The 72,089-nt window shown below is 37.0% G+C and overlaps 2 protein-coding genes and 1 long non-coding RNA gene across 5 annotated transcripts in view; all 3 read left to right on the top strand.

Moving 5' to 3' along the window:
* LOC108498421 overlaps positions 1–3,208 on the top strand; it is a 3,778-nt gene extending 570 nt beyond the window's left edge. The window contains exons 2-3 of one of the 2 annotated variants that reach the window (XR_001875172.1): positions 1–123; positions 2,688–3,208. The exon at positions 1–123 is cut by the window's left edge and continues 6 nt beyond it. This is a non-coding gene — a long non-coding RNA (uncharacterized LOC108498421). Of the gene's footprint in view, positions 124–2,684 lie in introns of both variants that reach the window. The other variant, XR_001875171.1, reaches the window with a different exon arrangement.
* An 11,112-nt stretch (positions 3,209–14,320) lies between these two features.
* Positions 14,321–66,601, top strand: FAM188A (family with sequence similarity 188 member A). Of its 2 annotated transcripts, XM_017817250.1 has the most exons (16): positions 14,451–14,481; positions 21,205–21,326; positions 22,961–23,040; positions 24,944–25,001; positions 25,442–25,615; positions 29,188–29,239; positions 31,143–31,257; positions 31,674–31,747; positions 32,199–32,278; positions 37,653–37,723; positions 38,903–38,983; positions 55,386–55,458; positions 56,277–56,349; positions 61,363–61,450; positions 64,599–64,670; positions 65,549–66,601. In XM_017817250.1, exons 2-16 carry the CDS (start codon positions 21,311–21,313, stop codon positions 65,696–65,698), a joined length of 1,257 nt encoding a protein of 418 aa, XP_017672739.1. In that variant the 5' UTR covers positions 14,451–14,481; positions 21,205–21,310; the 3' UTR covers positions 65,699–66,601. The 2 variants fall into 2 exon arrangements, with proteins under 2 accessions (XP_017672738.1, XP_017672739.1); XM_017817249.1 differs by lacking the exon at positions 21,205–21,326 and having other exon boundaries at positions 14,321–14,481.
* Positions 66,602–71,694: 5,093 nt separating this feature from the next.
* Positions 71,695–72,089, top strand: part of ITGA8 (integrin subunit alpha 8) — a 111,242-nt gene continuing 110,847 nt past the window's right edge. The window contains exons 1-2 of the mRNA XM_017817279.1: positions 71,695–71,879; positions 72,083–72,089. The exon at positions 72,083–72,089 is cut by the window's right edge and continues 118 nt beyond it. Of these exons, the coding sequence (XP_017672768.1) occupies positions 71,695–71,879; positions 72,083–72,089 (192 nt within the window). The remainder of the gene's footprint in view (positions 71,880–72,082) is intronic.

Here is a 72,089-nt window from a genome sequence, read left to right as displayed (position 1 = left end):
TTTTATCCAAAACCTCCATAGATGAAGACAGCATTCAGCACTGGGAATCCATACTGAGATACGGGGAACAGGATTTATATTTCAAAAGACCAAGAAGACTTTCTATTGCCTTCAGTGTTCCAGGTGAGTGGCTGGAAGACCATCTGGCAAAACTCTGCCAGACTCTTAAACTAACACAAAGTTGAAGGTCTGGCACCAGCATTTGTGCTAAATTTCAAACTAACAGAAATTTGGGCAGATATTGAACATGACTTTTATAACGTACTTGGCATCCAACATCAAAATATTTCCAACACCATCTCAAGCAAGATTTTTATATAATTTATTCAGAAAAAGGAAAGAGACTATCTTCTATCTTGGGAACTAATACCAGTATTTGTGTGATTATTAAAAAAAGTGAATATATAATTTTAAATAACTTCCCATGTGAAAGCTGTTTTGCTTTGGTTCTTGAATTATGCTCTATAACACATTTTTGTCGACAAGTCATAGGTAAGTACAGAAAAATTACAGCCCTTAAAAACCATTTGTTGAAAATCCATCCAAATTTGGGCCTTTTTGGCCTTAAGGTTCTGATCAGATAGTTGACATTACTGTATTTCTTTACAGTTATATGTAAGAGGATAATATATTTTCATGCTTATTAAAAACTTGCTGGCAAAAATGTTAGTAAGATGTTTATTGAAAATACTCCAAAATCATACTGCAGGAGACAATGCTTACAGACCTCACCTAGTTTCCAACAAGTCAATAACAAATTTTTCCACTGAATCCTAATTCTGTTTAGTAATCTAAAATAATAATTTTGACATATCAAAACATAGAGTCAAGAAGGGAAACCAAATACTGCAGACCATGACTATTAAGAAGCTCAGAGACAGCAAAAGACCCAGCTATAGCAGAATCTATATGCAAACAGCAAGGTTGCTATAACATTTGGTAATATGGGAAACATTCAGCACATTATTATTTCAGTCTTTACTTACACAAACACAGTTCAAAAGAGTGCACTGCAAAATTACATTCTGTGGTTTCCTATAAGGCCTGGTTGATCTTACATAAAACAACGATATGAGGAAACTAAACTAGGTCTTATGATTTACAATAATCTTTCCGTGTTATTTATTACACTGAATTACTTGGGATATATAGTGTATATATTTAATATTAATCTCTGGATTGTTTTGAGTTAGCATATTATTTCTTAAATTCTATTCCCTTTCTTTTCTTCTGTTTATGGGGTGCAATAAATTCTTATTGTTTCTCTTTCTTCATTTTACAAGGTAAAAACTGTTCCTAATGCCTCATCTTACAGGTATAAAAATGGAAGTTGATGGAGTACACGCTTATGATTTATACAACTTCACCCAGAACTGTCTGTGTATTTAACCCCATAGTGAGACTATAATGTCTCTGTAACTACTATTTACCATTTATTTCTGAATAAAATTATTGGATACTATAAATAAATACATAACTTTGGCAGAGGGGAAACCATTACAAGAGAAAAAACCAAGAAAGGCTAGAAACAGATCCATTACTAACATGCAATAGTCAACCTATCTGAAATCAGACTTTAGACTTGAGTATATGTTGCACACTGGTTTTGTCTTGGTGCTTTTCCTCTCTGAGCATTGGCCTGAGAGAACAAAGATGATCCCATAACTAATTACTACCTGCATACAAACCTTTCTCTTTTAAGCTTTCAAATACTGGACTGCCAGTGGGGGAAATCTCAAAGCCTGTAAATTTTCTAACTAGTAGTGGGGTGGGAAAGCACCAGGAGACTTCAGTTCAAGTAGGAAACTATTAAGCTGTTAATCAAAGCACTTGAGATATACAACTGTATATATCTCTGTGTGTAGTTGCTGACTCCAGAGAACTTAGCTTCGATGAAATTACTTCACCTCTCCACTGAAGAAGAGACTTCAAAAAATACTAGTAAACTTCTCTCAGCAGTAGGAATACACATCATCATCTTTGTCATCATAATTACAGTTAGTCTGGGAATCAGAAGCTACAGAAAAAACCCAACAGATCGGTAGGAGCAAAAAGTCTAGGTTTCAGATGGATCACTATCGGTGTGTGCAAAGTTACATGGCGTGATTATCTCCAACATGAAAGTGAATGCAATTACTAGAAAGTTCTTATGAGAAAAAAAGAAGTTATGAAATTAAATATCAAAAAGACACAAAGATGACATACATCTTTGTGTCTTTGTGTCAACTTTGAAAGTCCATGCACTTCCAAAACTCAAGTAACATACTATACAAATGAAAATTCACAATTCATTTCTTCTTCTTTCATTTTAATTGTTTCATTTTTATATTGTCTCCTGAAAAACAAACATCCATTGACCTGTACTTTCCACTTCAAGAATAGGAATGAAGAGAGATAGATGTCTCTTAGTGGCATCAGTCCATATGCATTCAATGACTACCATGTAATGAATCCCTTAGACAGAATCAGGTCATTTGGAAGGAACCACGGGAAAACACACCAACGTCCTACTCAGTGTAGGCTATTTAGATCCATACGCTGAAGACAGTGGCTAGTCAAGTGTCAAGTATGTCCTAGTTACAGGGGCCAGGACAAGTTTATCACTATGTGGGCATAACCAAAACTGTGTATTCTACACCCTCTGTGTAATTTCTGATGGACTGTTAATAATGGATCATTTTTAGCAGGTGACCACGGCACACCTGACACTTCAGGCTACAAGCTGGGTGTTAAACAAACCTGCAAGGCAGAGGAGTGTTTCTTTGTCTTCACACCAATGACTCAGCTGTGACAACCTCCCTCTGGGGAGGCATTTGCACCTTCATGCCCAGTCTGAGGGCTCATCTTTGCTAATGGGCTGTAATGGACTGTCATAATAGGCAGCTGCAAGGACCTGGACCATCAAAGGTTCCAAAAATATCCCATGACTCACAGAGTTAAACCAAACGTTGAAAAATTCTCTGCCCTGGGGGAGGTACTGGGCATTCCCACCTGAACCTGAGCATATATCATCTTCAGGTTTTGGGACTTCTGGTACCACTTGTCAGATCCAGAGGAGGACCAGAACTTCCATGAGACTGCGACTGCCCCTCTCAACAAGACTGTGATCATTACCTCAACAGAACTGCCACCATCATCTGAACCAACAAGTTTCCTTTCCTTTTACTTTGCATCCAGGGGGGTCACATGGTTCTCAGCACAGGGGCTAACAAACACCATTCTGTTTTTGACCCAGGGTGCTGGGTTATACATCTATATTTATAGATTAAAACCAGTTTTCTCTGTATCATTTTATTTATTGTAATATTTTTTAGTGAATTTTAACTCTGACTTGCAATCTCTCAAGTCGTGTTCATTTCATTTAAACATTTAAACCAGCACAAAGTATCTCCTTGAATAGATATTCCACAAGTATAATGGCAACCTGTTGCAGCATACTCTCAGGGCAAAGGTTTTCCACTTGCACTGAGATGGGTTTCTCATGCTCTAACTTCTGGTCACAGCCTCTTGTCCTTCCACTGCTCCTCTGAGAAGAATGCTCCTCTGTCTCCTCAACACTCTCTGGTAAGGTAGTCATAGGGTAGTAAGTTTCCCTCCCCCCCCCAGCATTAACTTTTTCTTCTTCGGACAGAATCACAGAATCACTGAATCAACTAGGTTGGAAAAGACCTCTGAGATCATCGAGTCCAACCTTGTCTACTAGACCGTGGCACTAAGTGCCGTGTCCAGTTTATTCTTAAATACCTCCAGGGACGGAGACTCCACCACCTCCCTGGGCAGCCCATTCCAATGACAAATCACTCTCGGTAAAGAACTTCTTCCTAATGTCCAACGTAAATACCCCCTGGCACAGCTTAAGACTGTGCCCTTTTGTCATATTGCTGGTTGCCTGGGAGAAGGACGGAACATGTCTCTCAGTCTCTCCTTGCACATCATGTGCTAGAGCCCCCATAACATCAAAATGTCCCTCTGATGCACTCTCTCCACTATGTCTATGTCTTTTCTGTGTTGGGGAGCCCACAACTGGAGACACCACTTTTGAGGTCATGGCAAAAGTGCCAGATAGAAGGAAAAAAACACCATTTCCCTCCAGCTGCTGTCTACCCTCCTCCCAGAGCAGCCCATGGTGCCTTCTTTGCCAGAAAGGCACACTGGTGACTGTGCAACTGACTGCCCACAAGGGCCTTGGGTCCTTTCCTACAAAGCTGCTTCCTAGTCAGCCAGTGCTGCCCTGTCCTGTTGCATGGGCATATTCCATCCCATATGCAGAACTTTGCCTTTGGTGATTTTCATGTGGTTCCTGACAGCCCATTTCTGGAGCCTGACTAAGTTCCCCAAAAGGCAACCCTGCACTTCAGTGTACTGAAGACCCTTCCCAATACATAGATCTCCAAACTGGCGAGGGATGCACTTGATCCAGTCATCCAAGCTGTTACTGAGAACAAGCATGGTTGGCATCAATTTCTGGCTCAAGTCACTCATAACCAGCTTTGTACCAGTGATCACTACCCTTAGAGCTCAATGGTTCAGAAAATTTTCCACCCATCTTACTGTCTATTTATCCAGTCCATGTTTCACCAGTTTGGCTGTAAAAACACTAGGTACAATGCTAAAGGCCTTGATACATTCAAGGTATACAACATCCACTGCCCTACTCTTATGGGCTTAGCCAGTCATCTCAACACAAAATAGAAGGCAGATGACCCTCCCAGACCACATAGCACAGAGGATATATAAGTAACCTAAAGAAAGTTATCACACATGAGAAGAAGCCAGAGTACACAGGAAGGAGTTGCTCAGCAACTGTTTCCAACTGGTGCAAATTAGAAAATAAAAGTCCAGAAATCTGGGAAGCCATAGCCAGTTCCTTGCTGGCCTTGCATTTTCTTCCGAAATTTTGTTGGGAAGCCTCTCTGTTCCCAAGGGTTCTGCTCATTGCAAACATGATGTCTCCTGAAATTCAAAAAAAGGAGTTAGGATTTTAATTTTCTCTGACAGTGTGGCAACTTCTCATACAAATGCAACAACAATGGAAGCTCAGAAGTGCAAGATTCCTAGGGTATACATCCTCATCACTTATTGACTGAAACAAATGTATTTCTTCACTAAAATACACAAAGCTTGTTGAAAATTTTGCCGTGCTAAGCTGCATTTCTTTTCAATGTCATATGAAAAAGGTTCCAAGGCAAAAATGTTTCTCTGCTGTCATGCAATTCATCATAGGACTAACTTACATTCACATCTCCTGATGAGCTCCTGAGTTTTTTTTTTCAGTTACACTGCTCCAGAATGAAGCTATCACAGAAAGAGGAGAGGAAAGCTTCACTGGGACTTCTCTGTATATATGTGATATTGCTGAAAGTATATTCATGCTAATTGCTTATGAAGATTTTTAAAACAAAAAAATTAGTGAAATATTAGGAGAGATAAATGGATTTTGAAACTCATCCATACACACTGCAAGCAATGCTAAGTTTTGTATAACACTACGCAAGGATGTACCATATGTCAAATTGCAGAACAGGCTCTGACGCCACCAGTTTCATACAATTTAATAACAAGCATTTAAACTTCAACCATTTCTAGTGACTCAAGTGACAAGATGTTTGAGTATCTGACTGTCTCCTCTGTTTTCTACAGCCAGCCACCTCAAGATGAAAATTGCCGTAATACTTAAGATTTATCTGCCGATTATTTTTTTGTACCAGCAGTGTTAGCAGCAGTCCCAATGTCGTGCCGAATGAGTTTTCTTTTTAGCCTTGATTTTCAGGAGTTCATATATTTTTTTCTAAGCATATGTAATACCTAAAGCTATTTAGTATATTTCAAAGAAGCAGGAGGGAAGCAAGAGAAGAAAAAACTCCACCTCTTAAAAGGCTCAGGCCGTTCTGGAATTGAGAGTTTCACAAAACCCAAAGAAAACTGAATTTGTACAAAACAGGGAAACTTGCTTATTTCCATCTAATGGCAACATTTCAAAAAAACCCCTAATACTTGCAATTATGGTCCATAAGGACCATAAATCATTCCAAGTATTTTATTTCAGGAATAGATGGTTTTAACTAACAAGGAATGTAGCGTTGAGGAAATGCTCCTATTCATCTACACAGTTTTTAACTGAGAGAGGAATGTGGTACTGAGGATATGTTCCTAATTAATCTAGACAGTTCTAGATCACAATTATCTCTTGAAGCTTTGATGTCTATCAATTGCTACTTAGAATGATAGGAGAGAGGTCACTAGATTTTACTAGTCTTTATTCTTTTGGTTTTTAAAAAAAATAAGAGAATGGGAAGAAAACAAAAATATCAGCATAATTTTTTTGGGAGAGAAATTAAAAAAAAAAAACCAAACAAACCTCAAACCAAACCCTAAAACGATTTACATGTTCAAGAATAAAAGTTGTCAGTAAAAATGCCAACAGTTTGTAAAACAGAGAAAAGTCATGGTTGTTGTAGGAAACTGTAAATTTGAATCCTTCCCTTTGTGTGTTCCAAAGCAGATGTTCAGCTGCTATAAATCAGCAAAACTCCCTGACCCTTAATTTCTTAACCACAGGAATGTGCCGAGGATTTTTTTTTTCACTGAATTTAGTTAGACTAAGTAGCAGTATTCTAGCTATTCTAAGAACTACAACACCCTCTGTTGGGCAAAGAATTTTCATGCAGATACAGTAAACCAATTAATTTCAATGAACTGAAGCAACAACTTCAGTTTGAAGCATTCTTCCAAAGGCTGAGCTTGAGTGCATGATGTGCTCATATACAGCCGATACAAATGAGCTATATATAACTACAATGAAGTATAAATTCCTATTATTTGTTTTGGTGTGATGATAACATTCCATAAAGAGGAAGTAGGAATCCATCTTCTGATGAAAGAAAAGACTCATCTCAACTTAATTCTGAGGTTACTCATGACATCCTTTTCCCTGAGGTTTCTCATCTGATGGGTGCTTTTCCCAATACTGCCCAGCATCTCCTCTGAAAAAATAATTGTTCCCAACACGGTTGCTTCCTTTGAATTTGATCCTTGCATTCTTACCTATGTATTCTTAAAATGTCACAAGTATGTAATACTTTTGCAGATTGCATTGCAGACATAAATGTGTCACAGGCCCAAGGAACTCACAGACTTGCAGAAAAGGTATCAGTATGAAAGCAGATAGGATTTTCAGCTACCTCTATGAAAAGAGATGAAATAATGAATTTTCATCACAGATCTGAGGGACGAAATGTCACACAGGAAGAAATAGAACGTTGCAAGAATAAAAAAAGCAGTAACATTTAGATTAATGCTTAGGAGATAAAAAAATGGTTAAGGACGGAAAATTATAAAAAGGTAAGTATCATTAAATGTAAGTATTGTAGATGAAAAGGAGATGAGAACCAGTGTGTCAGGCTTTTAGAAAAGAGGAGTTTGAAACAGAAAACCTGTAAGAGTAAGAAAAAGAATTTAGGGAGCAAGACACTTAAATGGTTTTGAACCTCCTTAGAGAAGGAGGTTCCTGCCCCTCTAGTACAGACCACTTTCTGAGTATCTTTGTGTTCTCCTATGAGCAATCTGAACCACCTCATCATTCTGCATTTTCCAACACATTACCTGCTTGGAAACAAAACTTCCCTACTAAAACCAACTTTTTTCAATCTCTCCAAGATAAGAATTAAAGCTAGTCTAAATAATTTGATGGCACTTTCTGCAGGAAATAAGTCCTTTTAGAAGACTGGAACTTTCCTGTTCAATATTGACTAAATTATGCATATTTAATTCTTTTAACATTTCAATGCAATTAATATATTTCAATTCAGCTTTATTGAAATCAAACAATTCAGTCTTTTGCATCAAATAACTTTTTAGCTTGAAATGTAGTTCACATAACTAAAGTTGATGACTCTACATACCTCTGATGTTTTCTTCTGTGCGTTATCATTGCTAGGTAAACTCCACAATTAACCAGAGGGTATTGACAGCATAGTAAGTTATTAGCCCATTCATGTTGTACTGAGCTTGTCTGAGCCACTTCTTACTAATAATGCTAGAGATATAGTATTAGCATCACTGTGTTGGAACTTGACAGTCTTAATTTAATCATACTCCTAATAGTTTTAATAATTACAGGCTTTTTCTTGCTAATTACAATGTCATTTTTTTAATTTTTCTTCAAAAAATTTGCAGTCCATAATCCAAAGATGTTTGCTGTGAGCCACACGCTGACTGACCATATAAAAATAATAGATATTTAAATTTACCTCTCTCTGTAAGATCATTTTATTTGAAAATAATAGAAAACCTCAGTATACTTTGGAAGAGAGAAGACAACTCTTGTCTTTAAACAATGTGAAAATGCCATGGTAACTTGCAAAAAGTGAATAAATGACTGTTTCTAAAATAGTCCATTTTCTGTCATACTTTTTTTACCACACACTTATGAATCTTAAATGAAATGCAACAGTGAGTAGAATTGTTATCTTCTGATGTAGCTTGTACTGTGAATACAGGGGTATTTGTTCATTGGTGTTTCTGCAAATGATGGAGTTTAAGCTCCAGCAGTTTTAAACAGCTTACCTGAACCAAATCTATTGTCTATAGTATTAAGACACTATATATAAGTTATATACACAAGAAATAACTCCTTTTTCACCTTTCTATATGGGCTATCACAGAAAGCTGTGATTCTCCAGAAATTCCTTCCCATTCCATATGGATGTCAATCCCAAACATTCACATGAACAGGACAATCACTGGCTTGTTTAGTCTCATCAACAGATTCTGAGGGCAAATACCTATCAAGAAATTGCCCATTTTCTCTTTTCTATAATTTCAGTAGGAGCCAGTCACCTAAGAACTTTTTCTAATTCAGCACTAATTCATCATTTCAAAACAGAAAATGAGACACATGAGAGCTTTCTGTTTCTTAGACTTGGACTTTAACTTCTCAGAGAATCTGGTGCTGATATACAGGTCAAAATATAATTTTTACCCTCTTATTAAATAAGGAGGCCTAAGGAGAGACAAAAGGGACCATGCAAGTGTCAGGGCCGTAGTATGTCCCTTGACAGCTGAAGACTTTAATTTTTGTGCCCCAGTTTTCCTCCCCATCTTCCTGCTGGCAGAAAGAAACTTATTCTGCCCATTCTCTGGATTGTAGGGTCTTTTCTTTTGCCAGACAAAAAACCCTGCAGAGCTATCCCAATTCAGGATGGGGACACTAAGCAGATGAGCATGACACCATGGTCTTATCTCTTCCACATAGTGCCTCACTGTCCAACCTAAGCAAAAAACAGGGATCAGCATCTCACTTTGCCATCACTGCTACTACAATTATCTTTATCTCTTAACCAAGAACTAGCTGGAAGAATCAATGTCAGCCACAGTCCAGAAGTTATCTCTGCTGCAGGGGAAGACTAATCAGCATTTGTAAGCTGGTGACATTCTTTATTCCCCAGACACAGATGTGCATACAATGGAAATTTGAGTATGACTTTTGATATTAAAATTTCTTCTCAGAGATCACACTGAGAGCAAATAGGTATATAACACTCATGTTGCATTATAAATGAAGTCCAGATACATTCACATCAGTAGTAAATAGACATCCAAACAACAGGTAGACAACTAAACACTTTTATGATTTGGTTCAACAGCCTTTTCTTGTCCACTACGATGTTTCAAATTCTTAATAATGTTTTTTCTCTACAGACTTGATAGTTTGATTTTTGTTTTGTTGGGGTAAGGGGACAGAGGGACAGGATGATTTAATTAAAAGATAGGAGCAAACAGAAAAGGGAACTGGAGAAAACCTTAATTTCAAAAATCATTTCTACCTCCTCAGAACAATTTAGTAACACACCACCACTGTGATTTCCTTTGGAGCTGTACAGACTAAGTAGCCTTGCATTTATTAATGTTTTTGCTACAACCCAGGCCAGTACTTTTAAAGACAAGTAAGGCAAAGCTACTTCAGTGTAGATGAACTTTACTGAGATTTGTCTGGCAAACATGTACAACGTCTATAACTTGTACTGCTGTCTGTCAACAGTTCATAGCAGTAAACCCATAATTCTCAACCCAAAAACTTATCTCATGAAGAGACTTAACACTTAAAATACAAATTAAGTAAACCTAAAGGGATTGCACACATACGGAGTATATGCTTATGTTCTTTACCTTCTCCTTCTGTCTAGTGGAGAAGTGTTCTAAGATGTTACATACTGCAACCAACAGAATCAAACTAATCTGAGTGAAGTTGAATTAGAGATTAGAAGGGAGACAACAGCAGCTGCTGTGTTTTCCTAAAACCTCAGCCCAACCACGTCAGCCTGCAGAGGGAATCAACAGCATTTCACACACGCACACGCACACACACACACAAAGTGAATAGTGCATAATGTTTAAAAGAAAAAACACCATGCATGTATTTTTAAAAGTGCACGTTAAGTCACCAAACCAACCACATGGTGGCAGTCTAACATTAAAAAAAAAAAAAAGGAAAAATGCATGTAATAGAAACTATTTGAAAAAGTAGTTAAAAATCTATGCACACTACTCAGAATATAATCAAACAATGCTGTAGATGAGTAATTTTGAATCTTTTTTGATTTGCATACCTCTAAATATTTTAAGCAGTTAAAGACTCAATATGCAGATAAGTCTCATGTTTATCTTCCATGAAGGCCTGTACCTTTATGGTACAGTTTGTACATCCCAGAGTCCACAGAAACAAGATTTAAAGACCAGTTTCATCATTCTAGAAAATACTATTTTCATGTATTTGTATGCAGATTTGCACTCTCTTTGTTCAGAGTTCTGACTCCAATCCACTCACATTTATTTCTGAAATACAACATAGATGTCAACCTGGTATTAGATACAAGTGAGCTTATAGTTTCTCCTAATCCTTGTTTTTAGTTTCCTCCTCACTAACTGCAACTCAACTGCCTACATAAATTCACACACCAATCTTCCTGTCCAAATCTTTGGTATGCATATGCAACATATCACTAATTGATGAATGCCCAACACTTAAAACATGGACAGTGAGAGATCGAAAAGCATAACTGATGTTATCCACAGCCTTATTTGCTCGGATTTGGTTGTTATTGCTACAGCTGACTGTACAGTTTGCCTTTTCCCATTTGTATTAGTGAGGCCAATGATTCCAGTGCTATTTTGTGGTATTTCCAAAATAACTTCCTATTGCTTTTCCTAACCAGTACATGGGAGATTGTTCCAGCTGGCATGCATGCCCAAAATTGCTCCCTTGTTCCTAGATTCATTACTTTTTATTTTTCTATATTGAACTCTGTGTGCTGTATGCCAGCCAAATCAAGATGGGTCAAATCACTTTACATCTTCTGTCTCTCATTACTGTCTTTGCTTTTGTCAGTATTGTGACTAACTCTGAAGAAGCGTTTTCTCATATGAAGTTATATGGAGCAAATTAGCAATATTAGTTATACATCAGTTGCTGGTGAAAGCATTTTTACACAACACAAGGCATTAGATTCAAGCTTGTCACTGCTACACAAAAATACTGCTACTGCACCAAAATGTGGCTATTCATCATTATAATTCAGGTTAGAAATATAGATCTAATTTTATATTGTGACTTTACAGAGTGTTAGCTGCTAGCTCACCTGCAGGTCTGTATTTACAGATTTGCAGCTGATAAGCATTCTTCCACTCTATGATGAGAAAGTAAAACTGTTGCATTTTAATTCAGAGTGCGTTAAACTGCAGGATCTCTTCTTGCTCACAGCTCTCCAGGTTGTGACTGAGCTTTTACTTCCATATGTTTCATTGTGGATACCTGTTTGCACCCATGAAATCAAAGGGCACTCTCATTCTAATTAACTTGCTTTCCACAATCATCATAGAGTCATAGAATCATTTAGGTTGGAAAAGACCTCCAAGATCATCAAGTCCAAACTTGGACTGATCACCGTGTCAACTAAACTGTAGCACTAAGTGCCACATTCAGTCATTTCTTGAACACCTCTAGGGATGGTGACTTCACCATTTCCCTGGGCAGCCCATTCCAATGCTTGACAACCCTTTCTGTGAAGAAATTCTTCTTGATGTCCAACCTGAACCTCCCCTGGTGCAGCTTTAGAGTATGTCTTCTCGTTCTGTCACTAGTTGCCTGGGAGAAGAGGCTGGTCCCCACCTGGCTACAACCTCCTTTCAGGTCACTGTAGAGAGTGACAAGATCTCCCCTCAATCTCCTTTTCTCCAGGCTAAACAACCCCAGCTCCCCTAGCTGCTCTCCATATGACTTACTCTCCAAACCCTTCACCAGCTTTGTTGCCTTTCTCTGGACACACACAGTGTTTTTCTGGAACTGATGATTCAATGCATCAGAGATGGAAGTGGAGGAGGAGTTTTTCCAGACTTTTGGTTCCTCTGGGTGGTGCCACACAACTCCTCTGCCATACAGCAGTGGGTGTCATCCAATTGTAGGTTCAGCATCCTTGTTTTACAGTGCCTTCTCCTCTCCATTCTCCACTTGTTTACTGAATTGTTTTTCAGATTGCACCCTGAGTATCCATGACAACATAAATTTGCTTCCTTAGAACAAGCCCAGGAACTTAAAGAGATGGGCTAAAACTTGCACTTCTTTCCTCCACCTCATAAAGCCTTCCTATCAATGTATAGTTTGAACTTTGTTGAGCTAGCTGACTTAGACTTGCACCACCAGACCATTTTGATACCTACTTCTCTGGAATATTTCAAGTGTATATACAACACCACACTTTAAAATAAATGTACTTTGTTATTTTCCTCTTGCTCGTGGAATGTTTACAATTTCAAGTCTGGTATACCCAGTATTAAACTCAAAGTACTAAAAAAAAATTTGTATTTTACTGCACTTGATTCAAAATGCACAAAAAACTAGCAACATGATGGTCTTTATTACAGTATGTAAAGAACACGATTTTGCTGTTATGATGCCTTTAATTCTAAATAAATTCCTTCCTGTTGTTTCAGAGTTCTTTCTTTATGCTAAAAATGAAAACGTGTCCTTATAATTGCATTAGTTATGCAAGTCCAGATCCATTCTGTTAATCAATATTGAAGGAAAGTGATGACTTCTCAGTAATTATTAAAAAAATGCTTAATTGTACACATAATTGAAAATGTTTAAAAATCAGAAGTACAACCACCCCACCTTCTGATGAATTTGTGGTATGACATGTCAGAAAACGTACAAACACCCTTGATGTTGGCTGCTCTCATACTTAATTCAGAATGATTGCCTCAGTATGTGCTCAATCTCCATAAAAGCACTAATTATATGATGAAAGACAAGGAACTATTGGAGAGGGTCCAGAGGAGGGCTACAAAAATGATTAAGGGGTTGGAGCACCTCTTATGAGGCAAGACTAAGGGAGCTGGACCTGTTCAGTCTAGAGAAGACTGTGAGAGGGGATCTCATTAATGCATATAAATATCTCAAGAGCATGTGAAGAGGACAGTGACAGCCTCTTTTTGGTGGTGTCCAGCAATACGACGAGGAGCAGTGGCCATAAACTGAACAAGAGGTTCTGCTTCAACTCGAGGAACAACTTCTGTACATTGAGGGTGGTAGAGGACTGGAACAGGCTGCCCAGGGAGCTTGTGGAGCCTCCCTCTCTGGAGGCACTCAAAACCCACCTGGATGCATTCCTGTCACCTGCTCTAGGTGACCCTGCCTTGGAATAGATGACATGAAGATCATCACAGGGGAGATTCAGATTAGGTATTAGAAAACAATTTTCACTGTTAGGGTCATCAGGCATTGGAATATGTTGCCCAGGGAGATGGTGGAGTCACCGTCCCTGGAAGTGTTTAAGAGGCGTCTGGATGTGGCGCTGAGTGATGTGGTTTAGTGGTTTAAGGGTTACAGTGGTAGTGCTGGGTTTATGGTTGGACTTGATGATAATAAAGGTCTTTTCGAACCTTGATGACTCCAGGATTCTATGTCCAGAGGTCCCTTCCAACCCTAACGATTCCGCGATTCTGTGAAGTGGGTGGGCGCAACACCGCAGCTCCATTTCGGCTGCACGCCGCACGAAGAATTCCAAGTGTGGACACGGAATCGTTTCACCTGGGGAACCTTCCCCTCGAAAGGCTCTTTCCTAAGAGTACACCTTTGCCCCGGTTTTGTCAGGGGCAATGCTTAATCACAAACTGCAGTGAGGCTGCCCCTCACGCAGCAGCCGCTCCCCCCCACGCCGGGCCCGCGGAAGCAGCGGGGGCTGCTGGGGAAGCGGAAGAGCCGCCCCGGCCCCGGCCCCGCCCCCGCCCCGCGCGCGCGGCCCCGCCCCTCCCTGCCCTGCGCAGGGGCCGCCGGAGCCGCTGGAGCCGCCGCGCCCGCCCGGCCCCGCGGCCGCCGCCGCCCCGCCATGTCCGAGGCGGGCCAGGAGCTCGTCCACCTGGTGTGGGGCAAGAAGGCCGGGCCCCGCGGGCTGGCCGACACCATCTTCTGCCGCTGGGCGCAAGGTACCTGCGTGCGCCGTGCCCCGCCCGGCCCTCCCGCTGCCTCGGGGCCCGCCCGCCGGGTCACACCCGAGGCTCCCCCGCCGCCCTCGCGGGGTCCGCCCGTGGCTCCGTGTCCGTGTCCTGAGGGGCGCCGTGCCCCGGGCACTGCTCGTGTTCCTGTGTCACCTCGGCGTGTGGCCCACGCCAAAAAACCGATGCGGCAGCTTCACTTGCTAAATAATTATTTTATTTTTTCGCAGCTCGCTCGTCTTTAGCCACAAATCTCCAAGGGAACTTAAAACTGAGTAAAAAAAGGAAATGCCTTTCTTGGGTATTTCGTCTCATGCCGTGATTTTACATAGCTTTTGGAAACATGAGCTTAAGTTCTGCTTTGGTTTTCATTGGTTTTTGTTTGTTTTGCTAAAAATATGTGAGTCACAAATAGACTTAGCAAAAGTGGGGGCAGGCTTGGGACAGAGACCCACAGATTTTTTTTAAAACGGCTTCTTTGGCCAAGGAAGCAGGTGCATACCATCTTTAGGATGCGGCAAGAGATAAAGCAGCAATTATGATGGGACCTGGGGTATTTGTAAGGGGATTTTTCTATATTTAAATTACGCAGCCTATGCATTGTTTCTTCATGGTGGAGACTTACTGTGTTCTCTTAAAACTACAAGTGCAAGGTGTAATATGGAGGCTTACCTATAAAAATGATACGCAAGAAATCAGTTTGTGAACCTGTCCTGGCTGAAAGAAGGGAATAATAGCCTTCTCTATAACTGACTGTGGGCTTTGAAGAGTTCTAGTAATGGTTACAATATTCCTGAAAAAACCACTAATTCCTGGAGAAGATTCACAAGTGATAGTGGAATTTACAGATTAAAAAAAAAATTGCATTCAGGTCTCAGGGTAAAGTTGGTTGAAAGAGAAGTTTCTTGGTGTTTTCTGTTCCTTGCTCATTTTTTTTGCCTTTTTTTTTTTTTTTTGGTAACAAGGGTGTTGTCATCTATAGATGCATGTGTGGTGTTGATTTGGGAGCTGCACAGCTACTCCTCATCACAGGACACAGTGTATTACCAAACTCATATCTTTTTCCCTAGGTTTATCTGTGTTCAGATAATTCAGTGATAATATCTGGGGGAAAATGCCAAATTTCTTCCAAGATCTAGAATTTAAGCAGGCATAGTAAAGCCATTACTTTTCCTAATGAACTGATTACTGAAATATAATTACTTCCTGAAATATCTCTTTTAAGTTTTAGTAATGTTACTGTTTCAGTACAAGTTTTGTGCAAAGTCAGAAAAGAAGAATCGATATTAAAAAGCTTAATTATTTATTTAACTGGTAATGTTGGATTGCCACAATTGACGTTTTGAAGATAATTTGTATGAAAAGTTTTAGCAGTTTCAAAGTGTTTTGAAAGGTGTATTATAGTGCCCCACACTTGTGAAGTGGGCATAGTGAAGGATTAATTGAAATGGTCTCTGGTGTTCTTGGTGGCTTCTGCAAAGGAGCTGTTACTTCCTATCTGTCTTCAGAGAAAGTCCTGTGACTATACTGTGTAGTGTATCTGTTACCTTCTCTATATCCTCCTTAGTAAAATCAATTTTGTGTAGCAAAACCCAATAACTATGAGTGCAGCGTTAGGAGGTCTTGTGCTGAGAATCAGAATGATAAGTTTGAGTCACTTGTGTAGCAGCATAATACTTTTATCCAGCTTTCTGTTTCTATGCAGTTGAAAAAGTTCTGTACCATTTGCTTACTGCAAAGCAGTCATGTCAACACTGACTCATGAAGATTTAACAGAAGAAAACCACAAATAAAAATATCAAGCTGTATTATTTACAAAGACTTCAGAGTTTAAAAGACAGGCCCTCGTTTCACATATGTGCAGAAAGCATCAAACAACTAGTTTGATGTTGGGAGTGCTGTTGGAAGTTAGCAACAGTGATTCCCTCAGTTTGCTGCATTGGCAACTTTAAGTATATTGTTTTTATTCCTAACTTAACAAAGGCATGGCTACAGATTTGCTGTTGCAATTGTCGTGAGGTTTTTTGTGGGGGGTTTCTTTATAGAATTTTTTTTCTTTACGATTGCAGCAGAATTTGCAGTTTGAACCTTCTGGAGTCTGTTTACCAGAATCCTCAAAGCAGACACAAGAATGTAGTGCAAAGCTTCAGTCTGTGCTTGGGTGTTTCCTGGCATAGATACAATGACTTGGGAAGGAGTTAGTAGGAGCACTGAACCCTGAAGAAATATACCCATGTTAGGAGTAATTTTCTTCATTGATCCAAGAGACAAATTCCATTTATAAAGCTGTTCTTCAGATAGCCCCAAGGCATCACGTATCTATAATATGAATGTCTGGCAGGTTTGAGCACAGTAGCCTTTCAGAATTGCATAAGCTGTAAAAGTATGGGACAGTCTTTTTAAAACAACCATTTATCTGCAAAAACATGGTGTGAAGGTATTAATAGTACAGTTTGTGTATATATGGGTGATGTACAATGTAAAAATGTCCATTTTATCTGGATCCTCTTCTGGTTTCCAGGTTGAAAGCTGGATGAGTGGGCTGAAACTTTCCTTTTCTTCTCCAGTCTTCTTTCCAGGCTTCCTTTTTTCTCTCCCATTCTTTCCAGGTTTCCTTTTTTTACGTACCTGGAACTCTTCTTTCTGACCAAACATCACCAGATGGGCTTTTATTACATGGTTAGTTTAGAAGCTGCATCCTGTAGTGTTTTTAAGTCGTTTGACTTGTAATATTGTTAGACTATGATCACAGCAGTGCTAGTAGGAAATAATATTTTTACCAGACAAGCAGATACATTTTGAGTAAAAAGAATACACTTGCCGTTCTTCAAAGTCTTAAGTAGAAGTAGCAATTTGAAAGTGCTCCTCTGAGTTTAATTTAGTAATGTTTAATTCATTTGCTTGTTGATATCTGTATAATTTTCTTAATGTTTTGATGACTGTCATTTGTAGAATATTTGTATTTGTGTGCTTTCCATCTCTTCAAGTTCCATATTACTCAGTGCAATCAGTTAATCACAAAGAGGAGAAAAGCATTTTTCATTTAATATTCACAGTTAGGGTATAGAGAAGTATGGATTGTGCAGACAGCTGAAGGAAGTGATTACACCTGTTGGCCCAGCTTTGCCTACTTGCTGCTGCTTGTTTGCCATAAGTATTTCCTCTTCAGATCTCTTGCTGGAACTGCTTTTGGAGCCTGTGCTTTACTGATGCTGGTCACACTTAGCAAAGGAAGCCTTTGTGAGCGGTCTTCAAGTCATGGTTTGTGAACAGCTTTTAAGGCATCTGTTGAAATTAGGCAAGAAGTTAGATGCCAAATCTGCTTCCAGGAATTTGCACATCATGGGGAAAAAATACTGAGGTCTTCAAGCACAGAAGTACTGATGATTGCTGACTTTGAGCTTCTCTTTAAATAGAAGTAGGTAGTACTTGACAGTAGGAGGCGGACTGTCCTGCTAACACAGGCTGCACTGTTAGTAAATGTGAGACAACAGTAGTTTCTGGAAAAACAGCAGGGACAAGCTACCTAACAGCCTTCTCCAGGGAAGTTTTTGTTTTCAGTTTTATACTTGTAGGCTTTTTTCTTCTTTCCTTCCTTGGAGTGAGGTATTGGTTTTGGGATAGTGATACTGTCTTTACAGAAAAAATAACCACATCTTGCTGTTTTAGACAGATTGTCCAATCCCTTTCTGTTATATATGACATTTAAATGTTTATTTCATACTTCCATAATGCAGAGTTATCTTGATAAATTCATTCTGAAGAATGCAAAACCTCATGTGAAGCTTGCTGAATGAAAAGTTAGGCTTTAGGGTGGAAATATGAGTTTTGAGGGATTGTGTCGTGTAAGAGCCCTTTCAGCACTGTTAAACTGGAAGGAGAAAAGGAGATAGCATTCAATGTGGAAAAAAATGAGGTGTGAACATATAAGTTAAGCTGCTAAGAAGGTTGTATTTTCTGGCTAGTGGGCGTGATGGCCAATGTAGTTGGAATATGCATAGAGCAGTAAGAATTTGAAATGCCCTGTAACACAATTATCTGAATAATTAGTGAACCTGAAACTCTCTTCTGCTGCCTGGGCCCAAAAAGGAATAGCTGGAAGCTATTGTTCTTACTTTAAGAAAGAATATGGTGCTGGTGAGTCCATTCCTTACTCTGAATAAGGCTGACAGGCTTGAAGAAAATGAAAGACCTAGAGGAGCACTTACATAGAAGGCTCTTACTAGGATAGAGATTCAGAAGTTTTCAGAAGTATCTGAATTCTGTAGTAACAATATTCTGTAGCTGTTTTGGTTCATGGTTGGTTTTTTTTCAAAGGTATTAACAAAGGAAGACACATTGAAATCTTACCTTGTTTTCTGGAACCTTGTTACCCAGTTTAGTAGTTGCCTACTAGGTAGTTTGGATATTTTCCTCAAACCCTTCCAGGACTTCCTGGCTTTTTATCCACAACCCATTAAGTGGAGTTTTGTTGTAGTATTATTCTAGTAAGTGCTCCTTTCTTTTTGTGTGTGGTGTTGCCGGTGTATTTTGGTGCTGAAAAAAATCTCCGGAGCAGTTAATTAGGGGTGAGATAAGAAAGGGTTTATTTGCCAAGGCAGTAGATGGTATACGACGCGCGCCGGCCGTGCCCGAGAGGTTACATTTTATAACACCATCCATCCAATCCCAGATGTGTCCACCCCGCGGCCTTTACTCTGGTCCGCCCCGGGTCCACCCCCTGAGAATTGGGTCTGGGGTCTTTTTGGGACCACTTACTTCATCATCTTCAACTTCATCAGAGCACAAAGGGCACATATTTACCTAATTCTTGACCTTTTCTGTGGTTTAGGCCCAGATATGCTGTTCTGTCAACTGTCTAGGCCTTGCCTTGACAAAAGACTAAACAATTCTGCTGTATTCAGAAGCAGGATTGATATGGGGAGCACAGAATGGGGTAAGAGGGTTAGGGAATGCACAAACAAGGGTACTGGAGAAAGGGAAAGGGACAAGGGACAAAGAAGGAAAGGGGTTTCTGCTTTTAAACCTGCTTATAAAACTCATAAGTCTTACAAATATTAGAAAAATAAAAACCATTAGGGGCTTAAGGCATCAGTGGGAAGAAGTCGTTTGGTTTGTTGAGGATTTTTTTTCCTACAGAAAATTTCAGAAGTTTTATTTTACTGTAAAGACACACTTGGAACACCCAAAGCCATAAGCAAAATGTCTCTATGATTCTACACCTAGCTCTAAAGAAAGGGTGAAACATTAAGATGTGTTGTAAACTTCATGCTTGGGTAATAATGGGTTATTCTAGTGTTTCTGTCAGGCAGTTCTTGTATCCCAAAAGAGAGAAAAAAATTAGAGTTCCATGGTGAGAGGCCGGCTCAGCAGAGAATAAGACAAAAAATTAATAGCACACCATCTTCATAGCTAGATTGGATCAGAGAGAGAGCAAGGGTTTTTCTAATGTGATTGGTGTGGCATGCTCTTTGCTATTCCCTTGTCTCTTTTATTCAGTTAGAGTTGGTTCTTGCACACAGTGAAAATACTGAAAAGACACAGCATGGTCTGTGAAATGACGGTGTTATTAATGTCTAAGGTGTCTCGGGTGGAAAAAATAATTTTAGAAATAGGCTAATAATACAAAGATGCAGAAAAGTGGTGGAGTAGTCATAATAGAAGAATGAATGGTTTTTGTAGTGCTTTGGACCATGATGTGGTGTATTAGATGAAGGACAAGAGTAGGTAACTAAGTCATAGGTTAATTTTGGCAAACTGTACATAAAAGAGCTGAGAATTAGGTGTGAGAAAGAAACATGGGCCTTGGTAAATGCTATATTTGGGGGAAATAAGGAGAATAAATCTTTTTGTGATGTAAAGATATAAAGACAGATTTGGGAATGTCATAGCTCAAAATGTTGGGCAATACACTGATTACTAACATGAATCTAGATCTACTCCCTCCCCCTTCTGCCCCAAATGCAGTAGAGCTGTAGTGATGTTGAAAAAATTGTGTCAATGGAGCATTTAATAATGTTATAAATTACACAGAAGATGAATGGTAATGGTACTATTTTATGTTTCTTACAGATAAATGGTGATAATTGTACTTATGGATAAAAGGCAGACAAATCAGTTAAAGGATATTATTTTGGCTGCATTACATCTCTTTTCTTCATGAAATTTTATCTTGAGTGAAAAGAGCTGTATGATAGATATGACTGGTTAAGAGTGAGAGTAAGTAGAAATTAGTCTGGATCAGAGATGTTCATCTTAGTTGGTAGCTTAGAGAGTGGCCAGGCTATTCTTACAAATCATAAGGAAGAATGATGAATATTTACAGAGGTTGCCCAAGATGTGACTGTTGTGGAGGGTTAAAAAGGTAAGTAGGTCTGATTGCAGGCTGAGGTAGACTTGAATCCAGCTGGACTTCAGACTGCTGGTTTCTGAAATTTTATCTGAGCTGACTTCAGATTTTGTAGAGCTTTTTTAAAAGAGAGCATGACCATACTATCTGAAGCCTACTTTTCTTTAAGATTCTTAAAGCTTCTAGAACATTTATGTTTATTAAGCATTAAAAAGCATATAAGTAAATAGAAATAAAGTGTTTCTTCAAGTATTATTTTTTCTGTGGTTGTATTCCGTCAAATTCTGTGTGGTATCAACTTTGCCTTGTCTGTCTCAAATTTGTATTCGTTCTGGTGGATCATGCTCAATGTTCTTTATTTTTAGGAAGCAATTGTGAAAAAGAGGGCAGGGTTAAACTGGGAAAGTTCATGTTTTCTGTAAGAAGCCTGAAGAATGTGAAGCAAATTCAAGATTTCTAAAGTGTTGTTTAATGGTACCACATCCAAGTATGTTGTTTTTCTGCAGTGACTGAATCATTAAAACAACTAAAAAAGTCTTATTGTTGCAGTGTGTTTAGATGGCATGCAGTAATGCTTCAAAGTAGGGGAGGACTTACCTTTTAGTATGCTAAGCCTGCACAAACTAATTCAGAAAGTTTAAAGGACTGGTGGTATTTCCTATTAGGGCATGTTAACGGAGGAGTGAAATGACACTACTGCAAACTTTTCTGGAAGTATGAATTAGTGAAGCTTTGTTGCTACATTAGATGAAGCTAGATCTGTGTATGTAGGCTTGACATGCATCTGGGTTTTGGATATAAAATACATCTTTGTAATGCACATTTGCACATGTGCTTAAAAACAGACCTGGAACCTTCTGTCAGATACAGGGAAAACCGCATGGCTACAATGATCCTTTTTAGAATAAAAAAGTTCACATTGTTGTGAAACAACTACCATTTCTGTGACGAAATGTGGCCTACAAAACGTGCAGTAGTTCTCTCTTGCCGCTTTGGTGATGTACCTGTCATGCTGCAGTGTGGGGGGAATGCGTTTCCCCAGCTCAAATTCATATCCAGGGATTAGAGATGCTTTTCATATGGCAGCATGTAATGATACAGAATTGGGAAAAGGAGAAACTGTGGGAAACAGTTGAATATTCTTTCTGCTGAGACTGACACTGTCTGTGAAAAGATGCATGTGTATTTTTGCCTGCCCCCACTTGCCCGTTGGTTGCTGACTACAGTTGCATGGTTTCCAGATTACATTGGACTAGAGTCACTTTGGCACAATCTTCCCAGCACTTACAAGAATAATGCAAAATATCACTCACTGTAAGTGTTCATGTATCAGCTTCATCAAATTAATTGTCCATGTATGTGCATTTATCTATGATAAATGAAAGCTATGAATCACCATATCTTAAAGACAAGTTTAAGGGCAAGATGGTTACAGAACAATTTTGCTATAATTTCTATGGCATTTGCTTTATTATGTGACTGTAAGATAATTCTGAAATGCAAATACGTTAAAGATGGAGAGGGAAAATAGGTGATGTTACCTCTCAATAAACCTAGTGTATCTTCTGTGAAAGAATACCATTAAGGGGCTTGATTCAGTGGTTACAAGAAAATATTTGTTACTCAGCATATTTCAGTCTTAATAGGACACACTGATAGGCCAAAAATTAGATCAGTGGGAGGCATAGTGTGCCCTTCATAGGGAATAGAAATGTATTATGCATGTTCAGTGAAGGTTCAATGATGTATTTTTTTTTTACAGATGTGAAACAAAATATTACCACAAACAGATTTTAATGTATTGATAAAAATAACACTATCATAAAATAAAACCCATAGTTTAAGTAGAAATTCTTTTGTTTAAAAGCTTAGCTGCTGGTGCTTGTTGGTTATGATTTAATTGCTGAGATAAATAATTAATTTCTGTCCTTTTCACCTGACTCATGACTTTTTTTTTCTTCAGATAGCTTAACCATATTCTGTTGCATTATCAGGGAAACAAAAACTTACGTCATCTTTAAAGGTGAATAAATCAGGTGTCATTTCTGTTAGGAAAGGAATATACATAAACATGTTCTTATTTACATGTTTCACTAAATATAATCTTTTTTCATTTGGCAGGATTTGTCTTTAGTGACTCTGAATCAACTGCATTAGAACAATTTGAAGGTGGCCCTTGTGCAGTGATAGCACCTGTACAGGTAAGATACCTTTATTATAGGAATGGTTTAAAATTAGACCAAAATTTATTCTTTATATATTTGAAATTGAAATAAATATGAAAAAAGGAGGGTTAGCTGTATTTTGATTTCATAACTGAAGTGTGGAGGAAACAAAGAACTCTGTAAAAAAGCAGAGATGGGCATGGGCTGATTTTGAGCCCTAATTTTGCAGAAGGACATTTGTTTGAGGAAATGCAGCAGGTTGATCCAAGCAAAAGTAACTTCAAAGTGGGGAATGCAGAATACAGAAGAGAAGGAAAAGATCAGATATAAAAGTAATCCTCATCCCTTCTCATCTCTTGAACTCCCTGCCTAAAAGGGTAGTATCAGTGTCACAATGACTGCTTTAGCAAACTGTATTAGAAATACTTGAAGTAGTTGATTTTCAAACCTAACAAGGTTTGCTGTGTAATAAAAGGGGAAATGTTATACTTTCAAAGCTCTAGCAGAATAATTGACCTGTAGAGCAGTTTGTCTAACTGTGACTGCTCTTCATTCTCCCAGGAGCACCCTGCAGAGACAGGCAGGTATTGAGTCACGGGCCAGATTACTTTTTCTGGTAACTTACTCTTGACTTCTCTTAAAGACAATTCAAATTCTGCAGGTATGTCTCAGTCTGATTGGAGGCCTTGTCCACTGACAGGGGACATGTTGAAGTAATGTAGCAGAGTGAATATGATCCTGAACTGGAAGTATCTGGGTCAGACAACTGACGCTGTGGAATTGTTTGCACCTCTGTTGTGTACAATGCAATTGTCATATAACCTCTGTTATGGCTACTTCAAGACACTCTAAACACTGGTCCCACCAAAAAACTTGTACTACAGGAAGGAGCACTGCTTGTTTAAGTGGCAAACAATCAATTAAAAACATAATTTTATGAATTACACTCCACAGTATGGCTCTGTCTAGTTCTGCGGTCTTAAAACCAGATGCAGAGTGTCTGGTCTCTGATGTTAGACTTAAAAGTCTTTTATTTGTGGGGAGTGGAGAGAGTAAAGAATAGGACCAGTCAGCTCCTCTAAGGCAATGCCAAGTCTTTACCATATCAAATGTTCTTATAGACAGTATTTTTTTCAGATTTATATATAGTTCAATTTCCTTGAAATCAAGTGATTAAAGCATGATTAAAAGTGAACTGAGTTCCAGCTAGGGAAGGAGGAAAGGATCAAACAGATCTTGCAGCGCCTGCTGCTGCTGTGAATTACTAAAAAGGTGGGCAAAAGATCTTTGATGGGAAAACAGGGTGAGTGTGTCAGGAAAGAAGTGAAAGTTGAACCAGCTGTTTTTGAGGTACTGTGATTAGCTGAAATGGCATCCAATAGAGTAATTAGAAAGACCAAGACTCTGCTTCTCAAAGTTTGTTCTTTCATTATTCTTTCTCTATAACTTAGAGCATATCTTTTTTTTAATTGCAGCATTAGTGTTGATGGAAAAACAAAGCAGGGATGTGGAGATGCATAGGTTTTCTTTAACCTGATCAGCAAGTTATGACTTGCAATGGCTTAAAAGAGTTGTTAACTGCTAAAGGGTTTTGTCTGAGTAACTAGGGATGCCTTGTACTACTGGTCAGTTATCCTGAAATATATTTGTGTCTCCATTACTGCAGTCCTGCGAGTGTGGAGGTGTTTGTGTCAATGCATCCTGTGCATTGGAGGTGTACTGAAGGATCAAACTCAACAGTGTTGAATGTTATGAGGCCATCTTTGTAGCTGGTTTGATTGGGAAAAGTCGGTAAACAATGCAGGCTCATGGTCTCGTGAACGATGAGCAGCTTGAAACCCTTCTAATAACATGCAAAATGCTTTGGTATAAAGTTTGTGACATAATGTAAAAATTGGTGTTTTGTATTTTAATATTATTTTATTCTTTGATAACAAAGGCATTCCTTTTGAAGAGGCTTTTTACCAGTGAAAAGTCTACTTGGAGAGACTGTTCAGGTACTGAGACCTCTTTTCCCCTCCTCTTTATTTTTGCATTTTATATTTGTAAAGCATGTCTTAGTACAAAGAATTTAAAATATTCCACACTTTCTTTTTGTTTAAGTGTGCTCCCATGTCATATGTATAGTAAATGCTTCTAAATTCCCATTTGTGAGGTCTGTGCTTGTTCATAATACTTCTACATTTTATAAATATTTAATTGAAATCTATTATTAAAAAAGAGAATGGATTAGAAATCATATAAAACTACATTTTTCTAAAGACAACTTTTTAACTCTTTGGTCCAGTATGGTCAAAGAGCAGTTAACATTATTGCTTTTATCTCATTATTAAACTCCATTATTTAGGTAGCAGTAATGTATAAAAAAAGATACTAGTATCTTATATACAACACTGGTTATCAGCAATTGAACTCAAGTAGGTTTTTGATCTTTCAGAAGAGGAGCAGAAGAACCTTCTCTGTCATACATTATGTGATATTTTGGAAATGGCTTGCTCTGATAATTCTGAGTCATACTGTCTGGCAACATGGATAAGAGGAAAAACAACTGAAGAAACTGCTAGTATTTCTGAAAGTCCTGCAGAATCTAGTCGTCAAGAGGAACAACCTTGTAAGATGTATTTCTCTACTCAATTACCTGTCACTTAGTGAATTATTACATAGTTTTTGAGGGACCGCTGCTTTTTATTAATTCACAGATGGGGTTTTTGCCTTTGTAATTCTGTTAGCAACAGACAGATTTTTTTCTCTTGTAATTAGAGACATTGATCCTTTTTTATTGAGAGCAATGTGCTACCTATCACTGGAGTTCTAACATACATGTTTCTTTTGAATTTCAGCAATTTCTGTAATCTTTTCAATTTTGTTTTGTAATTTATTGGCACCTGATGTATTTTTCATTTTGAAACATCCGTGCTTCCTAACACAGGAATAACACTTTAACTTGTCACTTGTTGCTTTATTTCAGAGGAGCTTTTGTAGGAAATTCTGCAGTGCTTTATCTGTTCTAAAATATTTTGGATCCCCTGCTACAGAGAAGTAGCCTTTTCCTGTTTGTTTGGTCCTGTGCAGGACCAAACCGCTTAAATCACCTTCTAGTAGATTATCAGAATTTTTCTCTGGGTTGGAATTTTTCAGTTGCCTGCTTTTTGCAAACGTCTTGATTCCTTCATTAGTTACTGGCCTCAAGGATCTAGGGAACATCATCTGTTGCACTAAGATACAGCATCCAGTCATATCTAACTGCTGCAGAGCCAGTGACATGGAAAGTTTATCTGTGCACATATGATCGGAGAGACATTTATTTATTAATCTTTTAATGGGAGAGATCTAATGTGTTAAAAGATAAGCTTCTTTTTCTTTTAGTTTTTGTCCCCAATGTGTCCCTTAAGAAGTATGAAAAACTCTTCACATGAGAACATGCCTATAAAGGTGCCATCTTTTGATGGAAGGAATATGTTATTCAGCAGTTTGTGGCATAACTACAAAGTAAGAATTGTACAAATAGATTTATACGTGTGCAGCTAGCTATAGCAATTAGTAGTGCTGGAGCTCTTTATGTTACAAGTCATCTTCATCTGCTTCTAGCAAACGCTCCATGTGCTTTAGAAGGCTCAAACAATAAGAATAAAAATCTTAATTGAAAAAACAGAATATCAGCACTTAAGTGTTCCAAACTGAGCATTTTTTTAAGTAAGAAAAAGTATTATACAGAAAATTGTATCTGCAACTCTTCTGTAAAAAAGAAGAATCTTCCTTTGCAAGATAAGGCAATTGTAACTCAAATTCCTAATTTCTGTGGATTTTCCAATTGTCTCTGAAACTCTGGCTGATATTATGAAGTTTCCTTTGAAGAGAAAGTGAAGCAGAGCCTAGTTGTCTATAGGTTTTTACTGTCGTGCTTTTTAATGCATTGCCTTATTCCTAAAGATGTTTAACTGTAGAAAATGTTCAACAGAAAGTCTTTTTAAATACACAGTCAGAACTCTCAACACTGACACTTGTGACCTAATCCATTCTATTGCATAACTACTTTTTTCATGCTTCTGTACAAGTCTTCCAAGTTCTGCCTGACTTGTCTTTAATATCATGGAATGTGCTTAGGAAGAGCAGGATGCATTTACCACTAACAGTGTGCTTGTGTCATGGACAACGTTAATCTCTTTCGTTGTTCCTATTCTACATTCCCTGCTAGACACTGAATGTACCTCTTGTATGTACTCTACAGATCAAACTGTATTTTTTCTATAAGTATAATGCAATACACTTACTGATTTAAGACACATTTGTTAGGTTTGGGATTTTTTTCCTCTCTTCTGTCCTGCTATTTAACTGTAAACCAGCTTCTTAACCTGGTTAGGTGTGGGACGAAGATGTGGAGGAGAAGATATTGTTACTAATGCAGAGTTGTGTAACTACTAGTGCAAAAGAATAAATTTATTTCTTGCTTGGCTACTGTTCTCAATAAAAATAGAAACTGGCATTGTCATAGTTGGTAGGACTTAAGAGATGAGTTGGGAGGATAGGGAGTATTACAGATACAGTTCCATATGGCAGGCTACTGCTATTTGGAAATTAATTATGGGGATATATTTATAATAAACCCATGAAATATGGTTAGACACAGCATGATAGAGTATCATTTTAAAGAGTTTCTATACAGATGAATTTCTCATACATCTCATGTTCTCTTGCTGTTAGTTCTTTTTCTTTCCACGAAGTATTGTCTCTATTTAGCGTTGTTTGGGTTATGTATAGCTACACTTCTCTTTAGAATTTCTACTTCTTTCCCTTTATTTCAAAAAGTAATTCTCTTACCATTTCACTCTGTTCTTTAGTAACAGAATGAAACTGCCTGTCATCCTGCTGTGTGAACAAAAGGCGGATTCGAGCACACTTACTGAATGCAATAGCATTTTTCATCTGCTTTTGTGGTGTATAGCAGTGACTTGTTGGCCATGTGTTGGCTTTAGTAGTGCAAGTTCCCAGGTTCAAAATTGCTTTATATGATGTAGTCCCTCTAACTTTCTGCTTACAAAAACGTATGTTCTTGAAGCAGGTTTAGTTTCTGCAGCATTTTCTGCAATTTGGATTCATTGTTTCATATTTTTTAAAAATGTCTTAAAAATACATTTTTTTAAGTCTAGTTTTGCTGTGGTAACCAAATTTTATCAATTCCTTGTAGTTTTTCAGCAGATAAAAACTAACACTCTTAAGACTGCTGCTGCCATATTTCTGAAGTAGAAAATTAAAGTATTCTATTGCTGGAGAATCAGTTTTATTTGCACGTAGGCAAATCAAGTACATCTGTCAAAGTACAATTGGAATGGGCATAAAAAACCCTTTCTGGAATCTTGTGGTAAGATTTGATCATTAATATTAGCCCTAATGGCTTCAGGTCTTAACTAAATTGTATGCAGTCAAATTCAGTAGCTAGATGATCAGACATTGTTTAAATATTCAGCATAAAGTGGCCTCCATCAGAAAGCAGATCTGTTTTGTGTATTGTCCTACTAGCAGAAAGGTAAAGAAAAGATAAAAGAAAGGTATAAAGCCTGTGTTGAACTTGGGAAGACACTAATGCTGTATTTTTTTTCTTTCTTGGGCACAACACTTACTTGAAAGGCTGTTTATTATTAAAAGAAAATAGAATTTGTTTACAAACAAAATGTGTAACACTGTATAAAATAATTCTACTCATTTGTAATAATGAACACTAAAGGGAAAGGAGCCTACTAAATTTTAGTAACAGAAATGTATATTTGAAGAAAAAATACAGCTTACCTACATTAATAAAATTATCCAAATAATTATGCTTGCTTTTTTAGGAAGAAATACTTCTTGTTGACCTGCAAAATTATATCTTAGTATGCATATGCTTGGTGACTTGGTAACAGCCACATTTTGTACAAAATCAACAGCTTAGTATTTGACAAATATTTCCAAGGCTATACACTCCAGTGGCTTAGTGCTTTTAATAAATTGATTAGTCCAAATAGAAATGTTCTCACTAATTTGTATGCTGGAATCTTAATGTTGCAGTAAATTAGTTTATACTAATCAGTTAAATGTCAAGGGAGGATTAAAAATATAATTAGAGCTTGAAAGTATACTAGCTTGCTGTGTGTATCTTGTGTCATTTTTTTGCCATGTGTAGTGCTGAAAAGTGTCTCTTGTGTATAGCTGCCTTGGCTGTCGAAGAGCTTGGCTTTGAGCGATTTCATGCATTAATTCAGTAAGTAATATGTTGGAACATTTAAAATACAATATTTTGAAGTTACATTAATATTCACAGGCCTGAAAGGGGTATGTTGAGGAACTTGGTGTGTTAAACTTCAGGTTAAACTTCGATTTCAAGTTCTGGTTTGGGGGTTTTGGTGGTTTTTCTTTGCGTTTTGCCATTTGAAATGGAATATTATTTTAAGCGTAAGTATTGGGCTTTAAAATAAAACTGGAGCAATATAATGTGCAGTATTGCCCAGATAGCTTGTGCTTTCAACTGTGTGAACACAGCCAATCAAGGTTCACATTTAAGTTAAAGATGTTAATTCTCTATATTTATGCACCATGTTCTCAGATGTTTCTATCTCAAATATTTGTGATATATGTACTAAAAAAAAAAGTCATCTAGTATTTTTCTTGATTTGAGATACCATAAGAAACTTTTGTAAAACTATTTCATATGCAAGACTCACACTTTAAAAATTATTTTCTTTTTGGGGTGTAAACAGAGAGCTCACAGTTCTAGTGAGTTTATATTTAAAGGTAACAACCTTTTATTTTCAGAGTGGGCAAAGAAATTCCCAAAGAGGAAATAAAGAGCAATAGAATTCCAGAAAACACCTGAGATGGAAAATGTTGCTAACTAGAACTGAAATTACCATTGCTTATCGTATCATTAGTAATTACAATTTATTTTTTAAACTCATTGCTCTATAAGGAAAGGAGAAAGAGGAGAATATAATTTTTTTTTAACCTTATCAAAACAGTAATTTCCTGCCCTCCCTCTCTCTCCTACTCACTCCCTCAATCTTTGGACTTGTGATACCCACTTAATTTTTCTGTATTTCTCACTGGAAATGAATGCTCTGGCATTTGCTTTTAGAGCAAGCAGAGCAGTGGATTTCAGAACTGGCTTTGCCTTGTGTACCTTGTATGCCATGTATACTCCACTGATGCAGAAAGGTAGTTTAAAAATCTCAAGTATTAGCCAGAGTAAACCTATCTGTGGATATATTTTTGCAGACGTTTGTTTCTTTTGTAAACAAAACTTACTAAAAGTGCAAGAAATCAAAAAGAAAATAATATATCTAAGTTTGTGTAAGATAAGCAGAGAGTATGATCTAGTTCAAATTAATAAAAACTAATGTCCATGTTCTGAAAAGCAGTATTTAGCTCAAAATATCTCAAGAAATAGAAAGTGTATTGCTTCACTGGAATCTTGATGGTATCTTCCTTTCCTCTGTTTTTATTTTACTTTATTCCTTTCAAACATATGATCCCATGGAGTTACCTTGTCATCCAGGCAGCCACCATATTTCGCAACCAGATAGTGTCCCAAATGTTAATGTACCACTTGTGGTTGTGAACATTTTGCTTTTTCCAAAGCTAGAGTCTAACAAAGTTAAATTCTGATGGGAAATGTAATAATTTCTTCAAAAACCTGGAAGATAGTTTTACCTGGTTAAGTAGAAGGGTTTTTTTTTTCTACTGTTTATGGGCTGAATGTCTTTCAGAACACATAAGACAGATGTTGTTTTGGTGACATACAGTCTAATTGCAATTTCAGTAACAGTGTTTTGTAGAATTACTGGTTCAAACCACCCAACTCTTTCACAAGTAAATGTATCTTCATGGTTAGTGTTTGCATAAAAAAAACACATTCATTTTTGCATATTGCTCCAGAATTATTTATCATCTTCTGATGGGTAAATACTAATGACTCTATGACAGTTACAGTAACTTCAGAACAGCTGCTCTGTCATTCTGTATATAACAGCAGATCTACTATGACTTGGATATTTTCATATTAGGTATTAGTAGTTCTTTTTTGTGCTTTGTGACACTATTCTAATGCTTCATCTAAATACATTCTTCTTTTCTGCTGTTTGTTTGTTTGTTGGTTTTTTTATCTTTAGCAAACGAGCATTCAAAAGCTTCCCTGAACTGAAGGATGCTGTTTGGGATCAATATTCAGCATGGACAAACAGATTTGGAGTATTACTCTTTCTGTATTCTGTAATACTGACAAAGGTTTGTGGATTGTTTGATATTTTTTGTGTGAGTTTTTTTTTTATTTCTTTAAGAGGAAATTTGATTGTAACCCTTTTTCTGTAAAAGGTGAACAATAAACTGATAAACTAAGTCAAATCTAGATAAATGTATGGAATGGTATCTTCACCCATATTGCTGTACATTTCCAACCTAAACGCTTGAAAAACTCAGTCCTTTGCTTTTTGGGTTTTGGTTTGGTTTTTTCCTTTTCTGACCTGAGAATTACATGTTTTGGAAACATCCTTCCTTATATATATCAGGAGAAAACTGCCCATTTAGTTATCAATTCGTATAAGAACATCAACCTCCTAATGTTTTACTATTGAATTCTGTTGTTGTATAAATATTTTAATTCGTTCCTTCAGATAGAAAAAATATTTGTAATTTTTCTGCAGGGTATTGAAAACATAAAAAATGAAATTGAAGATGCAACTGAGCCATTGATAGATCCTGTTTATGGTCATGGAAGGTAAGCTGCAAAATATGGTAGCTACCACTTAAAATAGCTTCGTGGGCTAATTTTTTATGTTTTTCTAACTGATCATTCTTTTGGAAAATCACTGACATGACACAGATTCAATTATAACTTTAACTAAAAACCACACTGAAAACTGTGTGCTTTTTTCACTGCTAACTCCGTTTAGTGCATCAGGTCTGAGGAAATACTTCTGTTATTGCTGAACTTCAGAGGAATAATTCTCAAATTCAGGACCACATTTTTATATGAAGTTTTTAGTTGAAAAATGGAGATGATAATTAGTGTTGCTGAATTACAAACACATGCTAACTAATGGCAAATAGTTCCAAAATGATTAGCTGGGTAATGCAATAATTTTTTCATTTGTTAGACATAAACACATTTTCAGAAATAAATTATACATCCCTTTTAATTTCTTATATAATTTCTTTCTGTTATATAGCCAAAGTTTGATTAACCTGCTCTTGACGGGACATGCTGTTTCTAACGTGTGGGATGGAGACAGAGAATGTTCAGGAATGAGTAAGTTGATTCTAGTTTATGCTTATTTGTAATTTTTACATACTATGAGACGCTGACCTACTGATTTGGAGTATGCTCCATTTCTGTTTGGACAGTCTCTTTGTTTACTGTCCTTTGATTTAAGCAGACTTCAAATGGAAATAAAACATCCTTGCATGAAATTTCTCATGTTAGTATCTGGAAATAAAGGATTGTCAGCTACAAGTTGAAATTATAAGGTATCTGATGACCTGGATGATGGAAGGGAGTGCAGTCTCTGCAAGTTGGGAAGGTTGGCCAGAGTACTGGGGACAGGACCACTATTCAGAGCAGCCACATCAGAGTAGAGAAATGGACTGACAGGAACATCATGAAATTCCCCCTGAGTCCTGCATCTGGGATGGAATATGCCCATGTAACAGGACAGGGCAGCACTGGCTGGCTAAGAAGCAGCTTTGTGGGAAAGGACCCGAAGTCCTTTGTGGGCAGTGAGTAGCACAGTCACCAGTGTGCCCTTCTGGCAAAGAGGGGCAGCTGCATCACGGGCTGCACTGGGAGGAGGGTAGACAGCAGCTGGAGGGAAGTGGTGGTTATTTCCCTCTGGCACTTGTGGGACAACCTCTGAGTGGTGGCCTCTGGGCTCCCCAGTGCAGGAAAGACATGGACATCATGGAGTGAGTTCTATGGAGGCTCACCAAGATGATTAGGGGGCATTTAGTTTTTCACATTTCATCTTACAAAGAGGTCATCTGAAAGCAGAAAGAGTTCGAATTGTGTAAGTGTTCATATCTTCTCTCTCTTCAAAGAGACATCTCAGTCTCTTCAAAGTACATCTCAGCATGTTTTTACAATGATTTTCCATCATCTCAGTCATCACTGAAAATACTGACTTGAACTGAGGTTCAAAACAGATCCATTAAAGACTTGAAGTTAAATGCTCTGGTTTGACAATGAATGAGTAGTATAATCTCCTTTGAGACGTTTTAGACTTCCACTTGATTATGATTCCCTACAGCCTGTATTTTTCGATGTATAGAATGTCATTTGGGTATTTTATCTAACATTTTTCTATTTGGTAGACTTCTTATCAGGGCATTCAGAATGGATTATTGCAGTGTATTATTGATGAGCCAATAGTGGCTGCTTTTTTTTGTTTGGTTGGTTTTGTTTTTTTTGTTTGTTGTTTGTTTTTTTTTTTGCTTCCTAGTAATGCAAATTGATTACTAACCCTTTAGAGCTTAAAATCATCCTTTCTCGTGGGTTTCTCCTCTAGCTTTTTATGTTGTTTTTGCTAGGGTAAGGACCCAGTTTTCCCTTTTCTAGTTTTCTGACAATTCCTGTATCTTTGATATGTAAGGTAATTGTTAGTGCTTCAGAGACTGACTTTGTCTAGCTACTTGAGTATTATATAATGAATTTCATTAAGATCTCCAAGCTTGAACAGACCTGTCTTATTTGCAGTTTTTTAGCCAATTTTATTCTTTTTTTTATGGCCGACGGCATTGTCTCATCATTACTCGTCTTGAGTATATAAAGGTATATCATATACCTTTTTGTTAATTAAAGCAGAGATGGCTTTCAATACTTGTATTTTCTTTATCTCATTTCATTTTTTGTTTTATCACTCAATTCCTACCCTGATTCCTGCTGCATGTATAAAATATTATTGTCACTTATCCCCCCTATTTCTAACTGAAATTTGTTGTCATTAGCCTTCTGGGTTTTATCTGTGTGTTCTCTTAAGTATTTTTAATTTCCCCTTTTTGATAGTTAGATTATTTTTTATCATTCTGAATTTTTAGATTATGATCAATCAATCTGAATTGTTCTTGCAGCTTTCCTTTACATTGGGATAATTTTCTCTTCTGCAATTCAGTAAACTGTTTATGAAACCTGTGAGTTCATTCCCTTTTTTGTCTTTCAGATTATCTTTCTGGCAGGCCTTATTCCGTAGTTCTTCAAGTTGGAATTCTTTCCTTTTCTGAGAACGCTGAACTCATTTTGCACCGAGTAATATTCCACATTTAGATTCTCAGTCAATTCTGCCCTAAAAATCCAGAAGCAGAATTCCCAAAGAAACATATCTCTCTTTTTGGGGGGAGCAGAAGATGATCTGTAGTACTTCTTGAGGATTTGGTGTTATGTGACCTGTTAGTTTTTGACCAGTCAAGTAATTGGACTTTACTATTGGGAGCTCTCCATTTTCTTCAAGCCCTTGGGATAATTATAGTCAAAGCCAGCTTATTTACTGTCTTAAGTCTATAATCATATCTGTTATCAACTGATCAAGAGATCTATCAAGTCTATCAAAAAGAAGGAGCAGCCAGTACTGTTCACAACTTCTTAGACAAGACTAAATTTTGGATGCATCTAACAATCCTTTCTGTCATCTTTTTTTCTTCCATCGTTTCTTTTGTATTTTGTGTCTCTTTGTACCCGTCAGCTTTTTTCGGGCCAGTGCTGTGAGTTTCTCATCTGGAAGAATTGCAGATGTCAAAATAACAAGGACTGAATGCGTTTGGTGACTTTTTTATTCACAAGTTATCTGAAGTCACTTGACCTCTTGTTCAGCTGTTTAGATAAGCAGTTTTTAATTAATAGTAAATCATTAAAATAGTTTATAAACCACTTTAAAGGTACTGTCAGTAATTTTAGCAGTGACAAAGAACATACTGAATTGCAAACTTGAGGAATTACCAGGTAGTTTGCAGATTGTACTTAGAGCTCTGACTTTTACACTATTGCTTATTTTCCAAATACAGTAGGAGTTATTAGCTGGAGATGTTCTTGGCCACTAGTGGTAAAAATACCTCTTCTTTGGCTATCTACATATTCTCCTTTAAACCTTTCTTCTTATTGTAGTCGATTCTCCTGCCACAAATATCCACAGTGGGAAGATATGGGGAAGTAGATTTTTTTCTGCTTTTTTCAGGACTGTCATTCTTATGTGCAGTGTATCAATTTTCAGATGAGGCTGTAACTGCTTTTCCCAAGCAGTGCCTGGAGTTTGTGGTGTTTGGTGTCGCCGCTGGGTGGCAATGTGCCGGTGCGGTTGGTACCAGAATCCTCACGTCCTTAGTTTGACTGATAAACCATCCTTAGTTTGGGCCTGACTTTTTTTAAAGGCTCCGTTTTTCCATCTGTTTAAAAATTTGAGTACTTTGTCAAATACTTTTCCTAAAAAGAGAAACTAACTTTCTTGCAAGAGGCATAGTTATTGATTTTCGTAGGTGATCTGTGGTGTTATCAGATCTCTTCCAGGGGTCTTTTCTCTTTGTGGAGTGAGGATATTCACAGGATGAACTTTGATTTAGGACAGCTAGTCTTCCTTTTTTTTTTTTGCTCATAAGTCATCCAGAAGTGATTTTTGCTTTTGTGTCTGTCTTCTCCATTGGCTAATTCTGAAGGAGGCATGAGTAGACACCAATGACTACAAGCTGAAGTTAACGTAGTAGCTTCCAGACACACAATCAGTTGAACTGCTAACTATTCAGGATATTCACACTCTGTGGCTACTGTTGTATACCCAGAATCCCATCTTTCTCCTTATCAGTCAGAGTTCTCATGTAGTTATCTGTCGGGGAACAAAGTACGTGATAATACAATCATAGAATTTTTTAAAGTAATTTTCTGAATATTAAATACTGTTTATATGTGGCTTTATTGTTCTGTTCCAAGCATTGGATCCTAAACCTGAAGCCTTTGTTTAACAGATTGAACCTTACATTGATTTTTGTTTTAGAGAAATACATGTGATATTTTTGAGAAATATATGTGATGTGTAAAATTATTTCTTAAACATACTATTGCTTACTTTTGCCACTTGTTTCCTGTCACTGCACATATAAATGTACTATTTCTGTATGATAGCTATTCACTAGTTTGAAGGATCCTTCACTATTTTTTTTCAGTTGGGCTATAGCTCCTCTTGCTCTCGGCTCAAAGAAAGGATGAATTGCCTCAGTGTAAGGCAATTTATAGCAACACACCTACAAGTCAGTGAGATAATGGGGTTCTGCAAAGTATTTTTGTGCACCCCTGAATGTTTTAAGTCCAAGCAAATTTGAAGATAATCCATGAAAGCACAGTTTCGGATCAAAGAATTTTGCACTGCTAGAGCCTTTTAATATGTAGAGCCAACACTCTAAGGAAGGAGTTGTGCTTCCAGGCCACAAAGGTATTGAACAAGTTTGTAAGTTTTTTGGGTTTTGATTTTCAGAGTTGGATGAATTTTTTTTCACTTAACAGTAGAGGGAAAAGTTAAACCACTACTATAATAATTGTTCTGTACTGTTGCAAAATTCAATAAGCTTGGAGTTGGTGAAGGGAGCATGGCATACCATGCCTAGTGCTGTGAGTTACAATGAAATGCAGAGTTGATTTCTTCCAGTCCAGAATTTTTTAAGATTTAGAATGGTTTCTTACACTTGCTGTTGTCCTGAGGCTTTAGCTCATAAAGGCTTCATAGTTTTATGCTGTTGTACATGAATCATCAACGTTAAAAAATATAGTTGCAACTTGGTGTTTTAGAGGGAACTTTCAAATGCGAAAGTCAATGTTCACTGGAAAAAAAGGGAATCCAGATCTTATTAAATTGATCATGATGTTTCCATGTATGTCTTGCTCTTGTTTAGGCAGTGTTTGGGGACCTAGCAGAGCTGTTCCAAGCAGACAGTACTTGGAACTGTTGAGATGATGTATATGTAAGCCCAGACATTCTTCCAAATCCTTATAATTCGTTTCAAAGCTTGAATTTTGAAGTACTTTCTCGTTCTTTATTAGAGAACCTCAAATAAGGCTCTGTAAGTGCTCTTTCAATCAGTAGTACATAAATATTTGAGCTATTCCTGACAGCTGTGTGTGTGTTTGAGAGTTCTATGATACATTAAGTGGAAGTCAGTACAGAAAATCAAATTAATTTTCCTACTAATGAAACTATTTTCTTGCAAAATTGTGTTTTATTACTCAGAATGTGAAATGTTTAGATAAATATGGCCAAGGAACACTTTAAGAAAAAAAAAAGAGGGAGGGAGGAAGAAAAATACATATGTGCATATATATGGGATTTTTTCCTCTCCAAGATAGCTGTTTTTCGTAGGTTTTTCTGAGAATAATTGTGGTGTAAGTTGAAAGTACTTCATCTCCTACTAATTCCAAAAATTTTTGAAAAGAGGCTATCAACAATAGGCTTTTAAAACCATGAGTTTGGCTCTTACTTTATAGAGAGGGAAGTTATTAAACCTTTATAATTTTGGTTGTACCTTAATGATTTGCCATTGTTACTAAAAGTGCATGCCTTAAAGTTATTACTTGACTAATTTTAAAAGTAAGAAAAAATGGGTTAAAATAGGATTTGCAGATTTTTCTCGAATAAATGTTGTTTTGTTTTGAACAGAACTTCTTGGCATACACAAACAGGCAACAGTAGGCTTTTTGACATTGATGGAATCTCTGAGATATTGTAAGGTAAGCTGTTTTCTATATAATTTAAAAATTTTATTTCATTAAGGTGTTGTGGGCTTTTTTTAACAGTTTTACTGAAAGCTTTACTATGTACAATTTGAGATCTTAACTTTCAAATTATGTTCAAATTAAAACTGAGACTAATATATTAAAATAGTAGAAATATAATAAAATTGTTAAATGCATCTTATTGAGTAAATGTTGTTTGATGCTACTTAAATTAGAACTTTATTGTACTCATTTATTATAGCTAGTTAGAAGCTTATGTTTTTACTGAAATAACTCTTAATGCAAGTTATGTAGATGGTTACAAAACTGTGAGGTCCCAAAGTGGCTTGCTGTTGTGAATGTGTTTATCTCTGAACATCTGAAAGTAACTGATGGAAACCCTAGTCCATGTTGTTTCTTCCTGTTGTGACACAGAATCTCTTGATTTCAACAGTAAGAACTGTTGTGCTTTACTGTTGTGGTTTAACCCCAGCCAGCAGCCAAGCACCATGCACCCACTCACACACCAGTGGGATCAGGGAAAGAATCAGAAGGGTAAAAGGTAGAAAACTTATGGGTTGAGATAAAGACAGTTTAACAGGGAAAGCAAAGGCTGCTTTTGAAACAGTATTAATACTCTTTGTTTCAAAAGCCTTTTTGGTTGTTCTTTGCTGTCTTTTCAATCTCTATTGAATTCCTTTAGCTTATCTCAGGGTTAAAGAGGTTAATGTAGGTGGCAGAATGTTGGTGTGCTGACTGTAACTAGCTGTCCCTTCATTTATTAAATAAATGTCAATTCTGAATTGATTCATCCAAAACCAGCTAATAAGTCAAGCGGACTTCTACCTCATTTAGCATCTGATTTTAGTATTGCTAAACATAGGAGTAGTGTGCAGTGTTTGGAGCATGTCACCACGGTTGAAGTGAAGGATATCATTGATACCACAGTCTTATATATGTCTGATGTCTTATATATCCTAAGCTATGTTAATTATCCTAAGCTATGTTGTTTTCCAAGTCAAACAGCAATCAGTGATCAAAATTGGAACCTAAGTATTTTACACAGTTAAGTCATTTTATTGAACATATTATATTAGTTGTCAGAGCACTGACTGAATTTTCATTAACTTGGTCACTAATTAGATGACTTTTGTGGGTTTGCTTTGTGTTTCTGATTTTGTTGTGTCTTTTTAGGTTGGTTCCTATTTGAAGTCTCCAAAATTTCCTATTTGGATACTTGGCAGTGAAACGCACCTCACAGTCTTCTTTGCCAAGGTATGTTAGATGTGATTTTTGGTAACCTCGGGCAGATAAACACCACATAAATTCAAAGTACAAATCTTGCTACCGTGTGAGTTTCATATGGCTTTAATGTAAAAATATAGTCACCAAACCTTTCAATTAAGCCTTCCCTTGAAGGTAGAGTTGTTCACATAATTTAGTGATACCTCATAAATTTCAGTGAAGTCTTTTGGTTTTAGCTTAATTTATTGGGCTGGGGGTGGGGTATGCTTTAGAACACCATGCTTGGGGTAAGTACTATCTTAAATTTCTACAGTGCAAGAGAAATATAAAAGGAAAGTAGTTAGTGTAGGTGACTTTAGTAGTTTAATCTTCCTAACGCAATTTTTAATCTATAATGATAGTTGGTTGTTCTAGATTAAAAATAGATATCAGGACTGTTGTGATATTTCCTGATATTAACACTGTCAGGTATGTAATCTGTGAGACATCCTTTTGAGAGTACCTCTCAGTTTAAAATCTTAGACCAGGTTTTCCAAGGAGACAAATTCTGTTTCTTTATTGGACAACTGCAAGTTGTTTTCCCTACATTTTATTTTTATAGAACATTTGTTTCTGATTTAAAATTTTATTGAAACTTCAAATGGTACTTACTAGTGTATTTATTAGAACTTATTAGGAATTAACTTCCCTGTACTTAATACCTTAAGAATTAATATTTTAGGTATAAATTTTAAAAGTAGATAGTAAAACATATGACAAAGATAAAGCTATAAATTCTTGAACTGTTGAATTTCCTTAAGTAAAATTTTTGCCTAATCTTTAAAAAGACAACACAAATGCTAAGATTTTTAGCATTTACTTACTAAAAAACTCTACTTAGGCTGTGGAAAACTTCAGCTTGTGGTTAATATCTTAGGAACTAAAAAGCAGAATAAGGAATTGACATGGTCTTGGCAAAGAATTCCCTAGGGTTTTTTTTTTTTTTGTTATTATTAAACAAAGCAGGAGCTGAAGATGTATAAAAGCTCTTGACTCCTTGAATTTGCATGTCTGACCTCACCCTTTGTAGTGGTTGTTGAGCATTTCAGGTGGAGCAGAGATGTTGACTATAGTGGAAATATGAATCATGTTGACAATCCATTATTGTATCAATTGAAGCTACATGCCAAAAACTACAGGAAGAAACTTGAATTAATTGCCAATGGCTAGTCAGCAAGATGTTAAAATAGCATGTGTAGTTGTGTAGATGGTGTTTGATACTGAGGATGTAGCTTCTAGTTTGATGGCGAGTTTGATTACATGAGAAAGAAATTTTCTGAATGGAAAGAGAAAAATGAACTGTGGAGTCAAAACCAGTGCTGATAAAGCTTATTTTTTTTAACTTAAATTCTTTCAAGCTGTGTATGTTTTACAGGAGCCTAACCCCTTATGCTTAAATAGAAGAATGTTAGGCAATTATTAAGCATAATAGTAGTCACTTTTGTCATTAGCTGAGTAATTGGGTCTAGAAGTCTAGAAACAGCAATCTTCCTAGGCTGCTGTCACTATGGACAAGTAGCATGGGAAAATGAGGAAACAGGACGGTCTTCACTGCTGTCCCAGGGACTTTTCATGAGCATGGAGGTTTAACAAGCAAAAGATTTTACTCAAATTCTGCATACTACCCTACTTAAAAAAACTGGTTGCTGTTCTTTAATACTCAGATTTTTTACATTTGATGAATGATAAACATTGTGGAATGAATGATAAACCACCTTTTCTATCTTGGAACATTTTGATTTAAATACTGTAGACATCTATTGCTGAATGCCAGAATATATTTGCACTTCTCTAAATGTGGACCATTCCTCTGTAGCTGTGACTGTGAGAAATGTTTTTCAGTCATACTTTCTAAAATAATTAAATCTATTCGTAGCTGCCATTCTAAAACTTTCTGTATTTTCAATGGATTGTAATAAATGAGCAAAATGAAGCACAGTATCTTTGAGCTGAAGGTCACACAGCTTGAAGTGAAAAAAAAATTAAGTATGTAATTTGGCTTAAGTTCTCTTGCAACTGCTGCTGCATGAAATAGCCTTAAATGGAGACAGCTGAGTCATCTCCTAGTTTTAACAGAAGTCTGCAGTGGGTCCGCAGTTTCTCTCGTTACTAAAAGAACGAGTTTTATTCTATCTGCATGGTCTTCATCTCCATATCTTGATTGTCATAGCATTTTGTACATACCAGAATTATTAGCCTCATTTTACTACAAAGAATTGGATGTAGAGAGAAATAACAAGAAATAATTTCTTCCTTAAAAGTGCAATTTTGACTGAAGCACATTTTATTGAAGAGAATATCAATAGTTTTGCTACCTGGCACTTAGTTGACCTGTCATCAGCCAAATAATTTTTTGTAGTTAGATCTTTTGGAAAGAAAATAGAATCTGGAAACATCTGAAATGAAACCTCACGTCTTCCATGTATTAATTTCTAAGGTTGACTGTCTCAGCCAAAAGTACTACAGCATGCTCTGCTGATGAGTATGTTATGAAGTCAAAGGCCATGTGAACATCTGTATTACCTAAGTAGTTCTTCAGAACTCTAATATTTATACGTGTCATAATAGAGGAGGAAAAACATCAATAGTTGGGAGGGCAGACAAATCCTAGCAATGAAATAGTTAGTAATTAATTATTAAGTAACTAGTACAATCATTTTCTTTCAATTACAACTGTGTGTGTAATGTCAGAAAGTTGCTTAATGCTCAGCAGTCCAATTTAACATTTTCTGAAAAAATTAGCATGGCTATTACTTTTAGCGGTCATGGACTCTGCATTTGCAACAAGGTAGAGTTTCCCTGTAAAGGTGAGTATGTAGATTCTTCGTAGGCAACTAAATCAAAGCAGCCATCATTTCTGCCTCTCCCTGCCCTCCCTTCCTTTCAGTGAATAGGGAAACTTTCAAATGGCCTCAGTGCAACAAAAGCAAAGAAGATAGCTTTCAGTCTGACGCGCTGAGACAGATGGTGCGAAGGCAGATATATGGTATTGTAAATGTCCTCTAAAAATCAGCTTTAAAACTACAGGTTTTTTTTATTTTTTTGTCTTCTTTATTGTAGGGAAGAGAAGTGAGAAGTGGGGCAGCTCTATTTAAGGCTGTGATGGTTTTGATGAAATGCTGTATGGGCAGTTCTTAATTATTTTTATGATACTCATAACATAGGAAGTTATGACAAGCTGAGACTATTCAGAACTTTAAGGAATGTCCAAGTGTGGTCAGACACTTTATAAAAGAATACCAACAGGTTGAAATGTTATGCAAAATATAGTAAGAAAATGTTCCAGTGCAAACAATAGGAAGACCAACAGCAGGTTAACAGCTGCTTTCTAAATACTGTCTGCTGACATGCAAATCCACACAGTCTGGAAGTTTGAATTCAGATTCTTTGAAAGTGAAAAGAGCATGGAATGAATGTCTGGTGATTGAAACTGTCCGTGGGGACACTTCAGCTGTCTAAGTTTTAAAAAAATTCCCTTAGTTTGTGTCTAGGTTTTGGAGCATGCAGGACACAACAGAATTGGCTATCCATTTTCAGTTATGGTATTGTAGCATTTCTAGACATGAAGAATCACAGTTGGCAAGGGGCACCTCAAAATAAAATACTTCTGAAAGGTATCTACCCTATTCTAGCTTTGTGAGCTCACAGAGCTTAACTTTTTCTGCTCTTTGTGGGTCTACTCCAATTTTACTTGCCATGAATTTGTTCCTGCTACAGGTGGTTCTTTTTATGAACAGGCACTTCTGGACAGTTTCTTTATTGATTGTTTGAGATGTTTTCTGTGGGAGAATTTGTGCTTTTTTAATTCATGTAAGTGATTTTCAAACCAGCATTATCAAGTAACTTTCAGATTTTGTCTACACTTTTCATTGTAGTAAAAGAGACTATATGTGATGCAGCAGTGTGTGGTGGCATATTTGTTTCTAATGAAACCAGTTCATGATATCAATTTATCCAAAGTCATTGTGGTTTTATCTTCTCTGAAGGTAACAAATCTGGATAGCTGCTAGGAAATACCAGATCTCCCTGTATGCTCGTAGTTTTTGATGGTCTGTACTTCAGCTTTGCTAAAAGAATTTTTAAATAGTGGAGAAAGCAAAGCGCCTTTGAGTGGCTATACCAGCTTTGTACAGAATATATTCTTTTTCACGTCTTGCACAAAGTTAGGGAGAGAGGAGAAAGGTTGTGAAGACCCAGGTATGCCCTCTCCAGTCCAAGAGATAAAGAACTAATTCTGGTTTTGCCACCTCCCTGGCATCCACTCAGGCCTACAAAGTGTCTTGGAGAACTTGACTTCCAAGAAGAGCAGAGGTATGCGGAGGATAACGGAAAGGTTGAGTGGGAAGATTGAGGTTTATGTCTCTGGTAGACAGGTGGGGCTGATCTGCAGAGCTAAGGGGTAGGGCTCATGGATCACTGTGCTATAAGAAATTCAGTAATGCATATTACAGAGGCCAAATAATGTTCTAATGCTGGAAACACTGTGATGATGACATACATTGTTACATCTTAAATCAGAGAGTCAAGAGGCCATACTAAATTTCCAGGATTTTTAGTGGACCTGGCTTAGATTTTCAAGTTTTAGAGTCGGTGGTCACTTTTTATTCCAGAGTCAGGCAGGACTCTAGTTGCTCAGCATTTTTGGATGTTTTAGATATTATTAGAGGGATGGAGTGGGATATAAGTTCCTGTCACACAGTTATAAAGAGACTTTGAAGTGGAGATCTAGATGTAGAGATTTTATTTAGGTTTTAGCCTAGTATAGTAGCTAAAAATATTGAGCTAGGAAGAGCAAGCCATAACCATGGAATCTAAGATCTCATGGCTGACTTTTATCAAGACTGGAGTACAATTGTGTACCTGTAGATGTTGAGGAAATTGCATGTAAAAAGTATTAGAGAGCACTTTGGTGGTCCTCCAGTTCCTGAGGTTGGGTAAAAAACTCAGTGTCTTTGAACAACAGAGAAATGAATCTTTGAGCAGTGGTGGGCATTTTGACAATTTGTGGCAAAGCTCTGAAGCGAGAACATTTAGAGATTAGGTCCAGATTGTATTGCTCTTGTCAGAAGTGCTGTACATCCCATAGTAATGAGTAGCAATTATGAGGACTTGCTGCTCAGATCATAAAGAGGTAACTCAGTCATGAGGTTTTGCATTGTTTGTTCTTAGACACAAATTGTAGTGTAGAAATCATTAAACTGAGAGACACAAGACTCTGCATGTTAATCCAACCAGTTATTTGGGATTTACCTTCCTAAAAGAGTTTTATTTGCTGTGTTTACCCCAATCGTCTGACTAATTTCAGCTATTTAGTCATATCTATATGTTCTCTAAAGTTTTAGAACATTTTTAACTTTCATCCCATTATATACAGCTTTCACAATGATCATTTAAGGGCATTTTTTTCATGGTTGAGTGGTACAGACCATGAAATGTAATTGTATGTGCCCCTAAGCAAATAACCAGATTACTTCCTTTTAGGAAAAAACTTCTCATCCATCTGTTTTCTTTCAGAGAGGGAGGTTCATTTTTTATATATGAAGTAGCTGAGAGTAGGTCTGTTTGGATACCACTTGTCGTGTTTGTTTGAGTTGTTCCAATTTTTGTGTCACTGAAAAGAATTCATCCTGAAATGTTACACATTTTGATACTGTTCTGTGCTCAGGTAGATGAGAACACCTTTGTACTGACTCAGGGCACACAGTTTCAAAGCCTAGATGAAAACTTGTAAAATGGGGTGTGGGGAGTAGTTCTAGCAGTTCCAGTAGGAACTTTTTATCCACCAAAATTTAGCTTATAAAAATTCAAAATAAAACACTAGCACTTGTTGAATGAAATACCCTTTGAAACGAAGGAAGGAAGGAGGCCTGAAAGATGGAAGGCTAGAAAGCCAGTGCAATGCAAGAACCTTTTCTAGATCCACAAGTGAAAAAATTAATTACCTACAAACTGCTAAGCTCTCAGTTTAATATGATGTAGGAGCACTTCCGAATTGGAAAACTTAGAAAGCAAATATGCCTAAGTAATGACCATGAATATCACATTAAACATTTTTAGGATATTTTTAGAGTCTCCTTAATCATTTTAAGCCTGTTTTAAATACAGTTAGGATGAAAAGTGATTCTAGAGGTCATTTATCAATTCACTTTTCCAGCTTCCTAGTTCCCTTCCAAGTGTGTGCTCTGTTGACCTTCCCCTTGCTGAATATGCATCAATTGGTTAAAAACCAAACTTTTGTCTGATTTTTAAAGATAGTATGGGAACATATTTGAGACTAATGTACAGTCATCTCCATGAGACAGTATTTTGACAATAACTTGTCAACTAGCTGGCTCTTTTTTCAGTTGAACAGCTTGTAGTGGTGAGCATGTAAAGCACATGTTGTAAAAAAGGCAGAGAGCGATATAAAAATGGTGGATCACTTACTCCCTGTTCATAGCGCTGTCCTTTTTCTTCATATTAGAATGTATGATTTTCATATGTAAACTGAAATTGGGGATTGGAAGGTAACAGATTGGGTCCTACCCCATAGGAGTACTTATTAGCATCTAGAAGGAGCTGCAGCCTCCTATTTCTGGAAGGAGGAGGGTATGAACAACATCTAGTTTGCATGTATGTTAGCCTATCAAGTGAAAGAGTGATATTTAAAGAAATACATTTTAGTTGTTTCATTCTTTTTGGTAGACTATGCAGAGTGGCTTGCAAATAGTAAATATATCAAAGAAATTGCTAAATGCAATTTTATAATTTATAAGGCACTGTATCAAGTAAACTCTGAAAGTAAAAGTATTGCATAGAAACAAAGGCTGAGAACTTGTATCATTCTGTATCCCTTTTAGGTGTGAAAACAATGTTGGTTCCAGCTATATTTGATACAGTAGCGAAGACATTGGGCCTGAGTCATCACATGACGGGTAGATATTCTGTTTTTGAAATCTGGAGGAAAGACATACTGGCTCATTGTTAAAACACAATTAATAAATTGATAAGAGTTTTTAATAGTGTTGTAGTATTTAAATATCAATCAAATTGATATTTAAAGAAATGTTGTATAAAAAAATGTTATTCGTAATTCCAAATCAAGTGAAAAACAGAATACTGATGGCTTTTTCCTCCATCATTTGGTTCTTCCACTAGTCAGGTGCCCTCACCTTTCCAGGTACATGTCTCACTTAATTCTGACGCAATTATTTTATTTTCAGCTACATAAAATAGCAAAATATTGTTTCTGCTGTTGCTGGGGTAGCAAGGCAGTAGGATGCAGCCATCCATAGACAACTCACCTGAGGTTTCCTCAAAAACACCTTTTGTAATATATTGTCCTCCTGAATGTTGTGTTTCTTTTTTTATTCCTGCTGGGGCACCAAGCATATCCACCTCACTTAATGCATTAATATTTACCACTTGATTCTGCATTTGGCGTGTGTTATGTTTGTAGCTATTGCAGTCTGCTGGTAATGTTCTGAAATAAGGTATTGTTTATAGATATGTCTTTGCATAATTGTTTTACAATGACCTTCCTTCGGTGGGTCATTGTTATGGAATATTATGAGGCACAACTTGGAATCCTTCCGGTGTCTGATAGTGAATGAGTTAATGGTTAGTTCATAGTAGATCTTGGCCTGAAAAATAAAGCTCTTCTTCATAAGCCCTTTGCTTGTTTGGATGTTTATGTCTTGGTTTTTAGTGTTCAAAATTATTTTGCACTACACTTCAGCTTTCTGCATGTTTTAGGATACTTCTCAAATTTCCCCAAAATAATAATACTGTCCTTCTTATTTGAGCCCTCTGATAGTGGAGGAGGTATTATTACATCCTAACCAATTTGTAGTTTGTTCAATATTTATGAGTTAGTGGAGGGGAGAGGCATAAACTTCTCATTGATTCCCTCAAAGGCCTTCTAAAGTCTTAGACCAAAAGCTTTGACTTCAATAAATTTAGTGCATTTTCATTTCCCACTAGTTTACAAGTCATTGAATGGTACACAAACACTTAGGAAGAAGACATTAGCTTAATAGTTAATCTTGCAACAAGTGAAGAATGGAAAGAAGGGTGTTAGTTTTATGCAGTAAAACAGTCCTTTCCAGAAATTCTGTAAATGCAATGGTATGCTCCAGTGTTCATATCAGGCTTTGACGTGATGGTGTATTTATGAAGGAGATAAGGCAGAGGTCAAAGATGCTGTTCTAGTCATAAGATGCAATCTCAGCAAATGGAGAGGGGAAAAAAGATGAGTTTTGTTTGCTTTTTTTTTTTATTTTATTTTAACAGATGTTTGTATGCATAGATGTCAGAGTTTCTAAACCAATGCAGGTCAGTAAATAAATGAATTTAGGACAGCAAATAGTGTATTTGTAGTCAGGATTATCCTCATGCAACCATTTCAGAAATGAAATTTTAAAAGAGAAATGTTACTGAGTCATTTCCACACAGAATTTTTTATAAGAGCCCTAAAATCTAAACCACTTTCTTCCAAGTTACCTAATTTAATATGCTTATAGTATCACAATGAAGAGACTTTATAGGCAAGTAGAATGAATATTCCATGTACCTTTAGACGAGGTAGTAGGTAGATGTCATAAACCTTGATAGTGCCAGGCTCACACCAGTCAGCCTGCAGAGTTCTTAGCTCTACAAGCTATCTTCCTTTTTATTTTACCTTACCTTTTAATTGCAGCCTGCTAACTGCAGATTTTTATTACTGAATAATGATACTGGGAATACTATTTTTCCCATTTTTATTAAGACTTATAACTGGGACTTTAGTATTCACTATGTTACCAAACAGCAGTTCCAGTGTGTGAACTGATTATCTGCCTGTCGTATCTCCTGTTTGAAAAAATTAATCTCCATGAGTGTCTTTTAATCTGTGCACACATTATAAATACATGTTCTAGATCGATTCCTCAGATTCTTTCTTTCCCTTACAGTTTTTCTTCCTGAAAAAAAATAAAAAGATGTCCTGAAGGCATTAATGTATTGCAGAACTTTGGAAATAGAGTTTTAAATATAGTTATTGAATGCCTATTAAAGATATTTTTAAGTGAAGTGTTCTTGGGCTAAACAACAGGGAAATTATTTTGTGGCCATTTTCTCATTTTCTGTCTCTATGCATAGTTTTTCTCCAAAATGTCTGAAGACCAGATGTTCTTTTTGAGCAGGGCACCATGTATCCTTGAAAGTGGAGGCTGACATATTTTTTTATTCTTTGTTCAGCTTGCTTTATTCCCATGTTCCCAAACCCTACTGGGATAGATGGCAGGGAACTAGAAACAGTGAATGAGACTGCCAGCATACCATATGCTTCAATAATAAAAATATACTTTAAAATAGTAACTCTCGTGGTCCTGTTCTGAAGCCATATGCCAAGTTCTGCGTTTTGCAGAACTCACAAACTGCCTAAGAAATGCGTGACATGACAGACTGAACTTGTATAGCAAATCAGTGTCATGATACTTAAGATAATTTTATGAACAGCAGGAACCTAAATCAGTTTGGTTTGTAGCTGATGTTTGAACCACACAACCTTAATGCATATGAGAGCTGTTGAATCCCCAGGAACATTGGGGTGAATCCATATACAGCATCTGATTTAATCCTTTACAAGTACAAACACAAAGACCTTTAGTAATCCATTTCTAACCACTTTTTAAGAAGTATTAAAAAATAAGTTTTTCATCCCTTTATTGACTCTTTTCATACCAATAGCAACATTTTTGTGTACAGAATAACATCTTTACCTCTTTTGATAAGGCAGCTCTACTTTCAGGTTAGGATATATGTGAATGAAAGAATTGAAAGTCTAAACATGGAAGGAGGAAAAATATACTAAAAAAAAGGGGGGGAACAAGGATTGTCTGTGGTGGAGGAAGTTTTGAACTCTTCCTAGCAAAGGTGAAGCATATCTAGTGATATTTAAGACTTTGCCTTCATTTTCTGTCTTTACTTCTCCACTTACATAACATCAGAAGTCACATCTGAATAATAGATTTGTTTGTTTCTAAGACTGTAGTAACCTCATTTCAATATTTAAGTGCATTTTTCCCAATATTGCTTTGTTTTATATAAGAGTATGAAATCTGTTTTCTCTTTGTAATTTGTGTTATGGGTAGTCCAATGCCATTTTTGTTTACCGGTGGATTGTTTACAATATCCTTATATACTTATACATTTATATATGTACTTTAAAAATAGCTGCTTTATGTTACAGAGTAGTGCCAAAGTTGTCAGTCAAAGACATAGATAAGACACTTAGATATGGAAATACTGAAACAGCGCAGATGTACTTAGAAAACAAGTTCAGTCACTGCCTACGTGTAGTTAAGAAAGCTCGTAATTGGTGTGAAGTGAGATAGGCTCTATCAGCTTTAATGAAAAAAATCACCATTTTTGTATTAATTAAAAGAATGATACTGTTTTTCATAGAAGCTAATTGCTCTATTCTGCTGCTGCTGGAATTAGCTACCTGAAATACCACATTCAAATATGAAACTCAAAGGCAACACTGTTTTAGTAATATGTGAAACTGTGATGTTTGTGAATATTTAGTGTTTTGCTTTCTTCATTGCTTCATAGAGCTCATACATTTCACACGTAAAGACATAAAATATTACTGTTAGAATAATTAACCAGGCTAATAATTGTCCTTTAGAAACACTTTTGTCTTATTTGAGTTATAAAATAGTAATCTGGTCTGTTTTGAAAAACATTTCATCATTTCTGGATTAAAGCAAACCAGAGGGTTTTCATCATGCCAAGAGAGAATTATGTGGTTTAAGTGGGAAACTGAGCACTGTAAGCTGGTTTCCAACATTAAGTGCAGCTTTTAGTACTGTGAGAACTGTATTTAGGAAGATTTAAATTTCTGCAGTAAATCTTCACTGGCTTTAAACTTCACTATCAGATGTTCCTGACATACTTGTTCATTTCCCACATCCTTATTGTAATTGCCAAATAGAACTAGTATGTTAATACCACAGCTGGTATAGCAATCAGCTCATGTCTATAGGCTGAAATAATATTAGATATAGAAATAGTATAAAATACAGATATTATATTTTTTACATAGAAAAAAAGGTAACATGATAATAGAAGCTAAAGTTAATACTGAGTGAATAATATTGTGAAGGTTTTGGAAGTTGTAAAACATGGAATTTGCCCACTTACAGCTTGATCCCTTTTAGGCAACAGATAATTTGAGAAGCTCCTTTCAGATTAGACTTGTGATTGGAGGGTAGTATGTAATTTAGTAATTAGATAAGAATTCCAGTAAACTCAAATTTGCTGACTCCTTGTCTATAATTCCAGTAATGTATTTTTGCTTTCAAAATAAAGACTTTGTTCTGTATTGCTGAGCAAAACAAGCTAGTAACTAACAAAAAGACTACCTAATCTCTATCGATTTACAATAATGTCTTGTAATATGTCTGTCAAAGCAAGGAACATGTTGAAGAAGCTCTTATTTTTTTAATGGGTCAAGAAGTGAATTGTTGCCTTCTTGTAATATTTTAAACTAAACCAGAACCATCTTCGGCAATATAACTGTTAACATGTATTCACTGTACTTTGAGTTTCTCTTATTTTTTAAAAACTGCACTGCTGTGGCTTTTTTTGTTGGCTGTCTCATTAAACCATCCTCTCCCACAGGAATGGAGGATATATTGTGATTTCTATAACTTGAGTGTATGTTAAAAGCCCAGATTTCCAGATGGGTAGGCTGACAGGGTCTTCAGATTCCTGTTATTAATTCTTGCTCTGTTTGCTTTTCCTCCTCAGCCTCACCTCACCTTTGGATCAAGTAGGCTCTCTTTTCTGTCAGGGTAGTATGGATGAAGGTGAAAAAGGATTTGAAGAAGTAGTCCACATGTAGCATTTCATTCTGCCCTATTGAGAACTCTCTTCTGTTCTCAGCAAGGTACTGCAGGTCCTGTCGAGTAAATGCAGTCCTTTCACTCTTACAAGACAGCACGCAGCTGGTGCCAGTTTGCTTCTTTTTAACGGCCATGTTGCAACAAACTGCTTACCATGAATGTTTCTCCTCCCACCACATCTATCCATTGATGAACACTTTGAGATAAACTGTGTCATCTTTTTCTGGTCTGAATTACAAACCCTGTATTTTATTTTATGACCCCTGATAAGAACTCAGCTACTTTGGATGTGGCATAAGTCCTTTTGTGCCTCTTTCCTCTCTTGTTCAAGGAAAGGATTTTCTTTTGGCATTTTCTGAATCCCAGATAGACTTATAGCCCTTCTTCAAGGCTGAGGAGGATACAGTATATGACATTTAACACGTGCCATTCTGAAGTCGCTGCAGAGTTCTTGTATAGTGACAGATGAGTCAAGGACCTTTCCTTCAGTTCCTCTATATACAGCTCTCAAAGGGGGAAAAATCTGATACTCCTTCAAGTATTCTTTGGCTGTGTTCCAGTTGTTTGTCATTTTTTTAATGCCTTCTCTCATAGAAGATAATATGTAGCAGAGTAATCTCATATTCCACTGGCCAGCACAAGAAAATAATTGTAAGCAGTCTGTACAGGATACTCCCATCACTGCTACAACCATGGGCCGGTGACCATCCAAACTATTGGTGCAAATGATCTCCCTGAAAACAAATGGGAGTTTTGAACTAGTCTTCATTGGCAATCTGCCTATTCAGAGCCAAATTTGTACTCCTTCAAACTACTTTTATGTCAAATAGCATCAAATGCCTTAGGACAGACTTTGCAGGTTAGGACTCTAGGATTTGACTTGCTTTGTTGCCATGGCATAATTCTGCAACTCTGTCCCTTTCCAGACAGACTCTTTACAATAGTCTGCTTAAATTGACAGTAGAATGTTGGTGAGTATTTTTAGAACAAGTAACTTCATGCCTCAGGAATCTCAATACCTATTCATTGGTGCCTGAGAGGAAACAAGATCTATGGCCTTCCCATACCTGTTCGGTTCTTTATATGATGGTAATAATGGCCTCCTGATTCAGGTCTTAAGGACTCTCCTTTCCTTGATTTGATAATTATCTCCTAGAAAGACCTGCAATAAAGCTGTTATTTAATTTCAAGCAATGCCCAAGTTCTATTTAATCTTCTCCATCTTAATGAGAATCAACAACTAGATTTTATATCACTGCAAGACTTTGAACCTCTTTTTACTTCTGTAGTGATGATAGCTTTCCCACTTGTGAACTGATGCCAGCCTATGTTAAATTTTACTCTTTGGTTTACTTCTTAGCCAGTCTCTACAAGTGAAAAAGTATCTGACACCTTTAGGACACATAACCTCATTTGTATGTGTGGTGATACAAATGGCACTTCTGCTCCTTGCCTCCACGTAAAGCTGCATTCAAATCTATTCTCAGTTAAGTGGGTTGTTCTATCTCAGGCTGTAAAGAGCATTTCCTCTATTCTGGCTTGGGAGCAGGATTCCCTCACCTTTAAAAAGAGGAAACCTCTGTGTCCTCCAGGATACTGACATAGGATGTGGAGATTCATTTCAAATGAAAGATTACAGCCACAGGAGGAACTGAAGCTTCACATTCTTATTTCAGAGCATTATCCAGTTTGAAATGCGTTCTGATCATGTGTGAAAGACTTACGCATCCAAATTATAATGATACAGTTACCTAGTACATCAGTAGGATTGTGTTAAGTGTCTTTGCTCTTTCAAAAGATAATCTCCAAAGGAACCTTACTGATATATAAAATCAAATTTCTTTTTGAACCAACTCCACAGTGAGATGCCCTGCCTGGCATCCAGTTTCAACAACCAGTTGTGAGACTCCATTTCCTCTGTAAAACTGAAATTGGCAGTGAATTCAAAAGTCAGCTGGAGAGATGGGAATCAGTTACAGAGATCCCATCAACCTTGTTTTCTTAGGAAACCGTTTTGGAAAAGTTGATGCCTTTAAAGCCACTGATTATAGCATTGAAAAATACACAGTTTTCTCTGTAATACAAGACTGGAATAAATAAACTTCAGTCCTCCAGATCTGATTAAATTATAGCAAGTTAAAAAGTTGATAAATAATAAGTGTTTCTGTATTGTCTCTAGGCAAATTTTTAAGAAGAAAGTACTGCAATATATAATTCTTCCACGTATCACTCAACAGTGGTAGTGTAGAACTACCACTAAAGGAGTGAGTATGAGGGCTGATTTCATTATACAAGTCTTTCAGGGTACAATCTTTGTAAAAATTCATAACCAGGATTTCTGTGTGGCTTAGCCATTATGTTCTGCTTTTGGTTTGTAGAATGAAAACTTCTGGTATGTTTTCACTAAAACTTATGAAGAATATTTTTTGCCTCTAAGGGTAAACATGGGATCTTAAAATAACTGGTACTACTGATGAGAATAACTTTTCAAAGTAATATAAAATGACTTGTTTGTGTATCACAAAAGCCAACGAGTGAAACATGATTTTTGGGACATGTTGTACTTAGTATTGGAAATAATTATTGTAATTGACTGTTCATGGGATACCCTTATATGGAACTTTCAATGCATGGGTTACATCAAAATACAATTCGTAGGGCTGGGATGGGGAATATATTTTGGCACATATGGTGAAATATCAGCTTGGGCAGCTGAACTATGTTTTTGTTAGATGTTTGTCACGTTTTCAGCTTTATTACATGAAGGAGCTATGGTATTTTTTTCCCCCCGGATACAAATATATGGACTAATTGAACTTTCAAAGGTTTATGAATAGTGTAAATGAATGATAAACTAAGTTAGAGGTTGTATGGGATTTGTATATAAAAAATTGAAATATTGCATTTTTAACTTTTTGTAAGACAACAGTCTCAGTGAAAAGTTAGAATTATTTTGCGGATAAAGGAGTGGGCTTTTTGGTCATCTCGCCAAGGCAGGTAACTTTTCTAAGTTTCCTTCTGAAACTACTTGCTTAGAACATCAGTAAATCACATTTAATGAACAAAAAGTGGTAATATGTAATAACTTGGATACTGTACCATATTTAAAAGTTCAGTTGAAAGACACAGAGTTTTCAGTATTGGGCAATGCATTCAGTGACTTCATCTCTGAAGTTTTTCCTGTGTACACGTATGTGAACTGAAATAACTGAGGACCTGGAAAATTAAAATACCAATGGAAATATACACTATTTGCAATTGGACTATCAAAAAAAATTGTTGGTAGTTGCAGAAAACTTACTTTAAAAAAATCCATTTTGCATCACATGACACTATAGAAAGTACTTTATTAACAAGGTAATTTGCAGGGAGGGTAGACAACCCAAATTATAGTCTTTATTCTTCTATTACATTAAGATTGTATGGAAAGATCTGCATATTCATAAACCAAAGTAGAAATATGGAGTTTACATTTGAAATTGTATGTGCAGTTGGAAGTTACTTTGGGTTATATCCTTCCATGCCACTGGAAATTTTAATAGTTCTCTCTTTTACGTTGGCTCCATGAGCTGCTAATTCATTAATAAGAACCTCTCATTATCCCTTCTTTAGAGTTAAATCCTGAATATTAAAATTGCTGATAATTTTGTTGTTAATAAGCTCTATATGCTACAGCATCAATTGTAAACTGAGAACTATTTGCATTAGTTTACTTTAATACACTGTGATAGTGAAATCTACTCCTGCTTAGTATGTTTTGTATTCTAAATTATTTAAGAGTTGATCACATATTATGAAATTTTACAGTCTACGTATGTAGCTTACATAATCACATAAGTGTTACCTATTATGACAGGGTGTGTGGTCAACAACTGCACAACTTCATGCATCATCTGGCATCATGAAACTAATGGTCTTTCTATCTGAAAGTACTTTAAAGAACTTGAAGATAAACTGTATTGGATACAAGTATTGGTTTTCTGTAGATGTTCTAGTTATTAATTTGTGAAATCACTGGAAAACTTTTCATTAAATAGTGGGTTTGTTCCAAATAAGTAATTTTTATGGATCTTTAAAATTACATTATTGTGATACTGAATTACTATAAAAATCTAGTGTTTCTATTTTCAGTATGCAAAGCAAGGAATTTTCAAGTTGTTCTCACCAGGAGAGATTAGCAGGATGGAGGGATTCCTCCCAAATTGGTTTCTTCCATATGCTTTTTCACTTGAGGCTCTTGAGTACAGGATGATTGGAATTGTAGTTTCCAATTAGCTTTTGTGCTACAACATCTGCTTGAAAATACTTGCATAAAATTTGTCTAGAAATTTGTGACATAATTTTTAGCGTGTTTCTTGATCATTTTATGTCACTAAAAGCAAAATTGCCAAATTACCTTAATTTTTTTTTCTGTTGTATTTAAATTTTCATTAATTTAGGTTCCAATCAGGTGTAGTATGGCTTAGTAATCTGTATGTGAAGTAAGAGTATTCTGAAGGTTTTTTTCTTTCCCCCCTCCATAGGATATGGCCCTTGTTGCTCCTGAAGCGCCTTCAGAACAAGCTAGAAGGGTTTTCCAGACGTATGACCCTGAGGGTAAGGGCTGTACTTCTTGCTGAAATAAGATTTTTAATAGAAATGTACTCATTAAGAGAGGAATGAAATGCTGAGTACTTAAGAAATGTCCAATACAGTAGTCAATCTGTAAGTGACATTGAGCACCCTGGTCTAGTGGAAGGTACCCATGGCAGGGGGTTGGAACTAAATGATCTTTAAGGTCCCTTCCAGCCCAAACCATTCCATGATACTATGAAGGAATTCTCTGAGACTTCTGAAGTAAGGGAAGTTGTGCAATAGGAATTAGAGTTCTTAAACATACATTTTTTAACCTTGTAATGTTCTTTGTAATTAGCATAGAGTTAAATATAATTTGATTTCTCCTTCATTACACTTTCATAACACAACTTATCTGATAGGATTCATTCTTCATGAGATTTTGTTCTTGAATGTGTATGACATACACTGAGAATTTTCTCATGGTTTGGAAAACAGAGGATATCTGACATTCAGGTACTATTTTATCTAATCAAAAGGGAAAAAATGTACAGTTATTATCCCTATGTATTTAGTGGAGGTGAAGATTACTATACAAGATTGAATTCTTAGCAAGTATTAAGCTTCTAAGTGTATGAATGATAAACCCACAGTTTCTCTATTGCACTGTGTTGGGTCAAATACAGTGGAAGAGAAGTGTTTGAAAACTGTGTTCCCTCTAGAACCCCCCCGTTTGGTTGCAGGTTTTACAGATGTAAATGTAATATGTAATATGTAGTGTCTGTATTTTTGAGTGAAATTTTTACTCCTGGAAAGCATTTTGTTTCTTTTCCTCACAAGAATCTTTACTGTTTCTTCAGATAATGGTTTTATACCAGACACTCTGTTAGAAGATGTAATGAAGGCTCTGGACCTTGTTTCAGATCCTGAATAGTAAGTATAATAAAATTTAAATATACAGAAATATCAATTAACCACATTAATTATAATATAGGCCTTTTTTCTGGATTCAGTTAACCATATATTTATTATCATTTCAGGGTTGTTTGGTTTTTTTTTTTCATAATTCAGATTTTTCTTCCTATCTTGCATTCTGGGAACAGAATGTTATTTTGAAGTGTTTAAGTCAGCTTTAAATTAAATGGGAGGAAGGAAAATTGAGATATCTCTAACTTTGGTAGTGATAACTAGAAGCCAAAAAAACCCTCAGACCTATTGCATTACTATATATTGAGGAGATAGTCATGAATGTGAAACTGTGTGACAGGAGAGCCAAACAATCAAGGTATTCAGAGGCAGATTTGCATTATATTACCATTAGATCTATCTGCGGAGTTTGTAGCTGAACCTGTTTCAGTTACACTTCTGTTTCCACCACCATTCAGGACCTTATGGTGTTTATAATTGTAATTTGTTTCCAGAAATGACACATTGATTCCTAGGATTAGAGTTAAAACTCTCAAATTAAAAAGGTAACTTATTTTGAATCTGATGTGGACAGACAGGACTAACATTAAGTAACAACAACTGTCTTTTGGTGTCAAAACTTACCATGTTTTGCCACTACATGCTTAACCCAGAAAGATGAGTTACGTACTTGAACTTTCTTACTGCTACAAATGATGCTTCTGCCCTTTTGTAAACAGGTGGCCTAGTTTAGTTGGGACTAAACGGGTTGTTCTGCAGAATGGCTGTGGTGGAGACTGCAGGTTTACTTAACACAGCCATCTGAAATGTGATTGATGCCACTTTCTCTCCTTTCAAATGTTAAAGTATAATGAAGTTTACTGAGCTGTTCTCTGGAGGATAGAAGTGAAAATTGAAATAAAGAGATACCATGAAACTAAACCAAAAGGAAGTACAAGACAAAAGGTTCACATTCATATTAACAATAAATGGTGAAATCTGCAGAAGATATTTTTTTAAAGGGAGGGAAAGAAAAAAGGCATAGTTTAATAGGTCTGAAAAGCTTTCTTTTGGCTTTTTTGTTCAGCTGTCTCAATAAATCTTCAGAAAACCTCTTTCCTCATTTAGCATTGTTTCCACTTGGCTGTGTGGCTTTTAGGTTATTTGTGGCATAGACCTGTCCTATTGTATTGTGCACAGTACATCAAATATAAATTGACATAGGAAGACTCAGTCAGAATATTGATACTTGATATGAATATAGCTATATTGAAAAGCCATGATCAAACCATGAAATATGCAGCCTTGAATCATCTCCTCTCAAATAAATATATTGCCTAATATTACTGTCTGGAGGACCTGCTCTGTTCTGGTCCTGGATATCCTGTCTATTTAATGTGGAACACAAGTATAAATCACACATTTCAAATTCCATATAGGCTTTTCTGTTTGTTTTTTGGTTTTGGGGGGTTTTTTTAAAGTAAAATTAAAGGCCTTGCCTCTAAGTATACTGTTTACATTTTGGTTAGTCTAATTCAAGGTGTTAAGCTTCTCAGAATCTCAGGATGTATATGGTCAGACCTGCTTAGAGTTTTAGAACTATAGAGGGGAAAACTCTGTAGAGCAGATGTGAATTAGAAGGGTGGATTATTCAATACTGAATGCCATTGCATGGGATTTTAGTAAAATTTTCTAGTCTTTTAGTAAATAATTTGAGAATCCAGCTGTCTCATTTTGCCTTTTTGTTTCTAAAAATCATTTGATGCTCTTCAGGGCACCGATTTCAGTACATCTATCAATCTAGGTTTAGCTTGTTTAAAACATTTTACCCTGTCTCTGTATTTGACCAATAGTGGAGGCTTTTGTCCCCACGCACTTCCCAGGCAGGAGAGTACAAAGGCCATCGGTATCATCACCCCAGCGTTCATAACCTGTTCGGTTCAGGTGCCTGAGGAGACCGAGGCACAAACACGCGTGTTTGGAGCTCTGCTGCAATACCAGTAGCACTGAACAGCATCAGCAATTTGCTGAATGAAAAAGCCTCAGCTGAAACATATCACAGTCAAAGTTTATTAAATCTTCCCTCCTGCTTAATTGATTGAATTTTGTACACTGACCACGCTTAAAAACTTAAAATGGCTCTGTATTTTTAAACAGTTCTTGTATTTCATCAGTGAGTACATAGCTTGCTTTAATTTTATTACATGATTTTAAGTGCTTTTTCAAAATGAACTGCCATGGTTCTGTTTACAAACACAAATGTTTTTACAACTGTTACAGCATTTGAAGAATTTGAGCAGGTTTCAAACAGCCACTGAAACATCCAAAATTTTGTACTTTGAGAGCAGTGAGAATGATGAATAGAAGGAATGAAGTCCAGTATCTTGCAAATCCTCAATTGCAGTTTCACTTGAGTAGTAAATTTTTTTAAGATATTAAATTAACAGTTTATAGGATATCACGTTCAGTTTTATGGATTTTAAAATTCCTCTTCCAAGGACCTTAACAGAGCCACTCTCTTAAGATTTGCATAATGTATTCTGTGTGTATTCAGGGAGAAACAAAAATAAACCAAATCATTTACTAGTAGTGCTGTGGTAGGACCAAGAAAGGAAGTTACTTGAAAATGAAGTTACATAAGTGGTTGTCCAAAGGATAAAATACTTCCACACAACAATCAGAAAGACTTTAGAAATTATACCTTCTGCCTGCAGCCCCCAGCAAAAGGCACCTTTTGGCAGTTAGAGACCTAGGTGGTAAAAGAGGGATCTATGAGAAGCTAAGTGTGTCTTCTGAAAGGAAAATGTAGTGCCTACATGGCAAAAATAGGGAAGAATCTGGATTTATGAAATGTTAAATGTAAACTACAAAGTAAAGCAGAGTTAAAAATCTTCTGAAGACTAATCTGCAAAATTATAAAATAATAAAGTTGTAAAAACTAATAGTACTCAAATGAGTCAGTCAGAACCAGGAGACTTACAAGAAGTCTGTAGTTCAGATAGATGATCCTCAGTGTGTAAAAGTATTCAAAATTAGTTAGACAAGTGTAGTGAGTTCTTCATATTCCCCGGGGAAGATGCTAGGGAGCCCTTCGCATCCTCACTGGGGAAGATTACAGAGAGGTTTCCACACTTCAGCCTTTTTAATTAAGATTCTGAAATGTCAGTACAGTAAAAAAAACCAAAATCCTGAAGAAACATCAGAATGAAATTGCTGAACTGTTTTAGGTTACATACCACTGTGAACTCTGCTGGTACCAAACAGTATCAGAATAAGAAGTGACAAATGGAGAATAGCACTTAGAAAAAGATTAGAAGGCCAGTCTGGGGAAAATTCACATGTAAATATTTCATGTGTAAGCATGGAATAGGAAGGAAGTTTTTTTTGTAGATAAAGAATTGATCAAAGAAAAAAAATAACAATTTTTCATAGTGGTGGGAGATCATTAGAGGAATTTTACAGGGCTTTGTGTTACGTCTGTGAAGTTTATTGTGGCACTAGTGAGGATATGACAGTAGGGATTTGTATGATAGTTTGCTGCTGATACAAACGTGTTCAAGATGTTAAAAAAAATATACGTGAGAGCAGTAGAACTTACTAGAAGGTACAGTAACAGAGCAGTCTCACTACAGTAAATGTAAATTGTTTTATCCCCTGAGCAACAATCTCAATTTTACATACGCATTGTTGGCCTGTGAACTAGATATTACTGGTCAGGAAACAGATCTGAGGTTTAAACTGATTGTGATAGACAGACATATGGAGTGGGATTTCTAGGAATTATGCCATTATATACATGCCTGACATTTCACTCCCATCTTAAAAAAAGAATATTGTAGATGAGTATCAGGAAGGCAACAAGGTTTATTGAGAGTACAGTGTGCCATTAGTACAAGGAAAAACTAGATAAGGACTGTTTGACCTGGAAAAGATAGACAACCATTGGCACAGTAAATAGGGAATGATTGTTACTTGCTTCACACAATACAAAAAAAGACGTGTCAAACTGAATTATCAGGTGACAGGTTCAAAACAGAGAAGATACTTATTTTTATAATCTACAGCTCAATTTGAATTTTCTGAGTGGAGTTTAATAAGTGCCAGAAGTATATGTGGGTTCATAGCCAATTAGGCACATGCATGGAAAGAAAAATATATATCTTTGTGTTTTAGATACTGCCTGTCACTGAAGATGTCTTTGAGCAGCAGACTGCTGGAAATGGGGAGGGTAAACTAAGGATGTATGTTTGCCCTGTTGTACTCTTGTCGTAAGCACCCACTACTGACCAGTGTCAGAAACAGGACACTGGGCAAGGCGCTCTGTTGGTTTGACCCAGTGAGGACGTTCTTGTGTACGGTACAACTTGTAACTTAGGCAAAAGGCCGTGTAGATGCAAATAGATGTGACCTCATGCCTGTAGAAATATATTGCTTAAATAGAAATATAGAGTTATAATTGATATTCATTTGTAGGGACATGGAATTATGCCATAGTTGTGTAGTAAGGCTTTTGGATTAATATTGTTAGTATTTCCATTGTTTGTTGGTTCTGGCTTCTTTGATATCAAGTATGCGATGTAAATATGAAATGTATCTGGTAAATTTGAATTTATTTCAGTGTTCTTAGAAAATCTTGGAAGTTTTTCAAATCTCTATTTAAAAACAGGTTGTTTGGCAGTTACAGAGCTGTTTTTGAAAGATGACTGGCTTTTGTATCTTTAAAGAATGCTTACAAGACAGCAAAATGCCTTTTGGGCTGTAAACCTGGTTTTAGATTATATGGGTTTCAAATTATTTTACCAAATATGGCGGTCCTTCAGAATTATCACTTATTTAATTTAAAATAACAGATTACTTTTATTTAAAAATAACTATGTTTTGGCAACTTGCATGCCATTCTGGTGCAGTTGTCACTTACGATTAAAAATAGAATAGTATTGCTATACTTGGCAGTAAGTACTGTGGTAGCACGGCATAACTTAGTCATGAAAGAATAAAAGTGTCTTACTCATACTTTTATATTCAATGTTTTTGTCTTAGTGTAAACCTCATGAAGACCAAATTAGACCCAGAAGGACTGGGCATCATATTGCTGGGTCCCTTTCTGCAAGAATTTTTCCCTGAGCAGGTAATCAATATAGTTTTATTGCTGAAGAGCATTGTCTATTCTGTTTGTCTTTGAGATTCATTAAACACTTTAATCAATATCACAAGAGTTATTTTTAATAAGTATTCCATTCCTTTGGCACAGCTGACCAGCAAATAACTTCTGTGTTACACAACAAATGGTAGACTTCTGTTTTGCATAACATGGCCATGATTTTGTCAGCTTTACACTGGAAGGAAACTCCATTATAGTGACAAGTTCTAAATTTATCTTCAAGAAATACATAATCATTTTGCATATGGAATTGAACTGGTTTCCTACTCAGAAAGTTCATCTGAGTTTGTTTTTTCTGAGAATAAATGACCTTGATGTTTGCAATAATCAATATTACAAATGTTGCTAGCAAATGGGAAAAGGTTACAAACATATTTGTAACTGTTTTTATGTATGTCTCTAATAGTGTGAAGTTGGTGACAGTTTAACAAAAAGTAATGATAGACTTATGTTTAGCATATGTGGAAGTCAGTATCTGCCAGGGTAATCAAAAATTATTTTCAAATTCTGTGTGTTCCATATATTCATTGAGACAGCACCACCACTGAGACACGTGTTCACTTAGCACTGCTGTCCCAGAGGGTGGGTGAGCAGTGGAACCGGCCACTGGGGAAGTGGTTACAGCACCAAGCCTGACAGAGTTCAAGAAGGACAATGTTCTCAGGCACATGATGTGATTCTTGAGGTGTCCTGCACAGTGCCAGGAGTTGGACTCGATGATCCTCATGGGTCCCTTCCAACTCAGCATACTATGATTCTATTATTCCTCTTCTCCGTTTGCCCTGGATCACATTTTCCTACCCTTACACTGCCTCCGTCCTGCCATGAGGAGCGTCTTTGTACAGATATGTGGTAAACCAGAAGAGGGAGCTGGTTGGAATAAGAGCTCTCTATGCAGGTTTATGGAGGCTTGTTCCATGGCCATGCAAATGCTCCTGAGAGAAGTACTTCTTTGGAGGCTTTTGTAGCCTAATGTGTCATTGAAACTATGTGACCTAATTTTTACAACCCAGGAAATGTGAAACTAATTTTTAAATGCCTGCAGCAAGACTCTTTTTGTTGAAGGTTGTACAGCACTGTTTGGATGTAGCGTTCTGTACTATGAAACAGTCTGGTCATTTAGAAGACACTAGAACTGTGCTGCCAAAGATGGTGGGGACTGAGTATATCATTAAGACGTTATTCATCACCCAGAGGAAAGAGAAGGAGTTAGTGTTCATTTTCTCTGGACTTTTAGAATTATATCTGCATTGTATATTTGCCAGCTGTTTCTTCTTCCTTTCATTTGTTTATCCAGAAGTGGAAATATATATACAATTAAATATAGTTTTGTTCTAAAAATTATATTACACTTGCAAATCTGGAAGACTCCACTGCTTAATTTTAGGCCTCAGATGCTTAGAATGAAGTTCAGAAAGCCAAGCACATCCTCCAAAATTGTGCCTAAACTGTCCACTAGCTAGAGAGTTGGTGGGGCAACTCTTTACCTGCTGTGTGGTTGAGCCCCCCAAGTCAATGCCTGTCTGTGAAGTGCTAATTCCCTGCTTTATGTGATTTCCCACCAGTTTTGCCTGTGCTGCTAAACCTTTGCTGACTCCAGCACAAAATATGGAAAGTGTTACTGCCTTAAGAGTACAGTTTGAACCATCGGGTGTTTCGGACTGGAACCTGCCAGTTCCCGTCACTGAATGCTGAGGGCATAGATACAATATCCAGTCCTTCTGTGCTGTGTGGATCAGGTAGCAGTAGCCCTTACCCATATTGACATCTTGTTCAGAATTCTTTCTGAAAGTGAAATTCTACAGAAATGAAGATTAATATCTTTTTTTAAAATACTGTGAGTAAATAGCAGATACCAGTTATAATTGGAATTGTTGTGTTCCCCTTTATACAATATTTGACCATGTAACTAGTGCTCGGGAGATCCAGATTCAATTCCTTCTTTGTTGAGAATATTCAAACCCTTATTCTTACTCTCTTAGAAAGTACTAAACTCCACCTCAAAAGCAGGAAGGTATCTTAGCTTTCCTTCTCAAAGCTGCTGGCTTAGAAGAAATTTATTCAAAGCTGTTCAGCTATTCCTGAGAGAGCAAGCCTGACCCTTTACTGCTTAGGGCAGTCACCTGAAAAGAGGAATTCCTGGATTCCCCAGTAGCCCTTTTTTGGGGGGAACAATAAATGCACAATAATATCCAGGGGACAGGAAGTGGAAAACAGCATTTCTTTTCCTTCAGAGTGAGCATAACTTCCTCAGGGAAAAGAGTGAGTGTCCTCTTTCCTTCCTAGCAAAGCTTAATTTTACTTACCTCTTTGAAGCCACTTCTGTAAGCAGAGTTACCACTTAACCTTCCTTTTGCTACCCTCCCTCCACTGAATAACGAGCTGCTTTGAGAGACCCATACACTGATAGTTTGTGAATCATTCAAGAATAGAAAAATGAATGAGGGCTTTTTGTAATCTGATGGATGTACTGTAACCTGAGCAGATCTATTCTTATTCCAGCCTTTACCTCCATGTGCTTAAAAAAGGAATAAGCTTTTGTTTGAAGCCTGGTCCAGTAGGCATAAAAGAGATTATACTACACCTGGTTTGTGGTTCCTGGTGCAGTTAAATCCAAAGCTTTTCAGTCCTTTTAGGATTAAAGCATTAGGTCAACAACTGCAGTATATTTGCAGTTAGAACTTGGCTGAACCGGTGTCTTCAAAATTAGTTTACTCAAGCAGGCATGGGTGTAAATTACTTTTTTTCTCTCAAATGGAGGGCCAGAGATTGGATCTGGTCCTTAGTAAACAACTTCATCGAAACAGTCGTAAATACACGTGAACATGACTACTGCATGAAAAATCAGGACAGCTTCTACATGGTCAGTACTGAAATTAAAGTTCAAAGTTGCCCTTGGGGGCATTACCCTTTGGTTTACTGACATCTGTTCTTTTTATTTCTGATGAGAAAGGTGAAATTAACAAAATTTTCAACATTGCCACTGAAAAGAAACTGTACTATTTTACGGTTTCCTTGAGTCTTCCTGCTTGAACGCATCTATCTAGTTGTAAAGAGAGGAGACTTAAGGCACAATGTATATGTCCCATGAAATTAACTGTCTTCTTTCTACTAGGACTCCAGGGTTTCAGAGTCATTCACTGTTTACCATTACAATGGACTGAAGCAATCTAACTACAACGAAAAGGTAAGATTTACAGTTAAACCCTAATAACAGTTGGTGTGCAAAACTGAATATAGTTACAGGCAAAATACTCTAACTTGAAACAGACTTTTTACAAAGCTGTTATTTTGATAATTTTCTTCCAAAGTGATGCATTTGGAATTGGGAACTGCTTTGTACCCTTGATGATGTTTGAGCTAGTATACTTGAGCTAGCATATCACTTGGCCAGAACACATCTCTTAAGCTCTGTTTTGAAAAGGGCACTTACCTGTCAGAAGGGAATCTGAACTGTAAGGGACAATGGAGACGTAATATACACAAAGTGCAACTTCTATAAGTAACCTTACATCTAAATTAAGATGTTTGGAATTTTCTGTGAAATATTTTAGTAGTCCAGACTTGCATCAAAAATCAGTATTTTTTGGAGCCACTTAGTGGGAGGACAAAAATTACCTATTTCATTTTCAGCTTTCGTGAAAGGAGGGGTATATGTGACACACCATGACTGCTTCTAAGTTAGTTCCTGAAGTAGAATTGAGGGTAAAAGATTGTGAGGCATTAGTAGACATAAGAAAAAAATTACTTCAAGCAAAAAAGACTCTTTGAGAAAATGTATATACTCGGTCTTTGGAACACCTTTAGTTAAGTTCTTAACATTACTCCTGTGAAATCTCCAGCAGTTTTGTACCCCAAAATGTAGGCAGAAGCATTCAAAGATTAAGGGTTTTCAATTTCAAACTTCCGTTTCATAAAAAAAAAATAAATGTAAAACTTCACAGATTTGATTTTTCTAGTAAGAAAAAATGTGTATTGTAACAACTCTCCTCCTAAAGTGATGAAAAGAGTCACCTTATCTTAGAGTTTCTAACCAGGCTGACATAATGGGGTTTATTTTGACAGGTCATGTATGTAGAAGGCACCGCAGTTGTTATGGGATTTGAAGAACCAATGCTACAGACCGACGACACTCCTGTGAAACGCTGCTTGCAGACCAAATGGCCATATATAGAACTGCTCTGGACCACAGATCGATCTCCTTCTCTAAACTGATCTGTTGCCCATGAAGAACATACTGCTATGGGATCCTCGAATGGGGATGCAGGAGTTGGTATTTGCTTGGAAGTGGTATACTTTGTGTGGAGTTATACACTGGTATCATTGATGAATTGTAAATAATGATTACAAACACTTTTTCAGTGTTAATTGGAATATTTAATTTTTTAATCAGATTTATTTCTATTATAATAGTTTTGTCTTTTTTGGCCACTGTAGTACTGTTAATGTGAGTTATCCTTAAAAAAAAAGCCTTCTTATAAAGTCTTACCATTTGCCATCTCATGAAGATTTGAAAAATTCTGATATTGCAGAATCTGCATATTAGATGTCAAATCTTCAAAACATAAAACATATTGAGCTTTCTCAGAATCATATAGGCATGTTTTATTATTTAATTTATACTAGCTTACATTACAGTACCATAATATGTGGACTAGACTGGCCTTTGCACTGGATATGTTTTAATGAGTTTAAATTTTCTGCAGTTTTTCCTAAAATCTAATTTTACCTAAAGAGCTTGCACAATGTGACATAAATATGATACATTTTTAGGAATAAGTATAATTCTAAATACTCTTTCTTGGCAGTTGTATATTACTGTGGCTTAGTTATTGGGCATGTTAAAAGTGAAGAGAAATTCTGAGAAAAAAATAGATGTATTAATATTTATTTGAATTTGTATAAAAGAAATGTAAAAACAGCAGAAAGAATTTCTTGTTCTATAAACTATTCAAACTTATAATATTGCCAAATACCTCTTAATTTGTCCAGACAGCAGTGTAAGCCAGCGTTACTGTATGTGTTAAGTGCATGAGAACATCTGGTATTACATTATTATATTCCTTTATTTATTATCAACTTCTTAGCCCTAAAATAAAATCTTTTCCTTGAATCATATATTATTTAAAGTTTGGTTTAATTGGACTTGTTTGCTGCATCTCTGAGATTATGAAAAGGGACCACAGGTTTAGAAATGTCAGCTTTCAATGTGAATACATCTCGGGGGGGGGTGGAAAAAAACCCACACCAAAAGGTGATTTCCTAACTTCAGAAATTACCATGACCATTATTTAATGTAAACTGACAGCAGAGTATCTTAACTTTTTTTCAGATTTCTTTTTCTGAAAAAAATAATTCCTTTGCAGATAACAATAATTTGAGAAGATTCCTTAATTCATCTTAGGACTTACTTTGAACACAATTTCCTGTCTTGTGGTGTGGGCCTGATGTGAAAAGGCTTGTGCAACAGTGGTAGTATTACTCAAAAGTATGGATAATAAATGAAGATAATCTGCTTGGCAAGTGTGAAACTTTGCTTTTCAGTAAATACTCAACTTGATAGGTATTCCCTTTAAGTGGTTTTGCACATTTAAGATAAATGTCTTTAGGCAGAGTTCTACTGATGCCTTGAAAGGTGAAAATTCACTTTTCTTGCTCTTTCTCCTGAATTCTGTTGTCTGTCTTGACCTGTGCAAGAGTATCTCACACCAGAGTTTGCACTTAATCATAGCTTGATTGTTAGAATAAACATCCTTTTTTTCCTAGTCCACTGTCAGATAAAATTTATGTTCTTTCTCACAGGAAAAAAAAAATTAGAAGCCCTGGTGATGTGAGATCTGTGTATAAGCATTACTCTGGATTAAAACTTCTGCTGTACTCCAGAGAAATTTAGCTGATGGTGGTGTGGTATAAGAACCCTTCTTCCTGTATCCCTTTTCCTTCATACTGCTTAGTTGTTAGAGGCCTGGCTTCTTATTTTTGGACTACAGTGGCTAACTAGCTAGTCTGAGCCTCTGCCAAGTGAACCTTTCTGTCCTTTCTTCCCTGATAAACAAGATGGGAGAGCTTCCACCTTTATGAAAATTCACCTTTTTCCCCTAAGAGTGTGGTTATTTAAATGACAGACTCATATAATATGTGGGATATTAATGTCTGGTAATTTAGATTTTTTTTCATGGAAAAATGACCAGAAACCTAAATAATTTTCAGAAGTTGATGTGCTCCAGGTGCTACGTGTGTGTATGTGTATACATTGCAGTTTGCAACTGAGGCCTAGTCGATAAATAAGACCAGAGCATTCTATGGCATTAAATACATGCTTTAAGTAATCAGAGCAAATTGATTGTGTTAAATGTAAGAAAGCACATGAACTAAATATGCAGCTAAATTACATTTTGATTAATACTCTAGGTGAATGATTATTTTTCATATTGCACAGTGGTTCAGTTTTAGAGGAAAGATCAGTGTCTTCTGGGAAACAACTGGTGTCCCAGCTGGCAACATGGTACAGTTAGCAGGACGTTGGACAGGTGGTCTGGAACACTGGGTTCTTTCTCCCATGTCTCAAAGCCTTTAGAGGCAGAAAGTTGTTCAGGTACATGTTGGTGGCTCTTCGCTTTAAATTCACTTTCTTCATAAAATGATGAGGGGGGAAAAGAAGGGTCCTGGGGTCAACTGCTGGCTAAAAGGTAAAAGAAATTATTCCCACTTCAATGTATACTGAGGTTCACAGTCAAGATACTCTAAATAAATTACCTAAATAAATAATGGAAAGACTACTTTCAGTGCATCATATTAGCCCAGGTGAGTTGTATTTGAAGGCTGAAGGCTAACAAATACGTATTTGCTTTGTTAAAGTTTGAACTGTTCAAGGTAAGCAGCCAAATCCAAATACCCTTGTTACAGTCCACACAAAGAGCCCTTTAAAGCAGGGAATCACTTAAATACTGGCTGGGCATTTTGGTTTCTGGATAATTTTTATCCTTCAGATAGTTATAATTTCTGCTTATCTGGTCCATCTGTATGCTTTTTTATTCTCTCCTGTGAGTATGAGTTTAGGGCAAAGAAGAGATCTCTTGAAAAAAAATTTTCTACAGTCTGTATGCTTTGATTGATAGAAGATGTAGTCTGCTCTCTCTAAAATTAGCTTTAATGCTTTTCACATATGAATTACTTTGCAAAGATTTTTAACTTGGGCAATGTTCACAAAGGTAAGGTTCAAAACAGAAAGCTGAACATCATCTGTTGGCATGTCATCCTGAATTCAGATCCCACGAGCTCCTTCTGTTTGTAGAGCATGGTCACATCCTTGTTTTATCCTCTTGCTTTAAGACAGGATAATAAGTACAAAATACTGTCTTTTTGTACTGTCACCAGCCTACAGAGACAAAACTAGGAAACAAAGAAAAGGTAAGGTTTTTTTATAGAATTTGGATACTTCAGCTTCTGTATTGCCATGTTTTGAAAAGATTTAGAAAATTGTCATTAATTTTGAAAAGATTCATCTTAAAAGCCCCTATGATTCTTTGAAATACTTGCTCTTCCTCTGCTAGCAGGAACGTTCCTAAATAATGGCATAAAAAACATTAAAGCTCTGATAACAGAGTCTTCTATGAAATATTAATGTTTAAGTTTTGCTTGAGCAAAAATTTTCATAGAAGATTTGACTGATCTGTTTTTAAGATTGGAAAGATCATAATGACATATTAACTTCACCAACTGCACATAGTCTAAGCTATAGAAATCCACACCATGAATCTTACATTTATCTGCCTAAATTATTTGGTCCCACATCTGGCTTTCCAGTTATTCTATAAGATAGATAATGACTTTTGGACTCTTAGCTAAATGATCATAAAAAAGCTTTCTGTTCTGGCTTCAGGTCTGGTCCTAGAGCCTGTTAAGACTTTTTAGTTTGATATTCAAAGCAATTAATGTATCTTTTAGGCCACAGGTATGCTGAAGTCCAAACTTCGGTCTACCAATAACTGGAGCAGTTGCTTACCCTTGAAGTAGTGCAGTCAGTGTCCACTCCAAACATTTCTAAGGTCTGAGGAAACTGGAATAAAGTTCCAGTGATCAGAACAGGTCCAGGTTATTTAGAGAAACACTGCAAATCCTTAAAAAACAAAAAATAATATTCTTTTTATTGCTCTCTTTGATTTAGAATATCCTACACTCATATATCTCTTCTTTATATGAAGGGAGAGGGGGAAAAAAAAAAGGAAAAAAGGGGTAAGGGGAGGGAGACTGCTCTATGTTAACATTTTAGAGGTAACAGGATCTTGAAAGGGATTTCCTTCTTTTCATTCCGCGCTGCCCTCCATGTGGGTTTTAGTACTTTTAGCCACTTGAACACTTTTTCCCTCTTTTAGCTCAAACCAACCAGGTTAGATTTTTCTAACTATGCCCCTTTGGCTTTTCACCTGTGGGAACACTCACCTATTTCCTATTGTGCTCGTTACTGAATTTTAACTGTTTTGGATATGTCTTACAAGATGGCTACAGTACCAGGATGTGCTGCCTTCTCACTCCTGAGTGCCACAGGTCTGGAGTGCAATCTGAGCAGTGCTCCAAGCCCCAGAAACTTCCTTTGTGACCCTCAGCCCTGTAACTGACTGTTGTTGTGCTGAAAAATAACAAGGCATTATTATTAGCATAAGGCAACACAACTTTTAAATGTCTTCAATTGCCTTAAAATTGCATGATTTTTAAGAGTAGATTTTAGTCCTACAAGTGATTGAGGTCCTTCTGAATTTATTACTGGTGCTTAGATCTCTAAGAGATACTTGTTCAATGTAAAAGAGTGGAATAGCATCAATGGTGATGTTTCACTCCAATGGCAAAAGTAAATTTCATATAACTGTAAGGTAAGTAGAATTAAGGAATATTACAAGCCTGTGGGGACAGCTAAGGGTCACACAGTTAATGCTGGAAATAAACACACAGTTCTATTTTTGTGAAAAGGAATGTTAGTCTTATCTGAACAATCTTGCCATAAAGCACTTAAAATAAAACAAACACAGAAGAAACCAGAACCTCACAACAAAACTACTCTCAGCTGCTTTCATAGGTATGCTCTACTGTAACATGTTTATAAATGGGTTCTCCGTCCTTCTGATCTTTCTCTAATATTGTTTTGAACACATCTGTGTTTTAAATGATGAAAAACAATTCTTTTTTCCTTATAACAGTTGACTACGTGGAAAATAAAACGTTTCTCCTTTTCCTCCTAGCTTTGAGTTGGCCAGGAAAAATACAAATCATGCTGTCACCTCAAGATGTGGATGTGACACCCCATTTAGCTTTGTAGGGGAAAGGAGCATTTCAGGCAGTCAGGGATATTTTATGTATTCTTAAGCAGTTAAAACTCTATTGTGGGGCTTGCAGGGGGCAGAACAACTCAGGACAGGAGTTACACAGCTTCATCGGTTTTAATTACTTTTATGAAGAAATCACAAGAGGAGCCTTTTAAAAGTGCCATTGTATGCCACGTGCAATGTACTAGTATTGGTTATTTCTGCGGCAGAAGAGGCAGGACACCTGCTCCTGCTCGGAGCTGCTAAAGGCTCGCAGCAGTGCAAGGCTTTCCTCCGGTGTGAGGTGCCCCCTTCAGCTTTTGAAAGCTTTACGTAGCCAGGCGGGCACCCACGAAGAAACTTGAGAGGAATCCGTTTTCTAGTGCGTTCAAAACTGTGTGACCGGGTTGACACCTTCCCAGTGGTTAGAAGGGGTTTTTTCATTGCTGTGGTTGTTTGGGTTTTGTTTCATAACAGCCACGCCGGGCTAACAGTCTGATGAAGGTCTACGATTTTTTTCAACGCACTCCAGTTTCCCAAAAGGGATTTTCAAGTGTCAGGCTCTGATACTTGTTTAAACTCAAGAGTTGAAACTCTTGATAATGCTACAGGTCCAGAGAAACTCGACTGGAAACCACCAGCCCTCACTCGGTCGCCTGAGGGCGAAGCCGCTGTCCCGGGTCTGCCGGGTGGGCGCCTGGCGCGGGCCGCCAGGGGGCGCCCGAGCGCGCGTCCCCCGCGGAGGGTGAGCGGGGCCGAGCGGGGCCGAGCGGGGCCGAGCCTCCCGCGCCGCCCCCGCCCGCGCACCGCGGCAGCCGGACCGCGCCGATCCGCTCTGCCCCGCTCAGCTCCGCTCTGCAGTGCTCAGCTCCGCTCCGCACTCCCCAGCTCTGCCAGCGGGAGCCGGTGAGGATGCTGCGCCTCAGCCGCGGGCGGCCCCGCCGCCGGCAGCGCCCGCTGCTCCTCTTGTCAGCGCTGCTGTGGGCGCCGGCGCTGGTGGCCTTCAACCTGGACGAGGAGAAGCGGACGGTGTACAGCGGACCGCCGGGCAGCTACTTCGGGTACTCGGTGGACTTCTACATCCCCGACCCCAGCACGTGAGTGCCGCCGCCGGGGGTGGGGGAGTCCGGGCCGCCCGCCCTGCCCGGCCGGGGCCGGGGGGCTCACGGGCTCGGGGAGCGCTTTGGGAAGGAGCCTTTGGGAAGGCGGTGGGCGAACAGTGTCGTCCCGGCCACGGGGTGACAGCGCCCACCGCCCGCCGGTCCTCATCGCCCCGGTGACCTGCCAGTTTGTTTGGCAGGGTCAGT

Source organism: Lepidothrix coronata, unplaced genomic scaffold, assembly GCF_001604755.1.
Source record: "Lepidothrix coronata isolate B3197 unplaced genomic scaffold, Lepidothrix_coronata-1.0 Scaffold59, whole genome shotgun sequence".
Taxonomy (NCBI): Eukaryota; Metazoa; Chordata; class Aves; order Passeriformes; family Pipridae; genus Lepidothrix; species Lepidothrix coronata.
This window is presented reverse-complemented; position numbering and strand designations above follow the sequence as displayed.

Bases quoted from the DNA above. Each gene is read 5' to 3' on its own strand.
- FAM188A (XM_017817249.1), top strand. From the start codon at position 14,385: ATGTCCGAGGCGGGCCAGGAGCTCGTCCACCTGGTGTGGGGCAAGAAG. The intron at 25,616-29,187 runs GTAAGATGTATT...TCTTGTGTATAG, and splicing joins TCGTCAAGAGGAACAACCTT to CTGCCTTGGCTGTCGAAGAG. The intron at 61,451-64,598 runs GTAATCAATATA...TCTTTCTACTAG, and splicing joins AAGAATTTTTCCCTGAGCAG to GACTCCAGGGTTTCAGAGTC.